The 65,554-nt window shown below is 35.2% G+C and overlaps 3 protein-coding genes and 1 long non-coding RNA gene across 4 annotated transcripts; 3 read left to right on the forward strand and 1 right to left on the reverse strand.

The window, feature by feature from the left end:
- The first annotated feature begins 21,385 nt into the window (after nucleotides 1-21,385).
- LOC145587262 (flavonoid 3',5'-methyltransferase-like) lies at nucleotides 21,386-23,225 on the forward strand. The gene is made up of 5 exons (XM_081644003.1): nucleotides 21,386-21,448; nucleotides 21,585-21,670; nucleotides 21,861-22,005; nucleotides 22,523-22,654; nucleotides 22,813-23,225. The coding sequence occupies exons 1-5, from the start codon at nucleotides 21,386-21,388 to the stop codon at nucleotides 23,122-23,124; spliced, it is 738 nt and encodes a 245-aa protein (XP_081500129.1). The 3' UTR covers nucleotides 23,125-23,225.
- Nucleotides 23,226-38,005: 14,780 nt separating this feature from the next.
- Nucleotides 38,006-39,144, forward strand: LOC145575341 (uncharacterized). Its single transcript, XM_081633225.1, has 2 exons — nucleotides 38,006-38,405; nucleotides 38,498-39,144. Exons 1-2 carry the CDS (start codon nucleotides 38,006-38,008, stop codon nucleotides 39,142-39,144), a joined length of 1,047 nt encoding a protein of 348 aa, XP_081489351.1.
- A 380-nt stretch (nucleotides 39,145-39,524) lies between these two features.
- Nucleotides 39,525-40,704, reverse strand: LOC145587273 (uncharacterized). The gene is made up of 4 exons (XR_014101237.1): nucleotides 40,362-40,704; nucleotides 40,038-40,093; nucleotides 39,833-39,933; nucleotides 39,525-39,658 (listed from the first exon to the last, which is right to left on the reverse strand). It is a non-coding gene; the product is annotated as an uncharacterized LOC145587273 (long non-coding RNA).
- Nucleotides 40,705-45,672: 4,968 nt separating this feature from the next.
- Nucleotides 45,673-52,738, forward strand: LOC145600429 (long chain base biosynthesis protein 2a). The gene is made up of 12 exons (XM_081656327.1): nucleotides 45,673-46,007; nucleotides 46,148-46,213; nucleotides 47,260-47,348; nucleotides 47,488-47,633; nucleotides 47,739-47,863; nucleotides 47,953-48,046; nucleotides 48,175-48,338; nucleotides 50,913-51,074; nucleotides 51,182-51,308; nucleotides 51,402-51,568; nucleotides 51,699-51,806; nucleotides 52,362-52,738. The coding sequence occupies exons 1-12, from the start codon at nucleotides 45,882-45,884 to the stop codon at nucleotides 52,455-52,457; spliced, it is 1,470 nt and encodes a 489-aa protein (XP_081512453.1). The 5' UTR covers nucleotides 45,673-45,881; the 3' UTR covers nucleotides 52,458-52,738.
- The last annotated feature ends 12,816 nt before the right edge of the window (nucleotides 52,739-65,554 follow it).

The following is a 65,554-nucleotide window of genomic DNA, read 5'->3' on the forward strand; positions in this document are numbered from 1 at the left end:
AATAATAAAAATAAAACGATTAACAACAACAACAACAACAACAATAATAATAAAACGATTTGTCTAACGTATGTCCAGGGCCATTTTAATCAATTTAAGGGCCCCTTGCTATAAATGATTATAAGCCTTCCAAATTAAAAACCACACAAATTTAAATATGAAATTATGTTACCTGGTTTTCTATTTATGTACTTATTATTTTTATTTTTTTTTCATTTATATGTTAAAATATAAATACTTATACTCGTATTAATAAGTTTACAATGTTGATAGCTTATCATTTTTTTCAACGTGAACTAAATGAATAACATGTACTTTGTAAACTTATAATCATATTACTGCATATTAAGTTTATGAATGTCATATTACTCCTTATTACATTTATGAATTGATAAAAGGCAATTTTGACGTCTAGGGCAAAGGCAACTTCGAGCTTGGCTAAATGTGTCTAAGACTCGTGAATGCGTTATTTTCATTTGAAAAGGGAAGGCTTAGAAAGAGGGATCGGAGAAATAAAAACTATGAGCTTAAGAGAGAAAAGAATTAGAATTAGATGATTGTGAATGAATAAAACGGGGAAATACGACCCTATTTATGGAGAAAAATAATCTGAAAACGATTTAAAAAAGATCAAATTCGATTCGGAGTAAAACTGCTTCGGTCGCGACGTGACAGGGTTCGGCGCCGCGCGATCGACAGTCTCCGTCGCAGCGCGACAGAGTCCTGTCGTTTCATGATGGAGAACGCTTTTTCTAAAATACGTATGGAATCTTTAATCTAATTAGATTCGATTAATTAACGTCCGCACTTATCTTTTAAAACCAGATTTATTCTTTAAAAACACTTGTTTTAATCCAAATAGAATTCTTTATTTTCTAAAAGATATAATTATTAATCCTAATCCCATTAGAATTCAAAATAACCATCTAGATTATTCTAAAAGATTAAAATAAATCCTAATAACTTTAGTAATTTTAATTAATGGGTCATCCACTAGATCATTGGGCCATAAAACCATTTCAGGTCCAATTTAGTATTTTGGCCATAACTTCCTCATTATTCATCGGAATTGAGCTTATAATATATCGTTGGAAAACTCTTTTCGAGCCCATTACAACTACACCATTATTGTACCCTTATTATAGACCAAACTAAATTAGATTTGACGTTTTCATAAATAAAGTACATTTTCGAAAACAGAAAGAAGATATTTTATTAAAACAACCGCATCACAAGACTTTTCACACTTTCACTTCGTTCGATAATCAAATGACGCGAAAGGTACTCATCAGTGGGTTTGGTGTTTAGGGATACACAATTAGGTGTCTACACCACCGCATCCACAACGCCCGCACTGGCCACCGCACCGCACAACGCACCGCCCATGAAGCCCCCTCCTACCAAATTCCGACCACTCCTAATACCTTAGCCACCACAAAATTTCGCAGACCTAAAACATTAACCACCACCTAATTTCGACCTACTCCTTAGCCAACACCAAATTCCGACCTGTTGGACTTAATGATTTTAATGATGACACAACCTCACTTACTTACAAACTAATAAGTGCTTGATTGTTTAAGTGTGTACTCAGTTACAAAGACCAGGAGAATGAAGTGTCTTGTAAAAATACCATGAGGAACAAGAAGGCCAGAAGCAGAGCTAACCATATAGAAGAGTTCCCTCACAGGAACTGGCGCTTCAGAAATGAAGATTGGAGAAGAGAAGGTTCCCTCAGGGAACAGAAGCTTCAGAGAAGAAGCCTCATTAGAGAAGAGAAGTTCCTCCCAAGGAACAGAAGCCTCGGAGTAGAAGCTTCATCAGAGAACATGAAGACTAAATATATTTTTATATTTTAGGATTTATGTAAGTATAAGATATTAAATGGCACTCGAAAAATCTGTGTGGAATTGGTCTAAAGAGATAAAATTGTGCATGCTAGTTTTTAGGTAAGTGGTTAAGTCTTTTAACGATTATCTTTTTCTTAACCAAAAAGATTTTATTTCTGATTTTCTAAAAATATCTTTTGCAAATAAAATCTCCCATGTTTTCTAAAAACTTGCGGCCTACTCCTCCATGATTTTCTTCAAGTCATGGCCGTGCACATTAAGGAGTTCATGGTTCCTTAATTATAGGGACATGATCTTCTTAGTGGGTTGGAGTAGTGGCGTAATGGATTTGCTGCACAAAGAAGTTTTTCCTAAACGAATTTTAGTCTATAAATAGTTGTTGATTTCAGATGGAAAATCTCACCTTGCTCACATAAGTTTTCAAGCTTCAAATCGAGTCAAGTGTCAATTCCACACAAGTTCATTAGAGTGTTTTAATGTTCTTATACTAGAGTTTGTTTTTCTTTCGAGTTGTAATTTGGGGAATGGGGAAGTTCGAGTGAACATTTGTGTATGAGAAAGAGAAGAGAGAGAGAGAAGAGAAAGAGAAAAGAAAGAGAAGAGAGAAAGAGAAGAGAGAACAGAGAAGTGAGAAGAGAGAAAGAGAAGAGAAGAGTAACAAGTTGGGTGACTTGTTCCTCAGGGTCTCAAGTTCGTAGAGGAACTTGAGTTTGAGTCTTTAGCGTGTAATAGGATCATTTTCCCTATTATAGTGAAGATTCTTTTCCCAAAATCCCAAGTGGTCGTGGTTTTTCTCCTTGTTAGGGCCAAGGAGTTTTCCACGTAAAATCTCTCTTGCATTCTTTAGTTCCTTTAGTTTATCTTTCAGTTCCTTTAGCTAACTTAATTTTAATTCCGCAAAAATTTAGGCTAAATTCTCATACTACAATTCAACCCCCCTTCTTGTAGTATTCTTTGAAACAACACGACCGCCTTAGCCCCACGCGAAATTCCCACCAACCAAGGTGAGTTGATTGTGTGTAGACACTCATTTGTGTCTCCCCAAACCCAGTGATGAGTACCTTTCGCGTCGAATCATAATCGAAGGAAGTGAAAGTGTGGAAAGTCTAGTGTTGCGGATAGTTTTAATTTCTTTTCTCTTCTCTCTATTTTTGAAAACTTATTTTAAGAAAATAGCCAATCCAGTTTGGTTGGTCCATGATATGGGTCCAATAGTAGTTTAGTTGGATGGGGCTTGACAAGAGCTTTCCAACGATATATTATAAGCCCAATTCCGATGAATATTGAGGAAGTTATGGCCAATTTACTGAACTGGGCCCGGTTTGAACCTTATATGCGGCCCAATGATCTAGGGGAGGGCCTAATAAAGATTTATCATTCCTAATGCAATTAGGAATGTTTTTATTCTTCTAGAAGGTTCTTTTCATTCCTAATTCAATTAGCATTGATAAATTGACTTTTGTTGACTTTTCAGAGTTTTAATTAGAATCAAAGAGCATTTTGAGGAAAAATACGATTTTATCCTCCTGTACGGTAATATTTATCTGACTTTAAGAAAACGCGTGGATTTTCGAGTCAGCGCCAAACGCCAGCTGTAGCGCCTGACGCTACGATTGGCGCCTGACGCTTAGGTCAGCGTCTGGCGCTAACTTAATTTTTTGCGTCAGAACTCTGTTTTGATATTTTATCTTCTTGGCTGATTTTTTTTTATAAATAACGTCGTAAAAACTCCGTTTTCAATCACCAACAATCATAAATTCTCATCAATTCTTTCTCATTCTCACCAACTCGATCTCATCAAGATTTTCTTGATTTCTCTCTCTCTCTTTTCTAAACTAGCCTTCTCTCAAATATAAAAATTCCACATTCGCAAGACTTAGAAACACCTAGCCAAGTTCGAAGTTGCCTTCGCCCTAGACGTGAAAGGTTTAATTTCTGAGGGTTTGGTCCCAAATCTCTCTTTCAATTATTATTTAATTTAATTGTTTTGTTTATTATTTTCCTTGAAGTTACTAACGTGTGTATTTTGTTATTAGAAAGAGGTACGAGGCATCAAAGTAAGTACTTTAATGGTTTTTATTGATGTTATGATATAGAGTTCATGCTTAGGTTGTTATTATGATATTCCTAGTATCATGTCTAGGGTAACTTTAATATCAAGTATGATTGTTATGATGTCTTTTATGTTCTTCCTAATATTAATGATTGTTAGTATCATATTAGGGCTAAAGCTTTGATTTTTATTGTTTAGCGACATGCTACGGTTTGTTATTAATCTTGATAGTATCATGCCTAGGATCTTGCGATTATTATGCTTTAACATGATTTATGATTATTTTTGTAATTGTTTTGATTATGATTATAATTTTATGATTGTTATAATTATTATTATGATGATTATATATTATGTTGCTTGATTAAATTTATTGTTATTGCTTGATCACGCCTTTTATGCATGTTTAAAGGGAATTTGTACTTGTAATCACGCTTAATAAGATAATTATTAATCTTGTTTAGGGTTAATTTGATTATAATTCAAGTGATCGCCAATAATAGATTTATTTGTGCATTAAATTCAACCAACATAGATAAACAGGTTTAGGGTTAATCCTATTGATTGCACGTTATTCCGAAGCGCACATGAATTTCGCTGTTTGCTAAATAATTCGGTTAAATTTCGCTGTCAATAATGCTTTGTTGAGTCATTAATTGAGTCTAGGCACTAAGTCCCATGGTCATGACACGAGTCTTAACATGTCACCTACACTCACTAGTCTTAGCACACACTTTGAGTATATGTTACCATGACCACGTCTTAGGTTCATGCATGAGTCGTTCTTAATTGAGTCGGAATTTTTCGAGGGAATTAATTTCCGACGGAAATTTCGTCGCAAATGTTATATTTTCCGACGGAAATGAATTCCCTTGAAAAATTCCGACGGAATTTAATTCCGTCCGAAATTTACGACGGAATTTAAAGCCTTTCCGACGGATTTATGAATTTAAAAAAAAAAAAAAAGAAAACCCTAATTAAAAGAGAATTCCTCCTCTCCTCCTTTCCTTTCTCATTTCTCTTTCGTCTCTCTCCGCCTCTTTTCTGTCTCTCTCCTCTCTTCTTCTCTTTCTCTCTCCTCTTCCCTCTTTCCTTTTCTATTCACGCCTATTTCTCTCTCTTCTCTCCTCTTCCCTCTTTTTTTCACGCCTTCATTCTTCTCACGTCCTCAAAAATGGCGAGTGTTTATAACACTTTAATGGGCTTTAAGGTCGAATTCGACCATAAAAATGCTAGATCTAGCGTTTTTCATGGTTGAATTTGGCCTTAGTAAACCAAGTTCGAGGTGAAATTTAAAGCTAATTCAATTTTAAGGTACGTTTTAATGTTTTTAATTTTTGTTTTTCAATTTTTTATCAAAGTTTTTTGCTGTGCGTGGTGTTTGGTTTAGTCGTTCATGGTTTAGTCGGTATGGGTGTGGGTTTGGTCATGGTTTGGGGAGGGATTTTGGCGGATCTAGGTTTTTGTTAGGATTAGGATTTTTGGTGGATCTGGGTTTGGGTTTAGTGGGTCAGGGTTCGATGGGTTTTAGAATTGGGAAGATCTGGCTTAGGGTGCGGTGGTTGTGGTTTGTGGGTCAATGTTAGTTTTCGGTGGTGGTGGTTGGTGAATTTGGGTTAGGTCTCGGTGATGGGGTGGCTGTATTGGGTGATTCTGGTACAGGGTTCGGTATTGGTGGTGGCTGGATTTTGGTTAATTTCTGGGTTGTAATGGTTTGTTTCGGCGGTGGAGGTGGTGGCTTCAGGGGGGCTAGTGATACACTGATACGGGTTAGGGGTGGGCTTGTGACACGGGTTAGGGGGTGGTAGTTGGTGGTTTGGGCTGGTGGTGAGATGCTTTTTTTTTAATAATTTTCCGACGGATTTTCCGTCTCAACTTTCCGAGGGAATTGTGTCCGTCGAAGATTTACGACGGATTTATCCGGTGCCGGAAACCTCTTCCGACGACCGAATTCCGTCGAAATAATGTTTCCGACAAAATTTTCCGTCGGAAGGGTCCGTTTTCCTACAAACCATTTTCCGACAGCCCGTTCCGACGGAATTCCGTCGGAAACGAGTTTTCCGTCGGATATCGGGGTTTTTCCGACGGAATTTTTTCGTTGGAAACAGGTTGTTTTTTAGTAGTGCAGACTATGACTGTCGTAGAATTGTTTTTTTTATTTTTTTTATAATTACATGTATTTAAATCCCTAGAAAGCCCACACCAAAACTAACCCTAATCATATTCGCCGTTTCATCTCCTCCTTCTTCTCCTCTCCTCATCTTTCCTCTTCTTCTTCTCCTTTTCTCCTCTCTGGTTTTCGTCCTCACTCTTTCCTCTTTTTCTTGTTCTTTCTTTCTCGTCCTCTCTTTCTCGTTCTTTCTATCTCATCATCTCTCTTTGTTTACAAAAATGGTGGTGGCTTAGATAAATTCGTGTTTATGAGGTTTAATTTCGTGGTGTTGAGATTTTTAATTACAGATTTTTACATATTGAAGATGATTAAGACAAAGCTATGGTTATTTTGGTCGAATTTGACCATAAAAACTAAAATTCCATATCTGGAGTTTTTATGGTCGAAATTGGCTATGAAAACCCAAAGAGAGGAAATTTTCGTAAGGTATGTTGAATTTTTAGTTTTTATTATTCTGGTGGTTGTTTATTTCTTGAATTTTTCCGGTTTATATTTGATATTTTTTTTAATTATTTCAATTTATTTTCGCTATTTTGGTTTATTTTGTTCTTATTTTTGCTATTTTGTTTTAATTTTGCTAGTGTGTATGTTTCTTGTTCTTATTTTTGCTACTGTGTATGTTTGTTGTGTTTATTTTCTATTTTTTTTAAAAAAATTATGTTCTTATTTTTGATATTTTGTGTTTATTTTAGCTACTGTACGTGTATGCCAATTTTTGTTTTTTTTCTTTCTTCCAGATCTAGTGTTTTATGTTGTAAAAAATGTGTGCTTTGAGTTAATTTGGTGTTTATAGTGGCGTAAGGTGGTGGTTTTGTATCGTTTTTGGCGACGGTGGGTGAGGGTTACTTTGAGTGAAGGGGTTGAAGTAGGGTTGCTACAGCTGAGGTGTAGGGTTTTTTCTTTTCTTGTTTTTTATATATTTTTTTAATTTTTGCGACGGTTTTATAGGCCGTCGTAATTTACGACGACTTTAAGCTGTCGTAAGCTTATTTTTTGCGACAACATCAAAAACTGTCGTTGAAATTAGTAAAACTGTTGTAATTATTTTTTGCGACAATCAAAATGTCGTAAAAATGTCGTAACTAATTTTTGCGACAGTTTTAGTTATTTTAGTGACAAATTTTGGCTGTTGCAAAATTGCTAATTTCTTATAGTGAAATAAAAAACTTATGGTGATGTTCCATTCTTCACTCCAGTAAAAAAAATCGCAAATAATTTATAAAAACAATTACAGAGTAAACTAAAAAAAATAGTCCGTAGTTGTTAAGCAAAAACCAGTTTATTTATTTATTTATTTATTTTATTTTTTTGAGAAGAAACCTAGAAATCTTTAATTGATTGTAACATATAAAGATCGAAAGCTCATGGCGCATCCCCCCTACCAAAATCGACAGTTTTGATTAATATTTTTTTCAATTTCAATTTGTTCTTCTTTCTTTATTTCTCTTACATTTAATTATGTTCTTATTAAAAAAAAAATTATAAACTAATACTACATTGGAAATGACAAAAATAATTTCAATGTCAAACATTAGAGTTGTAAATTTTGGGTTGAAATTTGATTTTTGATGAAAAGTGGGCCCCAATTTTCTGACTACGCGTACTAAAATTATGCCAACACATATTGTATGTTGGCTACTACATACAACCATTGTATGTGTAGCCTTTCTCCAAGATGGGATACACAATTACTCCCACTTTTAATGTGATTGCAAGAAAAAAACTTAAACACTACTAAAAATTGGCCAAATTGCGACCGCCACAAATGGTCGCTGAAAATAGTGAAAATGTTCGCAAAACATAATTGCGACCGTCAACGGTCGTAACATGGTGGTGGTTATTCTCTAGGTCGCAAAAAAAATATTATTACCGTTTGACGGTCGCAGATTTTAACAACCGTTTTAACTATTTTCAACGGCCGTTAAAAAAACGTCGCAAATATAAAAAATTGCGACTGCTTTATGAAACGGTCGCAAATCTTGAAATTAGTGACTGCATATGCGGTCGCTAAAAGTATTAAAAGAAACAAAAGAAAAAGATCCACCACCCACCCTTAACCCAGATCCACCTAAACTAGATCCCACCCAAACCATCACCTTCGCCCACCTTAAACCACCAATACCCACCACCACCCACCCACCCACCCTTAACCCAGAATAACATAAAAAAAAATTAACCTAGAAATTTAACCAACAAAAACAATCGATTAAACCAACAAAAACAACCTACATAATTTCAAACAAAAAAAAAAAAAAAAACAACATCAATTTATCAAAACAATTTAACCCACAAATAAAATGCACAAAAATTAAACCAAAAAACGAAAAAAAATTAAATAAAAAAATCGCCCAAAAATTCAACCCAATAATTATACCAAAAAAAAAAATCCACAACAATTAAACCCACAAATTGAACAAAAAATTCGACCTAAAAATCCAACAAAAACGAAATTAAACCCTTATAAATCGAAAACAAACATAAATTAAACCCACACAAATATAATCGAACATAAATATAACCCACTTTAAAAAAAAAAGAATTTAACTCACCTAAATTCGACAAAAAATTCAAACAAAGAACGAAACAAAGCCATAGAAATCGAAAAAAACCAACACACAAAATTTTCTGAAAATCAACATACCTTTATCAATATTTTTTCCTCTAATGGTTCATATGGTCGAATTCGACCACAAATACTCTAGATCTGGAATTTTTATGGTCGAATTTGACCATTAACACCATAATTCGTTTGTTGCTCGTTGAATTTATCAAACTTTGTTTATTGCTCAGTAAAGAATCAGCAAAGATGATTACTTAAGGCAAGTTAGCACTGGTGTAAAAGAGAACAGAGGGAGGAGAAGAAGAGAATAAAGGAAAAAGGAGAAGAGGAAAGAGATCGGGGAGAAGAGGAAAGAGAAGGAGAAGAGGAAACATATCAAGGAAAGAAGAAGAGGAAAAAGAGAGAGGGGAAGAGGAAAGAGGCGTGAGAAGAGAGAGAAATGAAAAAAATGAGAAAGAGGAAGAGGAGCGGATGAAACTGATTAGGGTTAGGGTGTGCTCCTCTTTTATAGTACCTTTTATTTTAAAAAAAAGATCTTGCGACCGGCATTAGCGGTCGTAATTTTACGGCCGACTCTCAAAAGGTCGCAATTGCGGGAATTTGCGACCGCCACTAACGGTCGCAACAACATTATTTTTATTTTGAATTATTTTTGACATGTACTTTATTTTTAAAAAAATATTAAATACCTTTGCGACCGTTTTATAACGCAAAAACAGTCGCAAATCTATGACCGCTTTAAAAATGGTTGCAAATCTGCGACCGCTTTCAAAAAGATCGTAAAATTCATATTTTGCGACCGTTTTCATGATGGTCGTAGAAAAACAGTCGCAAATTGGCTGAATTTTAATAGTGAAACTCTCTACCTAAAAACACAACATCCTTAATGATTAGATCAACTGGATTTCTGCCAAACCTTGAAAAGCTGATGGGTCTCACAATATTGATGGCGTCACACTCCAATATTACTCTCGGGCACCCTACACGTTTTACTAGCTCAACCCCCACCCACCAACCAACCAATCCCTCCCTTTCCCCTTCCCTTGAATTAAAACAACCCCCTCCCCCACCAGACTCGCCGCCCAGACCCCCCCCCACCTCTATCGACCTACTTTCACCGTCGACTGGCCCACCCTTTCTCTCTTATCCCCATCGGCAACCAACACCTCCCTTTAAATTTTTGGCTCTTATTTACTCAAATATGCTCAAAATCAAGTCCAAATCATTTGCAATTTGCTTCTGTATTACCCTAGCACCACATACATACATAATCAAATCCAGAACAAGCATTAATAATTGCAATCAAGTTGCACAAAATTTAAACCCCCAAAATCGATTTTGTAGGGTTGTTTTTCAAAATCATGGAGGTGGTGGTCGCCGACGGGGATAATGGGAAAAGGGAGGGTCGGCCGACAATAGAGGTAGGTTTGCCGGATGTGGGGGGATCTAGGTGGCGGGTTTGGTAGGGGATCGGAGGGGGAAAGGGAGGAGAAAGGGAAGGGGGTGGTTGGTTGGTGGTTGGGAGTGGAGGTTTTTTATTTTTATTTTTTGATATTTATAAGGGCCTGTTCTCATTGACTGAACTCAGCTGAATTGAACTGAATATTTTATAAGACAAGGAAATTAGGAGCTGAGCTGAACTGAACTAAACTGAACTGAACTGAGCTGAGCTGAACTGAACTAAATTGAGCTGAACTGAGCTGAACTGAACTAAACTAAACTAAACTAAACTGAATTTCAACGTAAGAGAACATGCCCTAAATTGAATCTAATTATTTTGTGATTTGGTGGGTTAGAGGCTAATTAGAGAAAATTACCATGTAATTAAGTTAATTAGAGGGTAATTACAGAAATCAGTTTCCTCTCGGCAAAAAAAAAAAAAAAAAAAAAAAAAAAAAAAAAAAAAAACGTGTTGGCTTTGTTTAACCAACAAACTTTTAAAAGGTTTTTTTTTTCTTCACAAAATAATGCTTTTAAAAGGTTTTTTTTTCTTCACAAAATAATGCTTTTAAAAGGTTTTTTTCTGACAAATTTTTCTATTTAATTATATTTTGATTTTTTATTCTTCAACTAACCCAGTTTCACCATATTTTATTACTACTTTCTATTATTTTTCATAAAACTCCGTGCATGGAGAAATGGAACAAAAAAAAAATATTCTCTCCGTTTTCTTAGGTGCGACACTTTTATATTCATGGTGTCCTAGGTAGATTTAGAAGAGGGAAAAAAAAGACCCATATGGATAAGAGAGAGAAAGAGATAAAGAAATGTCAAAAATGAAAAGTGTTGCAAGTAATTAACAAATCTCAAAATATAAAAGTAGGGGTGAGCAAACTGGGTACCCAATCGAATTTTAGGAACTGGTCCCGAAATTGGTTGGTATCGGGTCCTAAAATTCGGAATTGAAATTGGAATCACTTCAACCGGGTCCTAAACGTACTTTAGGAATTGGAACCGCCGGGTACCGGGTCCGGTTCCGGGTACCCACTTAAGTACATAATTATTAAATTTTAATACAAATTTAATACTTATTTTGATCCAGTTTCATTTTTAGCGTTTAATACTTATATTTATATGTGCATGATTGCACGGAGCTATTTTATTTAGGTTTTTTTTAAAGGAAAAACAATTTTTTTAGGTTAGATATTAATAATATATATTTTTTTTATTTACTAACTAGATACATTTAAGATATTTTTTAAGCATGTAATTGATAATTGATTTTCTCTCTCTAAGTTTTTCTCTCTGTTAAAACTTGCTTTCTTTTATCTTCTAGTTAGGGTAGATTCTTCACATCCGCCAGACCCTCCTCATCAGTCCGATCAGGAGATGTCTGAGATATATCAGAAGGTTTCTTCTGTAGTGAGTTTCCGTGAGGTCGTTGCCAATTCTTCTCAATGGTTTGAAGAGGCCAGAAAGATTGTCGCGACATCAGTCGAATGGACTCAAGATGATGATATAGGTCTAGATTCAAATTTAGCCGTCAAATTCGATAAATTAACTCTGAACAGATTAAGAAAGCCCTGGAGTTTAACCTTGATGGGAAAGTGTTTAGGAACAACTATTAGGACAACCTTTATGCTTAATCGAGCAAGAGCTATGTGGAAAGTTAAAGGGGTTTGGAAACGATTGATTTGGGTCATAATGTTTTTCTCATTCATTTTACCATGGAGGATGACTACGAGAGAGCTTTGTTTGGGGGTCCATGGTTTGTATTTGATCATTACTTGATGATGGCGAAATGGAGGCCAGATTTAGGGCGTCTGAACAATCCTTTTGATAAGATGATGGTGTGGATTAGATTTACCGAATTGCCGGTGGAGTATTACGATAAACTGCACTGTTTGAAATAGCTAAGCTAGCTGGTACGCCAATTAGGGTGGATTATGCAACCGACAGACTAACAAGAGGGAGGTACGCACGGGTTTGTATTGAAATTGACCTCAGCAAGCCGTTGGTGACAAGGGTATGGATTGGTGGCGCGTGGCAATCAATTGCTTATGAGAATATAACAACTTTGTGTTTTACATGTGGAAAGGTGGGCCATGTTCAATCTCAATGTATGTTGAATAAAAAGCAAGAGGTGGAGCCTAAGTCATCAGATTTAGGACAACAAAAATCTGGAGAAGGAAAAACGAAGTTGGATACTTCTCCTACTGAAGTTAATGGATCCCATCAAAATGTGTCTAATGCTACTCAGCCACTAGCTTGGTTGGATCATCATCCAAGTCCAACCCGTTTCAATTATTAGCTGAAAATGATACACATGGGGATTTTGGCCCATGGACTTTGGTAACAAATAAGAAAAGAAATTTAAGTCTGTTGATAATAACAATAGACGGAATGGCACAAAGTATAATAATAATAATAATAATAATAATAATAAGGTTGATAATAACAACCAAAAATATATTAAACCAAGAATTGTTGATAATAACAACAATAAGAAGGATTTTAATATTACAAATAACAATTGTGCTTATGAATAAAAAAGAAGCAGGTAGTATTAGTGGTACTAATCCAATATTAAATAAGGATGGTCCTAATATGATTTCTAATAATTCTGCTAATATGATTTCTAATAATTCTGCTACAGTTTCTATTCCGAAGGAGGATAAAATTATTAGTGTGGAGGAAGGGAATAAAGAAATTGATTTGAACTTTATCTCTGAAAAAATTAAGTGTACTAATCATGATTCTAAGTTAATGATGGTGGATGATACCTCAATTAGAACATTGGAACCTACATATGGCATTAATGAACAACTGTTTGTTTCCAAGGGACACTTGGAGGAAATCAATTAGATGAAGGCTCCTTACCGTTGATTTTGAGTCCACAAAGGGTTAATGGTGGGGATGTCACAGAGAACTCTTTCTCCAACTCTCCTATATTAGATTACAATTTCACTTCTCAAAATCACAAAGAAAACCCTTTTCTTTCTAGCCATGCAAAACTAGAACAACTCTCCGTCTTCTTAGTCTCTTCCGATAATAACTTACTAGAGACGCAAAGTCTCAGAGCAGGAGATGACTTCTCAGTCTCGAGGGAAGGATCCAATTCTTCAAGGAATTCCGGTACACGAGCTTCACCAGGGGTCGGGGTCGACTTTGAACACACTTCAATTGTTTCCAACTTTGCCGATGATAAAAACATTGCTGATCAAGAGAAGGTCGGGGTCCCCGACGGAGATCACCGAAGCGGTGAGATTGTTGGATGCATTGAAAAGGAAACAGGAAGCCTTGTCTATTCTAAGGTCGGGGTCCATGGTTTCATTTGCGATTAGAAACCAGAGGACAAAACATGGAAAATCACCTTATCGCAACATTCATCTCACAGGATGCGGTGGTGGGAATGCAATTGCAGGTCCGATATCTCAAATTTCTTCAGGGCCCGAGGGATATTGTAGCGCAAATGACTCCATTGTCGTTGGAAGATGTTCTACCGATAGGGATGTCTGCTTATTGGAGGGATTGGGAAGTGTATTACCTTCCCCTGAATCCAAGACCAACTGATCGTCCATCGGTTACTCTTCAGCGGCCTTTGCCCAATTTGAAGATGGAGTTTATTTTATGGAATGCGAGGGGAGCTTGTAGGGATGAGTTTATCCCTCATGCTCGTCATTTATTTAATATCCATCGTCCTGCGGTTTTTGTTTTCCTTGAAACTAAATCAGATGATTTGCGCGCTAGACATGTTATGCTTTAATTGGGATTTCATGATTTCAAGGCAATTGAAGCTAATGACAACAGAGGTGAAATATGGCTATTTTGGAAGAATGTGGTAGATATTGCTGATTTTAAGGAGGATTTTTCATTCTTTCATGCCCTTTTCCATTTCAAGCATACTAACAGCAAAACATTGGTTACGGATATGCATGCTCCTTCCACTCCAAGGGAAAGGCCTGAAATGTGGAGGGAAATGCAATCTGACTTACCTCCTCCTAATACTCCGTGGTTGTTGTTTGGAGATCTAAATGAAGTAACTTCTCAGAATGAAAAGTTTGGGGGTCGTGGATTTAGGCATGCTCAGTGCAGGGATATGAATAACTTCACAAATGCAGCTGGGCTTTTTGATATGGGCTATAATGGAAATCCGTTTACATGGAGCAATGCGAGGGAAGGAGCTACTCTTATCAAGCAACGTCTAGATCGAGCTCTTGGGAATGCAGCTTGGGTGGAACAATTTCCTCACACAAAGGTTTTTCATCTCCCTTTTACTTATTCGGATCATTCTCCTATTTTGATTGATTGTACTAATCCTACAGTCAATGGCCCTTTTCTGTTACGATGTAAAGAGGTTTGGCTTTCTCATCCTGATTTCAATAATTTTTTTGTTCGAAGTTTGTTGGATCTGTATGTTGATTATGTGATAGGTATGAGAAACTTCCAATATAATATAAAAGATTGGAATCATAATATTTTTGGAAGCCTAAAATATAAAAAAGATGACTTTTATCAAGGATAGGAGGAATACAAAAATTCTTGACTAAAAAACATTCGGATTTTTTAATGAATTTGGAAAAGGATTTATTAAAGGAATTAAAAGATATATATGATAAGGAACGAATAATTTGGGCACAAAAGGCTGGGATCAATTGGCGTAAACATGGGGATTTAAATACGAAATACTTCCATATTTTAGCCAAAATAAAGAAAAGTAGGGGAAAGATTTTATGACTTAAGGATTCTTCTGATAATTGGATCACTAATTATTCTATTCTTAAAAATATGGCAACTGATTTTTACATGAACATTTTCCAATCGAAAATTAAGAATAAAGGAGGCTCTGGTAATTTTAATCCTTTTAATAGGCTGTCACATAATGATAATTATTTGTTAGCTAATTATATTCCTAATATTGAGGAGGTTAGAATTTGTTTGTTTAAAATGGAACCAATGAAATGTCCAAGGCGGATGGTGTCCAATCAAGATTCTTTCAGGCTATTTGGGATTCTTTGAGTCAAATTCTTCACAAGTTATGTTCAGATAGTTTTCTAATATTTCTTTCAATCCTGACATTAATAAATCATATATTTCTTTAATTCCTAAAGTGGATAATCCCATTAATTTGACTCAATTTAGACCAATAGGATTATGCAATACAGTTTATAAGTTGATAACTAAGTTAATTGCTTCAAAGCTTCGATCATTATTAAATAATTTGATTAGTCCCTTACAATCAAGTTTCATTCATGGGAGGGGAATCGAAGATAATGTTATCATCATCAAAGAAATGTCTCATATTTTTCATAAAGCTAGAATAGGGAAGAATATCATGGCTCTTAAGCTTGATCTAACAAAGGCATATGATAGCTTAGAGTGGAATTTTATTGAAGAAACCCTTATTGGTTTTAATTTTCTTATGAATTTTGTTAAGTTGATCATGTATTGCATCACCGATCCTCAAATATCAGTATTATGAAATGGTGAAATAACAACTTAGTTTAGTCCTTCACGGGGTATTAGACAAGGTGACCCCATGTCATCTTATATTTTTGTGTTATGCTTGGAAAGATTATCTCTTATGATAGAAGAAAAAGTGAATTAAAAATTTTGGAAGCCGATTAAGGTAACCAAGTCAATTTATTTGTCCCATATTTTTTATGCGGATGATGTGTTTCTTTTTGGCCAAGCATCTAAGAGTAATATCAAATTAATTATGCAAGTTTTGCAAGATTTTGGGGATATTTCAGGCCTAAGGGTTAAAAAAAATAAATGAACAGTGATTTTTCCTAGAAAAATGAATCATAATATACGAAAAGATTTAATCACACAATTTAGTTTCACCTCCACTAATTCTTTTGATAAATATTTGGGAGTTGAAATTCATCCTAACAAGTTAAAAAGTGTGATTATTTCGGTTTACTTGATATAACTTACAACCAAATTAAAGGTTGGCAATCCAAATTATTAAATATGGCAGGAAGATGTACTTTAGTTAAATCAGTGCTCTCTTCGTTTCATGTTTATTTAATGCAAACTAGCATTCTTCCTAATTTTGTTTATGAGGATATTGAGAGAAGTTGTCGAAAGTTTTTATGGAATAAGGTTGATAAGTCTAGGTATACTACAAGGTTAGGTTGGAATCATATCACCAAACCTATGGAAATCGGAGGGTTAGGAGTTTGAAGATTAAAAATGCGGAATATAGATTTCATGGCAAAGTTAGGATGGAATATCCTTACCAAACCAGAGAAATTATGGGTTTGGATCTTCAATGAAAAATATCTTTAAAAAAAAGGGCTTATTTTTTAATGTCATGCTAGTCCTAATCATTCACAAATTCGGAAGGATATCTTGAAAAGGAGGGAGTTATTGGCCTTGAGGTTAAGAATTGGTACACGCAATGGGGTTCCTACTTCATTATGGCATCATCATTGGATAGGAAACTCTCCTTTAAAGGATGTTATGAATTGCTCTATTCCAAATTTAATGGATTATTGGAAGGTGTCTAATATAATTAGAGACAGGAAGTGGTATCTGAAAGACATAGAACATCTTCTTCCTCATCATGTTATCAATTTGATCAAAGCCACCCCTTTGTCGAAATGGACAGATATGGAGGATTTTATCACTTGGGATCTAAGCAAGGATGACATCTTCAATGTCAAATCAGCTTATCACTCTCTTTTGAAAGGAAAGTGTTTAGTTTCTTCTAACATCAATTCATGGAAGAGTTTATGGAAAATTCATGCTCCTTTCAAATACAAGATGATTTTTGTGGAACTGTGTACACACTATTCTGCCAGTAGCCGAAACTTTGGCTACTTACATGCCCTTAATTTCTCCAATTTGCTCTAGATGTAATCTTTATCTAGAATCTCATATTCATATTTTTAGGTATTGCTTTTCATCTTCACTATTGTGGAATGATATATTTGCAAAAGTTTATCTTCCCAACAAATTTGATTTCAATATCTTTAAAAATTCCTCTTGGAAAGTATGGACAAATTATAATCTTGGTTTGGATAAAAAGTGGAGAATGATCTTTGTTACTGCTGTGTGGCATTTATGGTTACATAGAAATAACACAATTTTCGACAACAAGCAAATTAGTTCGATTTCTCTCTTCACCAAGTTTTGTTTTTTTACTATCAGATCTCTAATTCTGTTTTACAGGATAATAGAAAAAAGAAGGGTAAAGAACAGGTCTCTTCAAGATCTGGTTGGGAAGCACCTAAGGAAGGATATTACAAGATCAATACAGATGGGGCTTGGATGAATTCTGCTGTGTCTTCAGGAGGAGGGGTGATCAGGAGGTCAGATGGCTCATGGTATGTGGGTTTTAATTTTCTTGCAAGTATGATGATGTTTCTCCTTTTCCGGCTGAGCTATATGCTATGAACGATGGGTTGTCGATTGCAAGTGACTTAGATGTCAAGAAGGTGATTGTTGAAACTGATGCAAAGTTGCTTCAAGACATGCTCCTTACAACAGGTCCTAACCCCCACCACGAATTAGCAGCAACTATTTGTGATGTTGCAGCTGTTCTGTCCAAATTCGAAGTGGTTGTTGTTACTCACATTTCATAGGGAGAAGAATGAACTGGCACATCGTTTGGATATCTTTGGTAGGGAAATGGATGTTGGGTACAAAACACTTTACCTTGTTCCAGAATGTGTTTCTAATTAGTATGAAGTAGAGAAGACACAAGTTGCAGCAACTACTACTTGGTAGAACTGTTCCTGTAGGTTTCTTAGATATGGATGTCGTTATATTCTGGGTTATTATGTATTGTATATATTAATCTCACTAGGAGATCTCTAACGGATTCTACTACTGCCTATTGCTTAGGCTTCTTTTGTAATTACATCGATTTTCAGTGTACAAATTCTGGGATGTATATTGTAAATATTAAGGCTTTAGCCTATTAATATAATCTATCTTTCATTTGTGTTAAAAAAAAAAGATATTTTTTTTAAGAAAAAAAGTATATTTAGTTTAATATATATTGGGTAATCGGATACTCAACCGGTTCTGGGTCCAAAAAAAATTGGGAATTGGAAATGGAACCGGTTGCAATTGGTTCCTAAATTTATTACCTGGAATTCCAAATTCAGATCCGGACTCGCCGATTCCTAACCGGTTCTAATTTCGGGTACCCGGTATTTTTGCTCACCCTTATATAAAAGTGTTGCAATTAAAAAGAAACCGAAGAAATACAAAAGGAGTACTTTATTATTTTTTTTTTTAAAGATAAGAAGAATTGTCCTGATAGGTCAGAATTTTGCATGGGTTAAAAGGGAAGACACTTTAAAAACAAGGAACTATACAATCGATCCTTCTCCTAATATGCTCTAGTGCGTGTGATTGTAACCATTATGTCAATCTTAGCTTGATATTCCTCTATTTCAAAATTTTTTTCCCCATTGATAATATCTGGTCAAATTTTAAAAACTTTGACTAAGCATTTTCATTGATCTATAAGAGATAATATAGTCATGTGAGATCTTGTTAAATAACTCTCGTTATATATTCTATTAATAAATTAAGTTTTTATAATTTTTACACTTATAAAAAATGGAGATAAATACATTTTTAAAATGCTCCTTGGAAATCAAAAATCAAATGGGTCAAAGATATAGGGATAGACAGAGTATTATATTACATGTATTCAATATAACGTACTTTAATTTGTACAATATATATGTATATATATATATATTAATATTAATTGGTAAGGAGGATCCTGACCAAATTTCAACTCCTACTGTTTTTTAGTCTAGTGTTTAGACTGTTTATGGGCTAGGCACTTGACCGTAGAGGGGAGGGTAAGAGAATCCCTACCTTCAAATACCCTGATTTGGTAGGATTCGAGCTCCAAACTTCTAAGAATTGAGAACATAAACTTATCAAATGAGACAACATTATGTTGGTATTATATGATAACAGTACAATAACACACTCCATCTCTTAAACAATGCGTTGGTCAAATTATACATGCAATACAATATGAATACGGAGTATTTAATTTATTTTTGAAGAAATGAATTTTTTAATTTTCAATTTGTCAAATTAAGGGCTTAAGATTTAAGAATGCCACCAAATTAAATATAGATCACAATAAGTATATTTTTATTTTCCTCTCTTTTGACCAGATAGCTTATAAAATGTCAACCGTAAAAGCATGACTTGTGCATTTGCAAGTACGACTAGGTGACAACGTTGCTAGAGCGAGGCAGATCTTTTGGATAAATTATTGTGAAGCAATATTATACTCCTTTCTTTTAATAACACAAATTATATTTTGCCAGAAAAAATTAAGATGACAAAGAGAGAAAATGAATGTGACTTTATTTGGGTGAAATAGTGAAAAGGTAGTTGAGTGAAATAGTGAAAAGGTAGAGAAAATTTTCAAAAATGGTAATGTTTCATTTGATTTGAAACAATTCAAAAAAGAAATAAGAACCTATTAATTCGAGACAGAAGGAGTACACACCCATTTAATAAGTTTAATCACAACTCGCTCTTCAAATCATAAACATTTTTATTGTGATTTAAGCTCAAGGAAAAATAATAGCCATATGTGACTAGGTGATCTATATATAATTTTATTAGATTTGTCTCATTAAACTTCCAAAATATCATCAATTTCTATAATACTCGTACATATGTGCTTATTGATAATTAAAAACATTGTTGTTTACACTAAGCGTGAAAGACATAACATTGCATTCAAAATCACTAGTAGAATATATTTGTATATGTTTTTCTTTTAGTAAATTAAAACTACAAACAAAATACCTTAAAAATAATAAAATTCCCATACACTCTGATTTAATCAACATTTTCACCGAAAAAGTGACTTTTGAGATCAAAACTATCATGTTTCACTAATTCACTTATTGGACACACATATATTATGCATTAGCATGTATACAATATACGAAGTAGTTTGTTAAGGAGGGAAAAAAGAGGGAGTTAAAATTGATTAAAATTGCAGTCATAGTTAACGGAATGCAAACTGTAGATAATTTGTTGAAAATATAGGTGTACCACTTATAATTAAAACTTAAGCAGGTATATCATTGATATAAAAGCCCAAACCTATGGTGTACCAATAATAATTTCCCAAAAATATACATAGTATATAGCTATATACAAGACCTAAGGTTTGCAATCTTTGCATATATTAATTATCAAATGTTAAATCTTAATAATTAATAGACATTCTCTACTTGTCTATTAATATCTAATTAGTATCTATAAAATAATTTATAAAAAATCATATATTTTATAGAGGAAAAATTAACACAAACTTTCAAAGAGATACAAGGAATAAATGATTATAAACATCTATAAAATATACAATTTCACTTATAGTTAATAAATTATATATTTTAAATTATTATCATATAAAAACATCAACTAATGTTGGACGAATAAGTACATAATATTTAATATAAACTATAAAGTTTCACAATTATTTGTGATCTATATTTAATCTTTTAATAAGGAAGGTAAATATAATTTTAAATAATATACAAGACCTAAGGTTAAAAAAAAGGAATTCTATCCAGAGTAATAGAATTATTGAAGTGAGTAGAAAGTAAAAAGTCATGTCCATAAAAAAAATATACTCATTTTCCTTAGAAATTATTATATACATTTGGGTACACAATACACCCAAGAATATTGTTTACTTATTTAAATAAATGATAATTATTGCTCATTTTATCATCAAGTGAGCAAACAAATACTCCATACTTTAAATACACTGTACACTCAATTGTATATAATAATAATTTCATAAGATTTATCAAATTCAAGAACCCCAAAAGTCTTCTCCTTTGTTTGATTGAAATAATAAACAAATCACTGATTGATTAGATGACACGACGCAAGCTAACAAAAGGGTCTTAACAAAATCTCACCCTTTGGTTATAACTACCTAACTCGTGAGTCGTCATAGATTGGCGCTGTTACTAGACAATCGTACATGGTGGGCAGCATGCAATACAATATTTAACTCCAAAGTCCAAACTTCAAACTAACTATCAATCTATCATAAAATATTACTTCATATAATTACTACGTATAATAATCATATATTTTAATATTTATGTTCATAAATCATAAACAGTAAACAACCTCATGCTAGACTTTATTAGTCCCATTATATATTTTGCTTCATGCCTTAAGAAAAATCACTTGCACGGTTGCACCTCTTACTAAAAATTAAAGCCTTTGTTTCTCTTTTTTAATAAGGAAGATAAACCAAGCAAACTACAAAAACACATATAGGAAATATGGCATTGGACTTGAACAAGATAAAGGAGAAGACTATTCTCAACAGCCCGGCCCTTGTGGAGGTTTGTTATTCTTACTATAAGACTCCTTTCGTTTCTATTTGTTCTTTACATATTTTGCTAATGATTTTTTTTTTTAAGAGTTTATAATGTTGTACTGATGCTTGTATGTATGAATTGGTATAAATATTGTTTACAGTATATCATGAAAACAAGTGCTTACCCCAATGAGCATCAACAAATGAAGGAAATTAGAGATGCCACTCTAGAGAAATACCAACACATGTAACATTTTTTTTTGTTCGAATTATACTCAATATGTGGTGACTAGTCCAAACCGGCTTTCGAGCCTGGGTTGGCTCGAAATTAAAGCCGGTTTGGACTAGTGTGGGTCGAACTCGATCGATTGGACCCTATAGCCTCCTTATGATGAATTGAAGTAGCTAATTTGTGTCAATTGTGACATGGTGTGCAGGAGTATCATGAATGCGTCCACTGATGAAGCACAATTTCTATCATTATTATTGAAGCTCATGAACGCTAAAAACACCTTAGAAATTGGTGTATTCACTGGCTATTCTCTTCTTGCTACTGCACTTGCTCTTCCTGATGATGGAAAGGTAAAGTTTTTCCGTAAATAAAATCTTAAATTGCCTTAATTAAATTTTCAAGATTAAAGCATTCTAACTTAATAATTAAACTGAATTTATTTTATTATAATTGATAATATATGACACATTTATGTCGTACTAGGTAAAAAAATATAAAAACAACATATGATACTAATAATTCCTCCTAATTAGAATGAACAACAAAGTGTAAACCCTTTTTCACTTCACCTTATTTTTACTGAACTGAAATTATTTTTGTTGAACTATTGAGTTTGAGATTATTTTCTACTAATTCTTTATTATATTTATTTTTTAGGACAAATTCAGCGCCTATCTAATGTATCTATCATACAATTTGGCAAAATTTTGCATCAAAAATACTATTTATGCATCATCTTTTCCTTTCCAAAAAAAGATAATTTTTTTTTTTTCTAAATCCTTTGCTTTTTAAGTCTTTAATCATGGGCTATTTAAGTCTAAATCTACCAATAAAGTGAAGCAACAATTAAATTGATGGAAATTGTAGGTTCTAGCAGTTGATCCTGATAGAGAAGCATATGAAGTTGGGGAGCCATTCATCAAAAAGGCCGGAGTTGACCATAAAGTTGACTTTGTTCATGGACCAGCCATGCCATTTTTGAATGATCTAATAAGCCAGGTTAGACATATCAACTTACGCATTGTTTATTTCACTTTATACCACGCATTTAATTTGAACTTATTTTTCTTGCTTAATACGAGTAATATTTTTTAGTCGGAGTTAATTTAATTTAAATTCAAATATTATACTAACATCGCGGACTAATAAAAATGCAGGGTAAGGAAGGGATCTTTGATTTTGCCTTTGTGGACGCGGACAAGGAGAATTACATCAACTATCATGAACCGTTACTTAAACTTGTTAAGATTGGAGGAGTAATTGCCTATGACAACACTCTTTGGTTTGGTTCCGTTGCATATGATAGCAATGATGATATATTCAATAATGATCCAATTATGGGTTTTATTAAAAAGATTGGACATGGTGCAATTAGGGACTTGAATAGCTTCCTTGCAACTGACCCTCGTATTGAGTCGACCCTTCTTTCGATTGGCGACGGTGTTACACTTTGTAGACGCAAGTATTGAGTTTTAAACTTATTGTAATTTCTATCATAATGAGTCAAAGATCGATGTAAGTGCACTAATAATTTATTTACTTATAAGAAAAATAATTATTACTCCCTCCATTTTTAAATGCTTACTCCGTTTCTATTTTTTACACTATTCATTCGTCCTACTTTGATTAATGTTTGTGATTTATATACATAAGAAAAAATATAGTCTTGTGGGTAGTTGTTGGAATCATCTCAATAAATAGATTATTAAATTTCAATTGTTAGAATTTATACTTATTGATAATTAAAGATATTATTGATCAAATATTAGCATCAACATTCGTGTCCAAGAGAAATGGAGCAAGTATTTAAAAACGGAGGGAATATTGTTTTTTTTTTTTCCCAAGTATTTTTTATATTAGATTTGTTTCAAATCCTTTAAAGAACGTCTTAGAGAGATAAAATGTTTATAAGTTTGTGTATTGTACTGAAAATTTTAGACATGTCACAAAATAGGATTCTGAAATATATAATTGTGAAAAATTAGAACAATGATTGGATCACATATCACATATCACATATATGTATTAATCATACATCTCAATAATAAATGTTGATGTACCTCTTGAAACGAGCCTCTTAACCAATTCGACCAAGAAACCAGTGGCGTATTCAGGCTTCAAGTATGTTAGTTTGGTAATTAATTCGACACATGCCTTATGTGTGCGACCCTATAAGTTCAATTTATTTCGTCCAATACTGTATTACTATATTTGCCCAACATATCGTGCGTGATTTGTTTCTAGCTAAACCAAACGCTATTGAAGTAATATCTTTGTCATTGTCCCTTAAACTACATGCTAATTTGATTGTCAATGCTAATGATGGTATATCTTAAATTCCTATTATAATATAATTTATTATAAATATACAGATCATATTTATGCTTTCGTGACAAAAACGAGTAGTAGCATACATTAATAGTTTAATACTTTTATTGACACAAGCTACCTATCTATAGCAGATAGGTATTAATAGTTTAATACTTGTATACACTATTAGTTGTGTTTAATTAATTAGGAAAAATACATTTTAATAATTCCAAATTTGTTCAATTTACTTTGAATAATCCCAATTTTCGATTATTTTACTAGTATAATAATTCCAACTTTCATTTGCGTTTTCTGTTTTCAACCCGAATTACCGGTTACCTACAAAGGGTTAAATTTTAAAAAACCAAATTATATGACACGTGTCACATTCTAATTGGTTAAAAAAATAAACATAAATCAATTAAATTAAAAAAAAATAATATATATATAAAAAAAGACCACTAGCCACCCAACACTAGAGACCGTCGTTCCCCAACTGGCAAGCACCTCCACCAAAGCACCCTCTTTGATCCCCAACCCCACTTTTTCGACCTCCCCGCACCGGAAACGCTCCCATCACTACCTTTATTTGCATTTTCTGGCTATTAGAGGAGAGAGAAATGGAGGGGCTGCGTTTTTGGTGGTTTGGTGGGGTGATTTCAAGCGATGTTGGTGGTGTTACATGTGATTTTGGGGGTGGGGGAAGGGGATGGGGACGGTTTCATGGACATGGGCTTTGGTTATGGGTGGTTAAGGGTTTTATGGGTGGCAGTTTCAACGCAAGGCCAAGATTTTTGGCCATGACTGGTTGAGGGGGTGGGGGAAGGTAGAGGGGGTTGGGGCTGGGGCTAGGAAGAGGGTGGTTCGGAGTTGACTGTGGATGGAAGTGGCCACCGCCAGTAATAGCGGGCTGGTTAATTTAGATTTTTTTATTTAATTTTTTAAAAAAAAAAATTGGACCACTTACGACTTGACACGTGTAAGTGGCCTAGAATATTAGGTCATTGCCTTTTGTTGACCAATTTGGGATTGTTAGAAGAAAATATAGGTGAAAGTTGGAACTTTTACAGAATAATCAAAAATTGAAATTATTTAAAATAAATTGAGCAAAGTTGGGATTATTAAAGTGTTTAATTATTTTCTCCATATAATTATGTTCTATCCTTAGGGAGACCTTTTGATGATGTGTTCGCTCATGACACCATACTGTATAGTCAAGCTTATTCACGATGATGAAGGCTCAATAGTCAAGCTTGTGGACTTACTTGTCAACCATTCCAAGGAGTACCTGAAGAAGGATGCAATGTATGCCAGTGTTACTATTGCGACAAGTGGCCATACCTCACAGCAGAGTGTCCCCACAACATGTAAGGTAAAGAGTAACATAACATTCTTGTTGTACAATACACTAGTAGAAAAAAAGTAATTGAGAAGCGGTTCAAAACCCTATTAGGAAGAGGTTTTGTACCGCTCAGGCTTGGGGGTTATCCCATTGCCCCTTTAAATGGGTGAACCGCTTCCCATTTAAAGGTAATGGGAAGTGGTATTGGCTCTGAACCGATTCCCATTATGCCTATAAAAATTAAAAAAAAATTGTGTGTTTTTTTCACTTAAATTGATACACAAACACTTTACATATGTATAAACATAAGCATTTTCATTAATCAAAGGTTGTAATATTACATTTTCATAAAAAAAAAAATTTAATAAAAAATTCAATAAAAAATGTTGTCGGCTTGCTGCTCTTGTTCCACCACCAGACCCGAACCACGCGCACCACCCACCAAACCAGATCCCTAATTGGAATCACCACCTCCACCACCACCACCACCACCAGCCCCTATCCCCGTATCACCACCACCACCAACCAGCTGTAACCCGCCTTTAAAAAAAAAAAAAAAACCGCCTCACCCATCTAAACCCCCACCAAAACCCCCACCCAAAACCAGATCCGCCTGAAACAAACCTATACAACCACACATCACCATAAATTAAAAACAAATTAAAATCTCAAAAAACAAAAATGTATAAAGAAAATAGGGAACATACCTTGTATTCCACCCAAACCCCAAAATAGGCTTGAATTTGGGTTTTAAGGGTTAAATTTGTCCATGTTCGAATTTGACATAAAAACTATATTTGTTTTAAAATTAAAACCCTTGAAAGAAGACAGGAGAAAGAGAAGAGGAGCGATGGTAAGTGTCAGCGTTTGTGGTGGTTAGTGTCGACGTTTATGGTGCACTACTAAAATTGAAGTTTTTTGCGACTATCGCAAACGGTCGTTGAAAATAGGGAAAACGATCGTTGAAAATATTTGCAATGATGATTATTATTTACTTGCTCGCAAAAACACAAAATTACGACTAGTTGACGGTCGCAGATTTTTTGGCGATCATTTCTCTTATTTTCAACGACCGGTTGAAAAACGGTTGCAAATTTTATATATTGCGTCTGACTTTCGGACCAATCGCAAAATTTTCAGATTTGCGACTACCTTGGAGGTCGCTATAATTTTATATATTAAAATGAATGCACCTCACTGTCACCAACGATGCCCATTACCTCTTTCCACCAGAAGTCGCCACCATCACCAACACTACCGGCCTCTCACCTTAAAAAAAACCTCTACCCACCACAACCACCACACAAAATATTAAAAAAACCATAAAACAACATATAAAAAATACACCACAAATATCAAACAAAATTAAACCAAAAACAAAACCACCTAAATTAAAATAAGAACCCCACTCAAATCAAACAAAATCAAACCAAAATAAAACAAAATATCAAATCAATTGCATAAATCAAACCGAAAAGAAACCAGAACTAGAAACCAAAAACAAAAAACAAAAATTAACAAAACGAAACGAAAATCAACCAATAAACCAAGCAAACCAATAATCAAACCAAATTCAAACAAAAAATCAACCCAAAATTAACAGAATATCAAACTAAAAATGAACAAAAATAAAAACAACAAAAAATAAGGTTTCGAACAAGGAAATTTGACCAAAAAACCAACCAAAATTCAAACAAAAAAACACCAAATTCGAACAAAAAATGAAACAAAAAAAATTATAAACACAAAAACATACCTCAAACTCAGAATTGATTTCGAAGTTAACCTCAAATTTGGTTTAACAAGGCCAAATTCGGCCATGAAAAGTCTAGACCTAGAGTTTTCATGATCGAATTCGACCTTAAAACCATTTACTTGTTTAACACCACCACCTACGCATTGGATCGTGAGGGAGAAAATGTCGAACTCGCCAATACGCCAACACCACCGACGTTACCGGAATCCTTAAAACCACCAAAGTTGTCGGAGAAGAGGGAAGAGAAGGAGATCGACGGAGAAGAGAACAGGTGGAAATTCGGAACGCATGAATGAGGAAAGAGAAAGAGAAGAGAAGAGAGGAGAAGAGAGAGAACGGAATGAAAGAGGAGGACAATTGGTTTTTTTAGAAATTAGGGGTTAGGGTGCACCCCTTTTATACCCTTATTTATTTTTTTTTTAAATAACACTTTTGCGACCGCTTTTAGCGGTCACAAATTACAATCGTTCTGAAACGATCGCAATTTAATTTAATTTTGAATTATTTTAAACATGCATTTTATTAAAAAAATGTTTAAATACTTTTGCGACTGTTTTTGGGCAAAGTACAGTTGCAAATCTTCGAGCTCTTTGAAAACAGTCGCAATATTACGCCCGTTTTCAAAGCGGTCGCATATTTCATATTTCGTGATCGTTTTTATGACGGTTGTAGAAATACATTCGCAATATGACCAAATTTTAGTAGTGGTGCTCAGAAAGAGAAGAGAGAATGAAGAGGAGACAGAAGGAGAAGAAAGATGGAAGAGGAGAAGAAGAAAGAGAAGAGGAGACAAAAGGAAAAGAAAGATGGAAGAGGAGAGAGAGAAGAAGGAGACAACATCGAGAGAAGAGAGATGCAGGAGAGAGAGTGAGAGCAGCGAGAGATCGAAGGGGGAAATGAAGAGAGAGGAGAGAGAAAGGGGAAACGAATAGGGCGGCTAGCTGGTATTGTTGTTAAGGTTTGTTGTTTTTTTTTGTAAGAATGGGGAGCGATTCAATGTTCAAACCGCTTCCCGTTACAATACTTGGGAGCTATTCAGTCATCACCGCTCCCTATTTGTATGTTTCACTTTTTCTTTTTCTTTTTGGGGTGGGTGTTTTGAAGCGGAAATCAATAACTACTTCCCATTTGGGGCATCTCATTTGTTTTTTTCTAATAGTGCAAGTTAATCTTACTTCCTCTTCCACATGGGTACAGTATCCAATACTGGTTGTGATGCTCACATTGTGAATGATATGTAGGGTTTTATAATGAGTAAGGAGCTAGAGAAGGGAGAAATGATGCTTCAAGTAGTAAAATGGAACAACTGTTGCTGCACTTGCTATTGGAAGTTATGAATTAAAACTCCTATCTGGTCTCGTTTTGGTACTAAATAATTGTTATTATGTTCTAGCGATTACTAAGAACATTGTCCAGTTTCTGTCTTAGATACTGAAGGTTTTACTTTTGATATTAAAGACAATGTTGTTTTATTTCAAAGAATAGTATGTTATACGCTAGCGAGAAGTTAATTAATGTAATGTATGTCTTAGATTATACTACCCATGTCTACAACATTGATCACATAAAGCAACGAATAGATGGTTTAAACCCAACCTACATATGGTATGGCATTGTATGTTAGATCATATTAGCCAAACACGCATCCAAAAATTACATAAGGATGGACTCCTATCCTCATTTGATTATGAATCATTTGCAAATTGTTAGTCATGCTTGTTAAAAAAAATGACCAAATCACCTTTTACAAGAAAGACCGCGGGTGAAAAAGCTATTGACCTTTTGACACTCATATATACGGATGTTTGTGGGCCAGTGAGTTCAAAAGCCATAGACGGGCCGGGTTTAACTACTTCATTACTATTACTGACGATCTGATTTAAGTAGATTTTGTTTTGTCTATTGATGAAGCAAAAGTCGGAATCATTTGAAAGTCAAAGGAATTCCAAAATGAAGTTCAGAACCAACTTGGCAAAACGATTAAAGCACTACAATCAGATCATGGTGGAAAGTATTCGAGCTAAGATTTCGATGATCATCATAGGGATTGTGGAATATTTTCACAATTAATTCCTCTTGGAACACCAAAATCAAACGGTGTAGTGTCAGAAAGGAGAAATTGAACTTTGCTAGACATGGTTTTATCTATTATGAGCTTTATAGATTTACACAAATCGTTCTGGGGTTATGCTTTAGAAATAGTTTCAAAAGTACCAAACAAAAGCCCGTTTGGAGCTGGAAAAGACCCCATATGAGTTGTGGAACGGAAAAGTTCCAAAGTTGTATTTTCTTTAGATTTGGGGTTCTAAAGCTTATAAAAAACATTTCCAAAGCGATAAACTAAGTCCCAAATCAGACAAATGTTTCTTTGTGCAGTGGGTTATCCCAAGGAAACAAGAGGGTATTACTTCAACAATCGCGAAGATAATAAAGTGTTTGTTGCTCGCGATGACATCTTTATAGAAAAATAATTTTTTTCTAAAAATTCTAGTGGGATTAAAGTGGTTCTCAAAGATATCCGAGACGAGAAACAAATGGATGTGGATAACACCACGTCAGAGGCAAGGGCACATGAGTCAACTCAGTTGACAAATCATGTGTCGGTGCAAGCTAAATTCAACTAGCAAAACTCCTATCATCCCACTTGAATCTAATTCACACGAAAATCTCTAAAGAGTTGAAGAGAATATCTCTATTGTTGCTCGTACCCTTCGTAAGCCACTCACAATCAGAAATAAACAGTTTGTTGGTGTTCTATTAACTGCAGATTCCGAAAATTTCCTATTGGAATGCGTGGAACCTTCAACCTACAAGCAATCTTTGGCAATCCTCGACTCTGAGAAAAGGCTTGATGCCATGAAATCGGAAACGGACTCCATGTCTGAAGATGATGTGTGGACCCTATTAGACTTGCTTGAAGGGGTAAAACCTATTGGTTGCAAATGGTTTTACAAGATCAAAACAGGCAAAGATGGGAATTTCTACATCTCTAAAGCAAGACTGGTTGTAAAAAACTTCATGAAAATTCATGGTCTTGACTATGATGAAACCTTTTCCCTAGTAGCAATGCATAAGTCAATTCGGATTCGTCTAGCGATTGCTGCATTTTTTTATAATGAAATTTGGCAGATAGATGTCAAAACCTCATTCTTAAATGAGTTCTTAGCGGAGGATGTGTATATGAGACAACCTAAGTGTAACACTCCCGATTTACTAGCTAATAATAAATAAGAAATAAAGGAAAAATAGACTACCTTTAAATAAAATTGCGGAAGCATACACTTAAATCGGAGGTATTACCGCCACACTCAACAACTTGTCGAGTGTTAAGGCTTACAAAATCCCAATAATTACAACCCAATAAACTAGGTGAGCTATTTATACAACTTTATAAACTCATGACATCACACTAATCGAAACACTTGAGCTCCTTTAGCTACGACCACTTGATCAACCTGCTTAGAAAATCTTGACTGCTCACCATTAAGGACAAATTCCAAAATAGATCATCGCAGGGCCACCATAAGAAAAAGACATGGCCGCAAATACAAATAGCACAATAAAACAACACACACGTCAGCAAAAATCTGAGTAATCACCACATATCAGAATATAGAGTATAATATAATAATTAACATTATTAGATCAATTAAACAATGTAGTTCGAAACTACATTACACATTGTACTCTGAAAATAACCTTTGTCAAACTCAACCTCGAATAATAGTATGAACCTTTACTCAACTCATAACTAATAAGTGTGTCATGCACATTGTTCTATACCTAGCCTTGGACATGGGTAATTCGAATAAAACCAACAAGTATAAAAACTTGAATACTCTCAATAACAAAAAAAAAACCTTAAACCAGACCACATACAGGCCAATTCCCACTGTAGGGGACCATATAAAAAAAATAATAAAGATTGTACCTCATTCTTAACTCATGATTATCATCCGCTTACCAACATGCCAAGGACTAAGGTATACAACGATGAGCCTCAGACCAAGAACAAAATAATAATTCCTCAACCTTTTGATCTCATACATTGATCAAATAATAATTCACATGATAATAAATAGTATCTCAATATTGGCACATGTTCCCAAATAACATAACAAGATCAACTCAATTCAATTCAAAAACATCTCAACTCTTAGGGAAATAAAACTAGTTCCCAAAAATAATCAAATCTTAACCCAAAAATAATACTCTGCATTAGTAACCCTAAACCTCGATAAAACAATACTCCCTATAGCAACAACATTAAAACCCTAGTAGTAATCAATTATAACCAATAAAAGTAATACGATACTCAAATCCAATCAAATCATATAATACAAATAATCAATAATCATATAAATATACAAACTTGATCACACGAACTATATATAATTATAAAATTTACCCATAAAATAATATAGAGTACAAATAATAAATCATATCACACATAACAATACGAAATATAATACTTGCGGAACATCTCCAAAGTTTCGTGTGATGATTACCTTTAACTACAGCAAGAAATAGCGCTGGGCAACACTGAAGTTCGTAAGCTTTGATTATACGAAGAAAAATAAATTTTTGAGGCTTCTTTATTGATCACAAAGTGATGTAATCATCATATGAAACATTAGATATGATGATGGAGATTGGTTAATGAAAAACAAATTAAAGAGAACAAAAGTTAGTTTTGGTATAAGAGTAAAACGCATAAAAAAAACGGCCAGCTACTTTTTTTTTTAATCAATATTTTTTTTAAGGGTTAACAATAGTTATAGGGTTTAAAATAGCTTATATACGTTTTGAATTGTACAATGCAATTTAAACAAGATGGGGTTTTAAAACTTTACGAACTCTAAATAAAATTATTAGATTAGAAAAGTTATATAATAAATAAAAATAATTTTTTTATATAAAATATATTATATAAAATCATAAAATATTCGGGTATTACACTGAGGGTTTTGAAGATCTAGAAAATCCTAGAAAGGTTTGCAAGCATCTCGGAGTTGGAACATTCGTTTCGATGAGGAAATCAAATAGCTAAGTATTCTCATGAGCGAAGAAGAACCTTGTGTTTATAAGAAGGTTAATGGAAGCAGCCTTTTCTTCCTAGTGTTGTATGTAGATGACATACCATGAACCCAATCCCGCGCCCAAACCAAATCGAATCGGGGCTAAGGTTGAGGCTGGGTACGCCGGTACGGTGTGGTGCGTGGTTCAGGTGGTCTGCTGGGCTGGGCTGTCCTGGTTTCGTTGGTCGGCTAAGGGGAGTCTGCAGCGCGGGTTGGGGTGACGACGGTGGACCAGGTAGAACCGGCGCCGGTGGTGAAGGTGGTGGCCGAGGTAAGAGTTTAGGGTTTTTCTTTTTTTTTCTAATTTTTTTTAGTTTTTTTAAAATCCAGTAGATAAGTGACACGTGTTAATAACTGGTGGTGAAAACAATTTTTTTAGTTTTTTTGTGGTGTTATAATAAAAACTATTTTTTTGTGGTGTTATAATCAAAATTTGGGGTTTTTTTTATGGTGTTATTTTCAAAAATTTCCTTAAAATGAAACCTAACAAGATCTTAAAAAAAACCTAAAAATAACAACACATCAAACAAAAATACAAATATATCAAATAATATAAAAAAACACAAAAAAAACGAACAAAAAATGAATGAAACTACAAGAATTATCAAAAACACTACAAAATTCAAACAAAAAAGCAACAAAAAAAAATCAAACGAAAAAAACACCAATAAAACATCCACCAAATTGAACATAAGTAAATGAAATTAAACACATAAACAATAATATCCTTTAAATAAAGGAAATTCAACCCCAAAAATCAAAGTTAACTTCAAATTATTGAAAATAGACACAAATAACCAAAATAAAATGGAAATAAATGAAACAAAAACGGCAATTCAAGCACAAAATTATGAATATAGACAAAAAAAAATCAGAAAACAAACAAAAACCACAATAATAAAAACGAAAAAAATACAAAAAAAAAAAAATGAGGATACCTTCAAAAATTTCCTCTCTGGATTTTCATGGTCAAATTCGACCATAAAAATAAAAATTCCAGATTAATTTTTATGGTCGAATTTAACCAAATGAACTCCAACATCACGAAATTGGACCTCAAAACATGAAATTTGATAAACCAAAAGAAATTTGATCATGAATTTTGTTTCTTTTCACATTAGAAACAAAGAAAAAAGAGGAAAATGGAGAGGAGAGGAGAAAGAAACTGAGAGAAGGTTGGGAAGAGGAGAGCAAAACAGGGAAATAGAGTGGGGAGGAGAGGAGAGAGAAACCGAGAGGGGAAATAGAGAGGAGAAATGGCGGAAGACTATTTAGGGTTGGGTGTGGGCTTTTGAATTGGTATTTAAATATCATTAATTTCAAAAAAAAACTCAACTCTACAACAGCCATAAGCTGTCGCAAATTACGACGGTTTCAAAAACCGTCGTAATTTGCGATAATTTATAGTTGTCATAAGTATTAATTTTTTTTATCAGTATTTTTAGTGTGTTTTGCGATAGTTTATTGGCTAAAAACTGTCGTAACTCAACGACGGTTTTAAAAAAAACCATCGTAATAATATTACGAAAGCTATAAAAGCCGTCATAGAATTAAAATATTAAGACAGTTTACCTAGCTGTCGTAGAAAAAATGTCGTTATAACCCGGATTCTAGTAGTGTCCCTCGCCGAAGAAGGCTGTAAATCACAGCGATATGAAAGAGGGTATGAAGAATGTACGATTTGCAACAACGATCGTAGCTTTGCTTATGGAATGTTTATTTGATTCTATTATTATGTATTTGTTACATCTAAATCTCTTTTTAGATGTCGTATGACTTATTTATGAATTAATTTATTTCAAAAAAAAAAAAATCACCTAAACCTAACTCTCTTTATTTTTGTTTGAGTAGAGTAAGGGTAATTGTTACCTTAGCTTTTAGAGAGGTAACAAATGGGTGGATCATTACCCTTAGATAATGGTAACTATTACCTAAGCCTTCTAACCAAACACTTGGTAATGTTTACTTGAATCTATTTTCAACCATAACAATAATACTCTTACCAAACATGCTCTAAATCTAGGCTATTAAGCCTATAATGCTATAGGTAGAGATAAGAAAGCGAATGTAAATTATAGTAGAAATAACTGAGATTCGTATGATGTTTGATGTACACCCTTTGGTCTGTTGTTTCGTTTTGCTTTTATAGAGGTGTCCCGTAACAATTACTCAATTGTGGGTTGGAAATTTCCCCTCGTGACAGTTAACTTCTATTTAATGCTTCTTTTCTTCTTTTAATTTGATTTGATTAGGGCAGCCAATTCAAAGGTGTTGTGCGCAGGGTGGGAAGCCCTTTTGGCTTAATTTTTCTTGGTTTGTGATTGCACTTGACAAGGAGTTAATGGACTTATAGAGGAATATCTCTCTATTGCTTAGCCTTAATTTTTCTTGGCTTGTGTTTGCACTGCACATGGAGTTATTCGTCTGCTGTCGAAGGTTCTTGTCTTTTATGTTGTAGAATATTCTCAGAAATGTGATACAACATGCTGCACCCTTATTTATTTAAGTAGTGAAAAAACACGTGCTAACACTTTATATAGGAAATTATGATATTAATATATCTTTGCGCTCATTGACCTAATTGGAAACAAAAAGGTACATCATATAGCAGTACATGATGGAGTGGTATTAATACATAATAGTATTCAAATACACATGATTTCACAATGCTAAAAAATTAATAGATATTCATATTATGAACTCAGACAAAATGCTTCTCACAATTTGGTTTTGCAGTAAATTAACCCTATGCAACCCATAATTCTCTTAATAATTCCCTTGAATCCCTTCTTGCTTTCTTCCCCTTTTCACCGTAGTAAATTTGGTTTCCTTTCTTTCTAGTACATCTACTTCGGCACAATCATAGATTAATTTCATTAGTTTCAATGTCTTTTAAACACAATTATGTGCAAGTCGTTATTTTTCGACCTTCACAAAATGTAGAAAAAAAATCTCCCACATAAAGCAACAGCCTTTCGTTGTCTAGTTACTAATTTTGTCATGTAATAAAATCATAACCCCCTTTAAATTAAAAATAGAAAATTTTAAACTTTATTATTCCATTCTTCATTTAATTTCTAATTAATTGATGGGTCTTAAGAAAAATTATAAAATTACACTTGGGAGTAAGGAGGTAAAAAAACATTTTGAGGGGTATAATAGTACGTGCACTATTCATAAGAATAATCTCCTATTTTTTATAAAGTAAGGAAGTAGGGAAATCCTTAGGGCCTCTTCTCATTGACTAAACTGAGCTGAAGTGAAGTGAACTGAACTTATTAGAGCTGAATTGAACTGAAATGAATATTTTATAAGAGAAGGAAATTAGGAGCTGAACTGAACTGAAAATAATCGTATGAGAACAGGCCCTTAGTTTCTTGATCTTGTTTAGGGATTGATTGACTTCATTCATCATGCAAATGGGCCTTTTGGATTCACCGTTGGCACATACTTTAATTATCCCTTTAGATTTGGGTCTAGACCCTTAGAGTATACTTCCTCCGTTTTTCTTTAGATGCAACACACCATTTAGCACGGTAATTAAGAAAGTTGAGGTTTACATGATATAATAAACTTTAAAATAGGATAAGTGGTTGTTAGGAGTGTAATTTAGTGGGTCATGTGCTTTAAATAAGGGAAATAATGAGTATAGTTTTTCCCTAAAATAACTTTCCTTTTATAGTGTGTTGCAAGTATTGTGTCATTTCCTTTTTAGGGAAGTGTTGCAAGTAAAAGAAAAAGGAGGAAGTACATAAATACTACCTCTTGCAACTTTGGGATATTATTTGTAATATATAAAATATTTCAAAGTTGCAACTAAAAGTTAGCGGAGGTAGTAAAATTGGTTCCAACACTTACGAGTATTTATTTTGTTTGATTTATAATCCTTTCTCTAAATAATGTGTATGTCTCAATTCGTTTGAAATGGAAATTGTTTCACATAATATTTTTTCATCTGTTTGTTTTTGTTAAGATATATTAGTTAATAATATATCTTTGACTTTGTATATAATTAGTTTCCTCCTTTGTAGCTTAGAATATTGGAAAATTTGTCAAAAATAACACCACCTTTGGCCGATCTTCCCGTAATAGCACCACCTTTTGATTATTCCAGAATAACACCACCTTTCACATGCATTTGCCGAAAATGGTACAAAACCGGTTGGTAACCTGGTTTATAGGTTACATATAACACGTGTCACAATCTCATTGGTTGATTCTTTTTATTTTTAATTTTGATTTAAAAAATAAAAGAAAAACATAAAAAAATAAAAATAAATAACCTTAAATTTTTTTTAAAAAAAATAAAAAAAAAAACCCTTCCAACCCAGCCCCCCTCCACTGCCCAGCCCCATAATTCATCGGAAAACACCAGCCTCCCCCAACCTAGCCCCCATTTGCGGCCTCCCATGACCTTCCCCTTCCTTTCCTTTCCCCATTTCCTCCATTTTCCGACCAGTACCAACCACCCTTGCTCCGTCGCAACTAAACCACCACATTCATCTAATAATTCAAGGTATGGGAATAGGAGGTCGACGAAATCGACGGGTTGTGGGAAGGGGATTGGGGCTAAAACCAGGGGTCGAGAAAGGTACAGGGGGAGGGGATAGGGCCGAAAAAGGTACGGTGGTCGTGGAGGGACTGAGGGAGGTTGAGATTAGGATGAGGAATGGGTTTTTCGAGATGGTTGGTGGTTTAGGGGGAGGGGATTTGACGGTTCAGGGGGGAGACGGCGGTTCAGGGGAGGGACAATGGTCGGCGCGGCGCTCTGGCATTGGTTGGCAGGCAGGGGGTCGGGCTGGTAGGTGGTGGACTGGTGGGCGGCAATAAAGGGTGGTTGACTGGTTGGGCTGGTATGAAGGGGGTGTCGGGAAGGGGAAGGGGTGCCAAAAAGGGGTCGGGAAAGGGAGGGGGTACCGGAAAGGGGGTCAGGAAGGGGAGGGGTGCTGGAAATTGGGAAGAGGGTCGGGGAGAAGGTGGTTTTAAGGTGGGTGGTCTTAGTGGGGGTGGTGGTCTGGTGGATGCCGATGAAAGGGGTGGGCAGGGAGGATGGGAATGTGGAAGAGGGGGTTTATTTATTTATTTATTTATTTAATTTTTTTTTTTTTTTTTGTAAATGTTTAGGTTTTTTATGTTTTTTTTTAAATCAAAAATATAAAAATATAAACTGACTAGTCATATTAGGACACGTGTTCCAGGATTACCTGAAAAACAGGTTACCGGTTTTTTGTTTTATTTTTGGCAAATGCATGTGAAAGGTGGTGTTATTCTGGAATAATAAAAAGGTGGTGCTATTATGGGAAGACCGGCCAAAGGTGGTGTTATTTTTGACAAATTTTCCTAGAATATTTGATGTATATCTCATAGCATAATTAGTGCCTAGTCTTTAGCTTGTAAATTGATATATATTCTGAGTAATTGGAATGCAATAGTCACGGAATACATTTCCTTCATGGTATCAGTAGACTAGGGTTACTTTTCCGCTGCACCCTAGCGTTTCCGCCCAACTTCCCTCTGTTTTCTTCTTCTTTCCCCTGCTTTCTTCTTCTCTCTGTTTTCCGGCAGCCATGGTGGACAACAAAATTCACCCAGCCATGACTGTTAACAACATCAAAACAGCGATTCCTATCACTCTTGAGATGGAAAATTCGCTTTACTCCACATGGGCGGAGCTATTCAAAGTCCACGCTCGTTCTCACCGTGTTCTAAATCACATCATTGCTCCTGCAAAGAAGGTTCCTGCACCTTCAACTGATGAGGAGAAGGAGCAATGGGCGACCATTGATGCCGCCGTCCTTGGGTGGATTTATTCCACCATTTCCCATGATTGATTGAACACTATTATAGAACCTGACTCCACGGCTATGGAAGCTTGGAATCGACTTCGTGACGTATTTCAGGACAATCAAAATTCTCGAGCCGTGGCCCTTGAACATGAGTTTTCGAGCACTCAAATGGAGGACTTTCCCAATGCTTCGGCATATTGTCAAAGGCTTAAAAGCCTCTCTGATCAACTGACCAATGTAGGAGCACCGGTGGATAATAACCGGCTTGTTCTTCAATTGGTTTCTGGCCTCATGGAACCGTACAAGGGGGTTGCAACCTTGATTCGCCAAAGCAACCCTCTCCCTCAGTTTTACCAAGCCCGTTCGATGCTTACTTTGGAGGAAGCGGGCTTGGCAAAACAGGCAGCCTCTTCTTCTTCCTCGGCGGCAGCCATGGTGGCGAGCACACGGGATGGTGACTCGGGTTTGGATGGCTCGGGTAACTATCGTGGCAAGGGCAAAAAAAAAAAAATCAAAACCGGAAGGGGAACAACGACGGTGGTCGGAGTTCTGGGTCCGGTGGTGTTCAAGGTTCTGGTGGCGCCGGCGGTGGTGGTCAAGGTGCTGGCGGCCGTGGTCCTTCACAGCAGCAGCAGTGGGCGTCCATGCCCCCTTGGCAGCAGCAGTACCCACCTTGGGTTTGGCCATGGGCTGCTCCACCTTGCCCATATCCAACCCAAGGTTGGGCCAGACCTCAAGGGCCCAACAGGCAGCAACAACAAGGCCTGCTTGGTCCTCGGCCTCAACATCAAGCGTATACTGCTTCTTCTCAGCCTTATGTTCCAACAGATTTGGAGTCGGCTTTCCACACCATGTCTCTACAGCAGCCCGATCCCTCGTGGTACATGGATACCGGTGCTACTTCTCATATGACATCCACCAATGGTAATCTCTCGTCTTATTTTAATTTGAGCAATCATCATAATGGTATTATTGTTGGTAGTGGTCATACTATTCCAATTCGTGGTTGTGGAAATACTACTTTACCGTCCCCTAATCCTCCTTTGTCTCTCTCTAATGTCCTCCATGCCCCCAAACTCATTAAAAATCTAATTTCTGTTCGTAGATTTACCACTGATAATTGTGTGTCTGTTGAGTTTGACCCTTATGGTTTTTCTGTGAAGGACTATCGGACGAGGATGCCCACTACTACAAAAATGGGCAAAGAGACCCGTTAAAATATGCATAAGAGACCTCATTTGGACGGGTCTCTATCTCAGGGGTCTCTTTGATAAAGTGACCCTTCTAATGGGGGGGGGGGTTCTGTTTAGTAGAACAACAAGACCTGTTGTTAGAGATAAGGGGTCTGCTAGGTAAGGTATGGAATTGATATTTTAGAAGGTAAACAGACCCGTCATCTGAGATAGGGGGTTTCTTTGGTGGTATCAGTGAAACCTGTTACGTTAGATAACAGGTCTCTTTGTTGTATTTTTGAAAATTAAAAAAAAAAAATTACATTTCATACGTACAATTCGCATTTGAAATTTGTATTTTTATGTTGAATTCAAATTGGCGGAATAACATTGGACTAAATAGAATTCATGATATACAATCAAAATCAACAAAAATTAGATTGAACCATAATAATAAAAATAAAATTATTTAACTTCACTAAAAATTACAAATATAGTTACATCAATATGGAGCTTGAGTACTATTTCCAAGTGAGAATTCAGTTTAGCATATGCACATCTAACAAACAAAAAAGAAAGAAAAAAAGAATCAATATCATTGAAAATAAACCCAACAATTAATGAATAAAATAAGTGATGCACAATTAATTAAACACTACCACCAGGTAGGCCGCAGACCACAATTATATATGTAAATGATATACGAAGTATATGGAAATGGAAAAGGTGTGACCTCTGCTTAATCAATCACCCAACCATGATTCAAGGCACCTGCAAACCATAGTACGAATCCACCGCTTCCGCAAGCTTAGACCACCAGCGTAGCCTTGCCTTCTTAACAATTATATCAACCAAATTTTCACGCTATTAAAAGGAATTGTACAATAAATATGAGGATAATTTGACAAAAAAGCAGATTAAAATGCATAATCACTTACTCCCTTCATTCATCAAATTTTAGGGCCATTAGTTTTTCCCGTCTTATTGAAACTTCCTGTGTCAAATAATAAAACCAAATGAAGTTAAAAAAAATAACAAATAAACGGATAGTTATTAGCGAAAAAAAAATTAAATGTTTAATTAATTCAGCAAATTTTTTTTATATAAAAAAAATGAAACCCTAGATCTAATCCATCCAAATTACTCTTCACAATTCAGAAGCTAATCTAATATCTAACTCAAAACAACAAAATCGCAATTAGCAACAAATTAGATATGAATTCAGTTTACAAATTAGCAATTGACCAAAAAAAAAACTTAACCTTTGAATAATTGAAGAAGAAACTCGAACTATGCCGTAAAAAGAAAAAGAAAAATCGAACTATAGTTGTTGTTGCTGTGTGGTCAACCGGATGCCGCCTTAAGTGGTGGTGAAACACTTGTAAATCAGATCTTGATTTATTTGGTGATTGATATCTAAAGTACTTCAATTCTTTGGCGACTTGATTAAGTAGATTGTAATAATTTTAGGTGATAAAAATAGAAAAAGGAGATGATTCCAATGTGGGTTTTAGACAAAGAGAAGGAGCAAAGGAAATAAAACCTTCAATAAGTAAAACGACAGGCCTTTTGCATCTCACTCTCTTTTTCCCACCACAGTAGTGGACCCTAGTACATTTAAGAGACCCGTTTAATTTACCAACGGGTCTCTTATCTATTAGACTTATTTTCTTCTACACATAAGAGACCTGTTACCTCTAATATTAGATCTTTTACATCAAGCATACCTATTATTGAGATAACAGGTCTTTTATTAGGGGCCACTTTTCTAGATTTTGTAGTAGTGGCCCATAATGAGATGTGATAGCCAAGGGGACCTTTATCCACTCACTACCACCTTCTCACGTTCTTCTCCATCAACCTTCACGGCCTTAGCTTCATCCATTTGGCATGATAGATTGGGACATCCGGGATCTTCTATTTTAAAGACTCTTAGTAATAATAAAAGCATTGAATGTACTCACTCCTCTAGTTCTAGTGTTTGTCATTCATGTGTACTTGGAAAACATGTTAAATTGCCATTTGTTTCTTCTATTTCTACTACTACTATGCCTTTTGATATTGTTCATAGTGATCTTTGGTCATCACCCGTTTTGAGTTCATCGGGACATCGTTATTATATGCTTATTTTGGATGATTATTCGAAATTTTTGTGGACTTTTCCCTTAGCTAAGAAATCGGATGTTTTTGATAAAGTCTTAGCATTTCAAGCATTAATTCGAACCCAATTTGAACGACCTATTAAGACTTTTCAATGTGACAATGGGAGAGAGTATGATAATGGACCTTTTTGGGCTATGTGTGAGTCTAATGGTATGTCATTTCGTCTTTCATGTCCACATACATCATCACAAAATGGGAAGGGCGAGAGGAAAATAAGATCATTGAATAATATTATTCGCACCCTTCTAGCACATGCCTCCTTACCACCTTCTTTTTGGCATCATGCGTTACAAATGGCCACTTATCTCCATAACATAATTCCAAGTAAGTTACTAGAGTCTAAGTCACCTTTAGAGGTTCTATATCAAAGAAAGCCGTCTTATTCTCATTTACGTGTCTTTGGTTGCTTGTGTTACCCTCTCTTTCCGTCTACTACTATTAATAAACTTCAAGCTCGTTCTACACCTTGTGTTTTCTTGGGGTTTCCACCTAATCATAGGGGTTACAAGTGTTATGATTTATCTACTCATAAGATATTCATAAGCCGACATGTTGTGTTTGATGAATCGGTTTTTCCTTTTTCTAAGTTGCATACACCTTCTTCTCACACGTATGATTTTTTGGATGAAGGGCTCCATCCTTCTATCATCCACCAAATGTAACTTCCTCCCTCTACACCTTTGGGGCAGCCTGCTTCGTTAGCCCAAACCGAATCCAGCCCAGCTGCACCCACGAGCCCACCTTCTCCTCTCCCTTCTCCTTCTGGGCCGCGTCCTCATTCCCCTCCACATAGCGCAATCCGCAGCCCACCTCTCTCTCCTCCATCCTCTAGCATACTAGCCACTGTTGGGCATAATAGGTTGCTAGTGGACCGTGGGCCTGTTCAATCAGCCACGGCCCACTCGCAACCTACCCTAACAGTTGGCCCACGTGCTCCTCCTCCCCTTAGCCCACATATTCAACTTCCAATTTTCAATCCTTCTTCTACCATTATCACGAGAAGCAAAAATGGGATAATTAAACCAAATCCGAAATATAAAAATTTCAACACTATGGTTTCTAATGTTACGAAATCCCCTCTCCCTCGTAACCCCGTTTCTGCTCTTCGTGACCCGAATTGGAAAATGGCTATGGATGATGAATATAATGCTCTTATTAAAAATAAGACGTGGGAGTTGGTGCCCCGTCCACCTGATGTTAATGTTATTCGTTCTATGTGGATTTTTACTCACAAGGTGAAATCTGACGGTTCTTTTGAGAGGCATAAAGCCCGTCTTGTAGGTGATGGCAAAACACAACAGGTTGGCATTGATTGTGGGGAGACTTTTAGTCCGGTTATGAAGCCGGCTACTATCCGTACTGTTCTTAGCCTGGCTTTGTCTAAAGCTTGGTCGATACATCAACTTAATGTTAAGAACGCTTTTCTGCATGGTGAGCTTCAAGAGACAGTTTATATGCATCAACCCCTTGGGTACCGTGATAAAACTCACCCTGATTATGTGTGTTTATTGCGGGGCTCTTTATATGGTCTTAAGCAGGCACCCCGGGCGTGGTATAAGAGGTTTGCAGATTTTGTTGCTTATATTGGTTTCACTAATAATAAGAGTGACAATTCCCTGTTTATTTATCGTCAAGGGAAAAATGTGGCTTATTTGCTTTTATATGTTGATGACATTATTCTCACAGCTTCTTCTGATACTCTGCGGCGTTCTATTATGTCCCTTCTTAGCTCGGAGTTTGCTATGAAGGACTTGGGTCACCTTAATTATTTTCTTGGCATAGCTGTGACACGACATAAGGGTGGATTATTTTTGTCACAACGTAAATATGCGGAGGAAATTATTGACCGTGCAGGGATGGCTTCTTGCAAGCCTTCGGCTACACCCGTTGAGGTGAAACCGAAGGACAGTTCTACAGGTTTACCTTGTACCGATCCTACATTGTATCGTAGTCTTGCAGGGGCCTTGCAATACCTTACTTTCACTAGACCGGATATATCTTATGCGGTCCAACAGGTTTGCTTACATATGCATGATCCGAAAGAGAGTCATATGGCTGCTCTCAAATGAGTTATTCGGTACATCCAGGGGACTATTGAACATGGTTTGCATCTGTATCCATCATCTATTTCATCTCTTGTTTCTTATACAGATGCTGATTGGGCCGGGTGTCCGGATACTAGACGCTCCACATCTGGATATTGTGTATATTTGGGTGACAATTTGATTTCTTGGTCCTCGAAACGACAACCTACTCTATCTAAGTCTAGTGCTGAGGCAGAGTACAGGGGCGTTGCTAATGTGGTTTCTGAGTCGTGTTGGCTTCGAAATTTACTTTTAGAGCTACATTGTCCGATTAGAAAGGCAACATTGGTGCATTGTGACAATGTGAGTGCTATTTATCTTTTTGGCAATCCGGTGCAACATCTACGAACAAAGCACATAGAGATGGACATTTTGTTTGTTCGGGAAAAGGTTGCCCGCGGTGAGGTCCGTGTTCTTCATGTCCCTTCTAGGCACCAAATCGCAGATATTTTTACAAAGGGGCTTCCTCGTGTGCTCTTTGAAGACTTCAAGGATAGTCTAAGTGTTCGTCCTCCTCCCGCTTAGACTATGGGGGTGTGTTAAGATATATTAGTTAATAACTAGTCTTCTGGCCCGTGCGATGCACGGGTTATTCATATAAAATTTTATTGATAGATAAGTGAAGAAATATCAGTAAGTTATTATAGGGTATAATATGTAATCGAAAACATGATTAAACAAATTAAAATTTTGGAACTTTAATCGAAAAAAAGGCTTAAATAAAAGGTGGAAGGGCTAAAATTAAAGAGAGAATTGGAAAAGGTTGAATTAAAGGGGAGAGATAAAGTGTGTATGAAAGATGAATTATAAGTTTAATAAAAGAATTAAAAAAATAGTGTAATAAAAAATTAATAGTGTAAGATGACATGTGGCACTATGGTTAGAGAAGTGTAATAGAATGGATGGGATGGGACATGTGTCTTTCTTAGTTTCTTGGTTATAGTTTTTAAATACTAAGTATAGATATAGATATATCTTTGACTTTGTATATAATTAGTTTCCTCCTTTGTAGCTTAGAATATTTGGTGTATATCTCATAGCATAATTAGTGCCTAGTCTTTAGCTTGTAAATTGATATATATTCTGAGTAATTGGAATGCAATAGTCACGGAATACATTTCCTTCGGTTTTGGCAAGCATCAATTATGTGTTTATGTCTTCATTCGTTTTGTTGAATTCACATATACGAAGTGTTTATATTATTATTATTATTATTATTATTTTTATAATAATTTCATTCTACAATATGATAATAAGGGTAATTTAGACATTTTAGAGGGACATAACCTCTTCACTAGCTCGCCCCTTGATTTTTATACGTATAATAGTTTGTAATAGAGATAAATATACCTTTTTTTAACATGTTGATTTAAATTTACTAGCCAGACTTGTCTCAAGTGGTAAGCAACTTGATGTCGCTTAAGGAAGAACTCGAGTTCGAGCCTCACCGCATGCGGAAACTTCTATTGGGAGACTTACCCACCATAAGCTAGTTTTGCGACAAGGGTCGGATGTGGATGTAGTCGGAGCTAAGTTTAGGTAAACGTCTAGACATCCTAAAAAAATATCATATCATATCACTAATATATATAAAGCTGGTCTCGCAACCAAGTCACGAGACAACGACACATTATTGTCGTGACACATAGGATGCTAAATAAGTGATGTTTAGATAATTTTTTTTAAAAAATAAATAAATTTGTTGTATAGAGTTTTATTATAGATAGAATTCTAATATTTCATATATAAAATTAATAATAACTTTTAATAAATATCCTATAATTTTATTCTAGTTCCATCATCAAATTCGTTATAAAAAGTTCTTTAAAATAAGATCCATTTATAATATATTTAATTTACTTTTTAAAAAATAGAGAATTAATAAACAAAAAACAATTTAAGTTCAATAAAAATAATTCCAAATCAATAATAACTTAGATATTCACAAAATAAACTACAAAGAGTACACTTTTATTTAATTAAATAAGCGATATGACATCGTATGTCTAAATATCCTACATATTAAAAGGGATTGTAAAACCGTATTTAACATTCAAGTAAAAAAGTTAATATTTAAATTTTTATCGACAATCTGGGCATCGTCCGGCACAAAACTAGTTGATGTAATTCAAACCCAAGATACCCGACCCGAACCCAACCAATTAAACACTCCACGTAAGCTAATTCCAACCTATTCCACCTTGTCAATTGCTAAAAAGAAAAGGAAAAAAAGTCAGCAAAAAATTCATGAAAATTCAACGCTAAAAATCCTGTAAAAATCAACAAACCCAGAGGATTGGCTTTCTTCTTCTTCCTCGTTTGGGGTCAGCCAATTTGAACTTGACCATCATTCTCTGCCACCCAACTCCTCCTTCCTCCCGCCTTCCATTTTCTCTCTCCTCTTTTACGCCATTGTTAAACCCTTCAATCTCCCAGATCTCTTTTTTCTTCCATTTCACCTTTTTATTTATCCTGAGATCTGGTGAATTATTGATCAATTTCATACAATTTTCAAAAAAAAAAAAATCATAGAAAATGATTACGATTCCATATTTGACTGCATTAACGACCTACTTTAGTTATGGATTGTTATTTGTTTTTGGTCAATTACGTGATTTATTCCGTAAAATCGTCGATCGGTGGACTACCAGCACTGTTGAGGTTGATTTTCCTTTTTTTTTTTTGTTTTTTTTGGAAAGTTTGAATCTTTAATTTTTAAGTTTTTGAATTTAATATCTGATTTTTGTGTAATTTATTTTTATTTTTTTTTTATTTTTTATTTTTTATTTTATTTTTATTAGGGTTACGCGCCGATTTGTTTAGGATATGAAGATTTCTATATTCGTCGTCTTTACCTTCGAATTCAGGTAATTTGATTCTATTTATTGCAATTAATTTCTTTTCTTTGATTTATTTACTTTATTTTAATGGCATGCTATGTATTAGTGGGAATTAGTTGTTTTTGAAGATAGTGAATTATTTAAATTAATCATAAGCTGAAAGGTTCATTATCAATTGTAATAGAATTGTAGTCTTATGGGTTTAGTCTTATAGATTTGTGGTTTGTTAGTGACTGAGAAATTTGCATTGGGTCTGTGATTGAGCGTATCACGCAGATTGAATGCAAAATTGACTGGAAGTGGCCTGCTTTCACTATCACCCATGAGGCCATGATCAAGCTCTGATGTGATTTGCAGTGTGTTCTTGTATTTGTATTGGTATAGTCGTTGATTAAGTGTTAGTATATTAATTTATACAGGAATAGCTAAGTTGAAATGCTAGTGTACTACTTTAATCAAAAGGGAACATTTTGAAAGACAAAGATTTAATCTTTCTTTTGTGTGTGTGTGTGAGAGCGGGAGAGGGTAATTTAAGAGAGAAATAGAGAAGGGGGAGGGGAAAAGTGGGAGTGAGAGAAGAGAAATTAAGGGTTCGTTTGGCATCACTGTAGTTTTCTGTTTTTTGATTTTTTGTTTCTTTAAATCATATGATATATATCATATAATGAATAAAAAATTAGTTAAACTTATTAATATCATAATAATTTTGAAAACTGACAACCAAAAAATGGAAACACCTTTTTCCTGTTTCCTGTTTTTGGTTTTTAGTTTTCAAAAATACAAAAAACTGAAAACAAAAAACGATACCAAACAAGCCCTAAATGTTTGGATGATTATTAATTTTTTTCGTGAAGCATACAATGTTTGTATTTCATGAGGAAACTTTTAAAGTCCTATCGGTAATCAGTTATTAGAGACGTACAAATTTCCATAGTTTCCAGTCAATCCATCTAAGATTTAGCATGTCCAGCAGCAAATTTATTTGTAGTGTAAATTTGGGAAATTTTGATACCCTGATGTGGTTCTACTATTATTCTGCCAATACGTTGGCTAATTCTCCACGCCATCTGTAGGACTGCTTTGGACGACCGATCTCAAGTGCCCCAGATGCTTGGTTTGATGTTGTGGAACGTTATTCCAATGATCATAACAAGACTTTAAAGTATGTTTTAGCTATATGCAAAAGATTAAACCTTCGCTTAATGATAATTTGCTTGCTTCAGCTTTTTGGTTTTTTCTTTCTTGGAGGTTTCAAAATTCTGGTCTTATAATACCAATCAATTTATGCATTGTTTGTGCAGACGAACTGACAAAGTTAAGCGTTGTCTTAACTTGGGCTCTTATAATTATCTTGGATTTGCAGCAGCCGATGAGTATTGCACACCTCGTGTAATTGAATCACTAAAGCAGTTTTCTGCCAGCACCTGTAGCCCGTCTGTTGATGGAGGTGCCCATTTTTATGTTTTTTTTTTTTACTAAGATGTACTAATTCTTTCTGGGAAACAGGTCCATGTAATGTAAATGGCTAAGAATTTCCATATTATGCATGCAGGCACTACTACACTGCACAGTGAACTAGAGGAGTGTGTTGCCAAATTTGTTGGAAAACCAGCTGCTTTAGTGACTGGAATGGGATATGTTACAAATTCTGCTATTATCCCTGCTCTGATTGGGAAGGTACTTGGGGCTAATCTTTGGAAAACGGTTATTTCATGAGTTGCATTAATTAACTTGGAGATCTGAATACTCTTTATTGTCAATAACAGGGTGGGTTAATTATTAGTGATTCTTTGAATCACAGCTCCATTGTCAACGGTGCTCGTGGATCAGGGGCTACTGTTTGTGTTTTCCAACATAACAGTGAGTTGTATTAAGTAACCTGCTAATGAGAACAATAGCCCCCTCCCCTCTCTTTCAATAACTCAAATTAAGTGTTTAAGATCTTGCTTTCATATATCTGACTTGCTCTATTTTATTATTCCATTCAGCTCCATCTCAGTTGGAGAAAGTTTTGAGAGAACAAATTGCCGAGGGTCAACCCAGGACACACAGACCATGGAAGAAAATCATTGTTGTTGTGGAGGGCATATATAGTATGGAGGGAGAACTCTGCAAACTTCCTGAGATTGTAGCTATATGCAAAAAATACAAGGTATGGATGGTTGAGTTTTTGCGATATGTATTAATTATGGGTATTATTATATTTTTTTTTGTTGTTGTTGCTAATTTTGTTTATATTATCATTTTTTTGGTGGGGAGATAGAGGCAGGGGCAGGGAGGGATGCGCATCTTTTTTAAGGTTTTTATAATGTGATTTATGACAGGAAAGTTTCACGCCAGTAATCCCAACTATGGATTTTTCATGTATAATCTCAACTTATGGTTATGCTTCCCAAACTATTTTCATTACCTACATGACTGGTTCTTGCTAGTGAGATTGCATGTGTGAGCGTGTGACAGATTCAGTTTTTATGAAGTGACGCACATAGCTGTACATGATTTGTTTGGATAGCAGAATACAAGGGAATGGAAGGAGAGGGGGAAGAAAGGGAGGAAGAAGGTGGAGCTCTTTTTCCTTTCAAATCTCTCCTATTTTGAAGAGATAGTGTTTACTTATGACTTTATGAGGGATTGAAAATACCCCTCCTTCCTTTTTCCAATCCCTAATTAGCTCAAGGGACTTTATTCCCCTCCCTTTCCTTTGCCTCCCTTTTTTTTCTGTTTCCGAAGTTTGTTAGAGATGAAATTTGCTGCCACCATAAATCTTATCTTTCGTGTTTTTTGATTTTAAAGCTTTAGTCTGGAATTTGTTATATTTTTTTTCCAGCTAACACGATTAAAACAAACTAATTTATACTCTTTTTCAAATTTAAAGGTAAGAACTATCACATGTGTAAGATCCAGTAGTATTCTTTTCATTGCTATTTTGGTATTGATTGTGATTGTGTTTTAGTTTTATGATGACAATCAAATGGCTATGAGCCTATGAATTTATGTATTACACTACTGATACATTAAGGAGAATCTCAACTTGGTTATTCTAGAAAAAAAAAAACGACGGCAACAACATATATTTCTTCTTTGAGAGAATGAGTGAGAGACAGAAAAATTGAAGATGCTCAAAGTGTAAATTGGTGAAAGCTGTAAGCCAGATGGATATTTTTTAAAGTCCTCTCTTTTGGAACAAAGCTTTTGGTGTTGGACTATTATTCTTATGTAAGAAGAGCAAATTTTTGGACTTAAGCAGGTTGCCAGTCATGAGTCATCCAGGAGTATTTTGGGAAGCATGACCCTATAATTTGTATTAGACATGAATAACCCATAGTTGAGAACTTGAGATTATTATGGAAAGACCTTTGATAGTTGGGACAAGCATAGCAAATTTTTTCTTTATGATATTTTGCTGACAAAGTGGTGTCTAAAGACGGTAATTTTCAACCACAAACTTGATTGAAATTACACTTATAGTATGTTTAACCACAAGACATGAGTAAACACATGTACTTTTATTTGTGATTTTCATGATTTTTTCATTACGAATATAAAGATATTTAAAAAATAAAAAATCGCACATAAAACGATAAAGTATGTTTTTTGATCTGATTTGAACTTATTTCTGAAATAAGTATTAAAGTCATGAAAAGTCATGGAATAAGGTGAATTACGCATGGCCTTAATGTTGGATTTTGAAGCAAGTTCTGTTCTGTGATTTCCTTCCCTTCCCTCCTCTTCTTACCTATCCAATTAGGGGAATTGGATCTCTTCCTCCTTCTCTCCCGTCTTCTACTTAAGGAACACTTGTATAACAATATTATTATGTGAGGGGTCTGGAGCAGTGGAGCTTAGCAACTCAATGTGTGACAAAGAGTGTAGTCAGTGGCTCATAAAAGCTTCGGGTGTATGTTAATCCTCTGCTATCAATGTTTTAGACACTGATATTTCTAGAACTGTTATCCAGAGGCTTACTAATGAAGTTTGTATATTAATGGGATAAAAAAAAATGTCCTGTCAAGACAGCAGTTAAGTGCCATCATGAACCAAATGTATAACATATATGTTTTCTTGGAGAAAGAGAACATCAAGTAATTATTGTTAAGAAACCCAAATGTTATACTTTGTACTACCTCCGTTTTTTATTAGTTGATAGTTTTGACTTTAGCACTATTCACACACGTCCCTTTGACCATGTTGGGATCTTGTTAGATTCGTCACAATGTATATTTTCAAAATATCAACTTTTTATAATATTTGCTTATCGATAATTAAAAATATTAATGATTGAATTTGTTCATTGGCAAACGTGACTAAAGAAACGTGTCAACTAAAAAGAAACGGAGGAAGTATAAATTTTGAGTTGATCAAACCTTTAATGAAATAAACTGTCCCGTGAAAATAAAGCAAGAGTTGACTCCCTTTTACCCTCTCCATAGAGAGATTGAAGTAATCAATGCTGGTCATTCATGATAATTTGTGTATGTAAGATGAAAGTGTTTGAACTAACTTACTCAGCTGTAACCTTGTGTGATTAGTATCCTATTCAAGTGAGAATGTGAGATTGTGGTGTATTTTCCAATGTGATTCGTTCTCTGTTCTGGTTTGCAAAGTGAAGCATTTCTGTTTCTTCCCTCTCCTATTCTCATGAAAATAACTCTGAAAACTCCTTGAAGCTTGTCTCGTTGCATTTCTTGTCCTTGTATTCACTTTTGCGTTTCCCTCTTTATTTTAGGCGTATGTTTACCTGGACGAGGCGCACAGCATTGGAGCTGTAGGGAAAACTGGTAGAGGTGTCTGTGAGCTCTTAGAAGTTGATACAGCTGATGTTGATGTCATGATGGGAACTTTCACAAAGTCATTTGGATCGTGTGGTGGTTATATTGCTGGCTCAAAGGTTTGTTTTATGTGCATTTTTTACCTCTACATGGAGGTTTATTTGAAGTAGTTAGACCATTGTTAGATCACTCTAATCTAATTTGCATATTATCTCTTTTAATGCAGGAGCTTATTCAGTATCTCAAGTATACATGTCCGGCTCATCTTTATGGGACATCAATTTCACCACCAGCCGCACAACAAATTGTGTCTGCAATAAAGGTTCTTCTTGGAGAGGATGGTTCGAGTAGAGGTCTAATATACCTGCCCTTCATAGTTGTTTATGTTGTTACAATTGATTTGTGTATTTCATAGTTTTATGCTGACTTGTGGTCATGCATATCAGGTTCTCAGAAGTTGACCAGAATACGTGAAAACAGTAACTTCTTCAGGTCGGAACTACAAAAGATGGGATTTGAGGTCCTTGGGGATAATGATTCTCCGGTGATGCCTATAATGCTCTACAATCCTTCCAAAATTCCTGCATTCTCTAGGGAGTGTCTCAAGCAAAATGTAAGCATAGTTACCATGATCAATCTTTGTCTTATTCCTGAATGTTGATATGTGCCATAATTAAGATTGGTTGTTCTAGCTCTTAAAATGTTGGCATTGTAGTAATTTATTTTTGTCCATAAAAACACAGGTGGCTGTTGTTGTTGTGGGATTTCCAGCTACACCGCTATTGTTGGCTAGGGCACGTATATGCATTTCTGCATCTCATTCAAGGGAGGACCTTGTTAAGGCTCTTGAGGTCAGTGTTTTTCAGGACATTCTTTTGTTCATTATGTTTTCATTTCTTGGATACCTCCTCATCCTAAACTACTAGTCAAAATTTCCTATTTTTCAAGATATAACAGTTTTGTAGTTGGCTGAAAGAACAGTGCAGATGTCACATTAACCTATGCTTCATACTTCAAATTCTTTACTTGCAATGTTTTGACTGTTTAACTATTGACAAACATCTACATTGATTGTACTTGGTGATGTGTACTTGAAAAAAAAGTCATTGTTAAATGTGTCTCAATGTATGATTTCAAATCAACTCTTTAGAATTTTTACTTGATAATTGTACTTGAACTTGCGCGTTGAGAAGTGTGAAAGCCAAAACATTGCTAGTTTTTTTTTTTTAAAAAAAGGAAGTATTTCTTATAGTTTTCACTCAAATTTGACTAATTAGGCTGTATCTACTGAATTTGTAAATTTGTGGTCGTGTTGATCAGTGAGGAGCAAGAGCTGTGCTTTTTAGGGCTCATTTTCTTTCTAAGCATCATTTTCTTTTCTTATAGTAGTCTTGTCAATATTTCAGGTTATCAGTAATGTTGGTGATCTGGTTGGAATTAAATACTTCCCAGCCGAGCCAAAGAAGGAGCATCAGGAGGATGGTGCAGTGAAGCTGGACTAATATTTCCAATTTTGTGGTAGCATAAAGATGAGGGGAAAGGTTAGGTTGGATGTTAGTGTGCAAAATATTAGTAGTATTTTTTTTTAGCGTCTGCAAAGGAGTTTCATATGGGCTGCATCTGCATGTTGTGAAATTAAGGACTTATTGTTCTTCTCCCTCTGTTCTATTTTTTTTGTTTTTAAGTTCACAGTTGTCTAACCCGAATGGGGCTCCTGTTTGGAGGCTTCTTTTGTAAATATTGAATGTCTTTCTCGAAATTACTTGGATTACGATTCTTTCTATTCTGTTCTTCCATGGCAAATGATGCATGGTCCATTATTTTTTAGCTAAGAATAATTGTCAACATATTAAAATTCTTATCATTTCTTGTTATTTGTTGTTTAAAGTACGATGTTGCGGGCATCTATGAAACCCATGGGTTGAAAGTGTTGGTATTAGACTTGATTTTGAATTGGTGTTGATTTTCTTTCGAAATGACTATTTGGATGGTTAGAGACAGTGTAATGGTTAGAGACAGTGTAAAAGTTCACGTAAACCGGCAATTTAGACATTTTAAGTGAACTGGACAAGTGGACATGGGTAGGTAACTAGGTACATTCAAACCTCTAGTTTTTCTTCCATCATTTTTTAACGCAACAGGAAGAAAATATACATAGAGAGGCTATGCCTCAAAACATTACATCCTATGGTTCATAGTTTCAAAGTTTTCCACTGTTTCCACTAAGGCAGTGACAGCCTTGGCATCTGTTTCCACTTCCAACAGTTTCACAGGGAAAGCTCTTGCATAATTCAGCCCCTCCCTTAAAGCATACAATTCACTTGCCAGAGCACAAGGAGCATTGTATTTGCTTGAATACCCAAAATACCAAGCTCCTTTTTCGGTTCTAAAAACTCCTCCACTACCACCCTCAGTGGTACTCTTCCATGCTCCATCAGTATTCAGTTTCAGGAATCCTAGTCTTGGAGGTTTCTACCCAGAATAGATAGAGCCTCCTGAACCACCTGCATCTCCCACCTTTCCTTTGCCTTTTGGATCACCCTACAAAATAAAAGTATTGATTTGGTAATCCAATATAAATCTGTGGAACAGAGAATTGCAGTTATAGGGTTCATTTTTGAAAATGATCCCATTCCTGAGTTTCAAAATCTGCCACATTCCCATGAGAAAAGTGCAACTCAATTTTTTAAGACTGGCTAAAATTAAACACCAACCAATCCTCCCAATCAGCTTTCATGAAGATGGAATAGCAAAAAGAGGGTGGTGGTTTTAATTTCACAAAAATCATCTTTCAGAGAATGATAGTTGAAAGACAATACCTAAAGAGATGAATAAAGTCTTCTAAATGAGAATTGCATCTAGCACAGATTAGGTCAAAGTTTGGGTATTTGGAGGTAAGAAGAGAAGCCGTGGGAATGATAGATAGAATGCAATCCACAAGAACATTTTATACTTAAAAGAAACTTTAAGTTTCCAGAAGTTCTTCCAGTTAAAGTAAAAAATAAGAGGTTTCAAGCAACCATTGTAATGAATTGAAGTTGAATTTGTGAGTTTTCACTAGTTTCTCTCATATCACGCTTGCAATCGAGAAGTTTCCATTAATAATAATTCCTCTATCAAACGTTAATTGCAACAAAGGGGTATTATTTGTGATATATAAAATATTCCTTTGTTGCAATTACTAATAATTAACGGAGGAAGTATGCTTTTGTGCAAATTTTCTCATTTTGTGCAAATGAGCACAATAATGAACTCATTTTGTACAAATATTTGCTCATTAAATTCAATAAAGCTTCATTAAATGTAAATATCGATTGTATTTTCATGTACCCTAATCAACCTACCAATTGTACAATTTGGGACCCTAACTAACCTAATGATTGGAATTTATGAGACTTTAACTTAACTTCTACATGAAAATTTTGGGACTCTAACGTATTTTAGGGTAGAATTTTTTAGGCTCTTAACATATCACTTAAATTATTTTTGGGCTCTATTGACATTTGACTTCATAGAGTAACACAAGTTTTCTACTCATACACACTCTGAATACCAAAAGATCACTCATCCTAAGACAACTCCTAGTCAGCACGCATAATTAGGGAGTATCTTAGCACAATTGGCCCCACATATATACCACACAAGCTAATATTACTCACAGCCGAATATATGCAATATAGATCGACTATTAGCCCCATAAACCAACATGAGTTGTTCCAGTGCATTTAGTCCTCACTCATGTGCACCTTGGGAAACTTTATAGGTTGACACTTGTCACCGATCATAAGACTACTCCCAACAAAAATACTTATTGAAGAGTATCTTATCATATGAGCTCCCTAAATAAAGATTCATCTTATTGAATGTGTATTACATCAAATCCTTTTTACAGCAAAGATGGAGTTAGATAAGAGGTTTTAATTAGTTCGAACTACTTTTAATGTTGTGCTTTTATTGGTTAAATGATTTATGGCAAAATTAATCTAACTATGGATGTGTTTTCTTCACTTGATTGGACTTAAACCGAAGTCATCAGAACAAACAGAACCCGATTGGAAATTAATAAACTCGATTGAATTTTGAATTTATTAAGACTAATTAGACTTGATTGTGACTAATCAAACCTGATTAAAATTTATTTGACTAGATTTGAACTTATTAGATCTTATTGAAACTAATTGGAACTAATTAAAACTTATTAAAGTAAATTATAAAAATGAAAAATAATACATTAATTTATTCATTGAGATGATTTCAAAAAATTCTACGGTATTTTCAAGTAAATAAACCATTTTACTTGTATTAAAAAAAGAACAATAAAAAAAATAAATATTTTTGTATACATCCGATGTACAGTAATATTATTGTACATCGAGGTAACTTTTGTTGAATTTAGGGTAACTTTTACAATTTTTTAGGTAACTTTTATCAATAAAGTTTATAAATAACTTTTGTTTATACTCCCTGCGTTTTTAAATACTTGCTCTATTTCTCCATGCGCAGAGTGTTTTGGAGAAAATAATAAAAATGTGAAGGTAGTAGTTAGGTAGAAGAATAAAAAATTATACAAAGCAAAAGTAGTGGGGAGAATTGGAGGAGAGGGAATATGATTAATAAAATATGATTTATGGTTGTTCCACCAAGTGAGAGTAATTAATTAAATATTGTAAAAGATTTCTAAATAAGAAAATGAAACAAGTACTCCGTATATAAAAACGGTTGAAAATGGAAAAAGGAGCAAATATTTAAAAACGGAGGGAATATCGAGGTAACTTATATATATCGACTATCGAGTAAGTTTCATTCATTAAAGAGTGAAACAAAAAAGTATTTATTGTTACAAGATAATGAATGCCAATTATTGATTTGATGTTACAATGCTCATATGAGTCCAAACCCTTGTGAACTCATATGACTATATGTATGTAATTATTGTACTCCTAATTGAACACTCATGCTATATAAAGAGTGTCATGCAAGTGTAAATGACACAAGAAAATTTACCGGAGCAACACTACCAATTTCCCATCTTCATTTACTCCTTCTTTACTTCTCTGAATAAAACTTTCTATCAGTAAATATTTAACACGTTATTAACACCAGTTTCTAGTCAGGTATATTTATACATACTTTTAAAAATTTATAACAAATAATACTATCTTTTTCTAAATGGTTTGAGGAGTATGCTATATATTTGCCCATATTTGGGATCCTCTGTACCAGAAACTCAAACATTTATTGTATTATATACCTTAAAAACAACGGTGAAAAACAATTCTCTTACTTGTAAAATCATTATATCCTCCTTTGTTTTATTCATGTTGTTATATTTTTTTTTGTTTGATTTATGCATGTTACATGCTCATCTTTCACGTAAAGTATTAATTTTTAGTTGTTATAATTGTGTACTAGTAATTCTGCATGCATATTATTAACTAAATTGACAAGAAGATGCAACATTTTATACTTATTATTTTTCTTACTTTTACATACTTTGTGTTTCTTTCCGTTTCCGAACCCATGATCTTTTTTAGATATTAGGGCTCTCGGACCACTATGGCTTGCATTCTCAATGTGATAATGTAGACACCCATTTGTGTCTCCCCAAAACCAAACCCAGTGATGAGTATCTTTCACGTCGAATCATAATCGAATGAAGTGAAAGTGTGGAAAGTCTAGTGTTGCGGATAGTTTTTAATTTCTTTTCTCTTCTCTTTGTTTTTGAAAACTTATTTTAAGAAAACAGCCAATCCAGTTTGGTTGGTCCATAATATGGGTCCAATAGTAGTGTAGTTGGATGGGGCTTGACAAGAGCTTTCCAACGATATATTATAAGCCCAATTCCGATGAATATTGAGGAAGTTATGGCCAAATTACTAAACTGGACCCGGTTTGAACTTTATGTACGGCCCAATGATCTTGAGGAGGGCCTAATATGATTTATCATTCCTAATGCAATTAGGAATGATTTTAGTTTTCTAGATTCTTCTAGAAGGTTCTTTTCATTCCTAATTATTGATAAATTGACTTTTGTTGACTTTTCAGAGTTTTAATTAAAATCAAATAGCATTTTCGAGGAAATTATATGATTTTATCCTCCAGTACGGCAAACTTATCTGATTTTCGAAAACGCGTTAAAACCAGGCTTGGCGCCTGACTCCAGGCAGTGGCGCCTGGAACCAGGCCTAGCGCCTGGCGCTAGCCATTGGCGCCTGGCGCTAGCCATTGGCGCCTGGCGCCAGTTAGCCAGGGTTTGCGCCAGCTCTGTTTTTATGCGTCGGACTCTGTTTTGTTTATTTTATCTTTTTGGCTGATTTTCTCTATAAATAACGTATTAAAAACTCCGTTTTCATTCACCAATTCTTACGAATTCGCATCAACAATCAGTTTTAATTAATTCTCACCTACAATCAGTTTTCATTGGCAATCATTAATTCTCCAATTCTCTTATTCATCCATCTTTCTCCTTCATTCATCTCTCTCTCTTTTCTAACCTTGCTTTTACATACAAAATTCCGCATTCACAAGATTTAGAAACACCTAGCCATATTCGAAGTTGCCTTCGCCCTAGACGTGAAAGGTTTAATTTCTGAGGGTTTGGTCTCAAATCTCTATTTCAATTATTTAATTTAATTGTTTTGATTATTATTTTCCTTGAAGTTACTAACGTGTGTATTTTGTTATTATAAAGAGGTACGAGGCATCAAAGTAAGTACTTTAATGTTTTTATTGATTTTATGATGTAGACATCATGTTTATATTGTTATTATGATATTCCTAGTATCATGTCTAGGGTAATTTTAATATTAAATATGATTGTTATGATGCTTCCTATGTTCTTCCTAATATTTATGATTGTTAGTATCATGTTAGGGTTAAAGATTTGATTTTTATTGCTTAGTGACATGCTAGGGCTTGTTATTAATCTTGTTAGTATCATGCCTAGGATCTTGCTATTATTATGCTTTAATATTAACATGAACATGATTATAATTATTATTATTATTATTATTATTATTATTATTATTATTATTATTATTATTATTATTATTATTATTATTATTATTATTATTATTATTATTATTATTATTATTATTATTATTATTATTATTATTATTATTCATGATATTGATGATTTATTATGTTGCTTGATGATATTTATTGTTATTGCTTGATCACACCTTTTATTGCATGTTTAAAGGGAATTTGTATTTGTAATTGCGCTTAATAAGATAATTAATAATCTTGTTTAGGGTTAATGTGATTATAATTTCAAGTGATCGCCAATAATAGTTTATTTGTGCATAATATTCAACCAACATAGATAAACAGGTTTATGGTTAATCCTATTGATTGCATGTTAATTAGAAAGCGCACATGAATACGATCAGAATAAAGTAAAGGCCTATTATTAGGGCAGGTTCAATCTCTTTTAGGTTGGATTTGTACCTTCATCCCCGAACCCTTATTTGGTTCAAGACCTTATGGAGTTGACGATCTCTTGGATCGTTAAGGGGTGTAATCTTCATCCTATGAACGGTTTACAAGTTCCTAAAACTTGTTGGCGACTCTTTTGCTCTATCTTCTTCCCTTTTGGGCGCCACCGTACTTTAGTGTATGATCACAGTGGGGTTCAAGCTAGGGGGATTAACGCTTGAAATTATTCCCTACAGTTTTTGGCGACTCCACTGGGGAGGATTTCTATTTTAATTCCTAAATTCGTTTCGGCAATGATTTAGAATGAGTGGATGAGACTCGAAACGTTCTAAGTATTTCATGTGCGTAATTTTGATTAACATTATTGTCGTATGCATAAAAAAGATCTCATTGGAAAGACCATCCGTAATGAGTTAAAAACATAGGATTTTACACATAGGAAATTTGAGAAATATCTTTCACAACTAGGACCGAAATAACACCGTGCGAAACTGGAAAATTTTATCGAGCACAGAAAGCTGCTGAGGCATGTGGGAAGTAGCGTCAGGGGCAAGAGCTTGGCGCCAACATTTTAGTCGTAGTGCCAAACGCCAGTATTGGCGCCAGGCGCTACAGCTAAAAGCTGGCGCCAGTCTCTGTTTGCTGGCGCCAATTTCTCCCAATACCGAGCCAAAAATATGCGTTCTAATTTCGACCGGTTTTTCGTATTGTTTGCTCGATCCTACTTCCTGATTGTATTTTTTCTCACTTTTCTGAAACCCATATGTGTTCTACATATGGACATAACCCTCTGGGATTCATGCTCCATTTACCCGATTGAACGCTCCGTGCAACAAAGGGTACATTCGAGATGTTGAATTCACCAAACCATGGAAGCGAGTTTTTTCTAAAACTCGCGGTGTCCCATCCACTCGCGCCAACCCTTCACGGTTAGGCTTCCGCGCGGTGCATCCGGACAATTAACCATGGACCCTCTATTGACTAAACCATATCCCGAACTTTAGAGAACTAGAGCCATGGTTAGGTTGCGAACTCATTGCATCATATTGTGCCTACTTAACTAATTGTGGATTATTTGTTGTGCATATATTCTATGTTTTCTTAACCGTTTGTTTGACTTTTGTTAAGAATAAATAAACTAATTAATGACTAAAGGACTTTGTTTAATTAATTAATTAATTAATTAATTAATTTGAGCTAATAAATAAATATAAAATCGAGTCATAGTTCCTTTAAGTCAACCCGGATTTTTATTCCCGTTTACTGCACAAACGTCAACGTGTTTTGGTCATAGCCGGAGCTATAGGAAGATCTACGAGTCGTATTGTGCCTATGGATCTGTAGCCCCGAGTTTTATCTTTAATTTGGCGTTGGTTTCATCCAAATCAGAGTCACAGATAAAAAGTTATGACTAAAATACCACAGTCTGTCAAGTTTAATGCATATACGTGAAGTCTTAACTTAGTCTTTGCTTGAGTCTAGTCACATAGTTTAGCCACATGGTCATGACACGAGTCTTAACGTACCATCTACACTCACTAGTATTAGCACACACTTTGAGTATATGTCACCATGACCATGTCTTAGGTTCATGCATGAGTCGGTCTTTTTCCGTCATTTCAGTTGGGGGGTGCATTCTATTGCTAATTCTTCATACCCCTCCATCTACATCATCTTTTTCTTTTTTTTTCACATTCTATTCCAATCTTTCTTCACTTCCTCCATCCATTGCATGTTGAATGAAGTTTGAGTCAAATAATTAACAATAAATATCCCCAAATTCCTTTTCCACAGTACTTGGTCGAGGAAAGAAGGGCGATTAATCAAGGACAACCTCTTTATTCAAGTTTCACTTTTCGATAAACCGATTCGTCAAAAGAGGAAGGCTAAAAAGATAATGGCAACTCAAGAAGAAGTCAATGAGCTAAGGAACCAATTGGTTACCGTAACTGAGACACTAAAGCTACTCACACTCAAGATCGATGATCCCGTACGTGAAGCAACAACAAATGAACCTCATGCAAGAGAGTCTAAGCAAGCTATCTAGTGACTATAAATTTCAGGGCATGAGTTCACAAGGGGTCTCGCTGGACAAAGAACTTATTCCGCAAAAGTTCAATGCCACTGACATCCCTAAATTCAAGGCAACTGATAACCCTTATTTTCATCTAAGAGCTTTCGAAACTATAATGAACATTAAGGGTATCGATAAGAAGGTTTTCCCCTCTCTGTCCCACTATCTCTTGAAGTCGTTTGTCAACAATGGTTCTTCTCCCTTGACAAGGAGAAAACCTCTACCTAGGAATCGATAGTAAACGCTTTCGTTGATAGATACAAGTGCAATATCCAAGTTGAAGCCGAGCATAGACAACTTGAGATGCTAAGACAAAAAGAGAATGAAGGCTTTACTTCTTTCTTTAATAAATGGAGGGAAACTTCCGCCAAGATGATTGAGGTCCTCACCGAAAAGGAGTCTGTGAGGATGTTTATCAAGAATCTCCAAGAAAAGTATTCAAAGCACTTAAAATATCAACACAACTTGAATACTTTCAAGGCCGTTTATGACATCGGAATTGAAATCGAAGACGACCTCGCAAAGCAAAAAAGCTACTAACAATAGTAACCACGGTGGCTGGAAAGGAAAGAAGAACGACAATCCTTCTTCTTCCGAAAACGCCCACTCTAGTAATAATGTTAGTACCTTTGACCATAATGGTGTCTTAGCCATGGATAATCAAGGATCTAATAGGAAACCCAGGCGAGAGTTCACACCCATTGGAATGATCTACGATGCTGCTTTCGATCGTCTCTATGATCGAGGATTAATCAAACCTATTGGCCCTACCGAGGATCCAACACCAGAAAATCGATCTTCGAGATAGAATCCAAACTCCTATTGCAAGTACCATCGAGGACGCGGTCATACCACTGATGAATGCTACAGGTTTCAAAATCTCATTCAAGATCTCATAGAAGCAAACAAAATCCCATTGCCTCTAGCTAGTGAGAAGACTGGGTGATTATGAAGCAAACAACACAAGACAAGAGGCGAGCTTCAACGACAAGATTTCATGACCTCTTTTTCTATTTCTTTTTCATTTTTTCCTTTCCTCAATAAGTCTAGCATAGACACCTTTTCTTTTCCTTTAGATTAATTTTGTAGATTCTTTCCCCCCCCCCCCTTTTTTTTTTTAATAAAATGAGCATTTATTTCCTTATATATGATCATCACATTGCATTGCATTAAAAAAAAAATCCATGTCGAATTAAGCACAAGGTATACCAATGATTTGAGGCACCCCTTGTAGCCACATCATATCACCTTTCACCCTTCAATTACACATCCTTTTTTGATAAACCCCTTTGAGCCTCGTCTAACGATAGACCCTTCCTTTTTCAACCTACATCTACCTAACCTTGGGGTGGGATGGTGTGCAACTTATGCAATTCTATAGAAAGCTTGAGCAAATTCAAAAGAAAGAAATAGCAAAAAATAAGCAAAAATAAAAAAAATGAAAAAAGTGTACAAAAGGGTAAGTGTTCCAATGTCTTTGATATGAAAATATCTTCGATAAGAACACGTCTCAGATTGCGTCTCTTATCGAGTGCTCGGTACCGTGACTGAGAAACATGAATGCCAAGTGAGTGATAGACCGCATGATCGGGATTGCCCACACTTATTAAAATAAAATAAATAAAGCAAAAAAAGCTAAAAAAGAGTAGGAACTCAAGCATAAATATAAAGATTTAAAAGCGAGGTTGCACACCTTGGGGGGCTTATCTAGGGTCTTGAGCCTTTATCCCCTTCTTCTATAACCTTTAGCCTAACCACGTTACAACCCTTAAAAGACCTTTTTGAGGTATACACACTTGTGCGAGGTTCGGCTAGAGTTACGTTCGGCCTGATTCCTAACGGATACGTAGGCAACCTCACATCGAGGTGCGGCCGTAATAAACATGCATTCATATTCACATTCACACACCATGATCATATCAAGGGATCTCCTATGCTCATCCCTATTCACTTAGAGCTAGACTTGGGGGCTTGATCCCTACATCATTAGCTTACCTAGCCTAAGAGTCACCATTGTTTGACTCTTTTCAGTATATTTTTCCACACACTTAGCCTTTGCGGCCTAGCTTTATTGTAACTTTCACACACTGCACAGATACATGACAAAATATACTTCCCTTAGGAACCCTTTGTCATGGAATCTTAATACAACGCTGAAGCATGCCTTGTCACATCACTAAGTATGAAGTGCTTAGCCTCCGTGCCTAAGTTACCCAAATACTTTCATTATTGAGCCAATTGAGATAGCCTAGGATGGATTAATCCTCGCACCTTGAGAGATAGTATCAAACAACATTTGACTAAGCTCGTTCAACATGCATTTTCAAACTTCGATTCTTTTTCGCCTCTTTCTTTTTCGGGAGAAAGTCGGTACCCTCCACAAAAATGACGGAAATTTTTTTGAATTTTTGTTTTTTTTTGCATTTTCGAGTCGCACGATCACATTACGATGCATACACGGGTCACGAGTCACACGTGTCATTTCACTTCGATTCAAGTCAACCTCGAGTCAATCACAGCGAGTCAAGTTTATGCCTTGAGTTGTGTCAAGTCAATGAGTCAAGCGACGTTAAACCTTAGGTCAACCCTAAGATAATTGAAGAAATTGGCAAAGTTCTATAGTCAAAATAAATACAGGTGCAGCAGAATAGGGAAGACCCTACTCCAATGCTTGGCGCCAGAGATATTTCAGCAGCGACAGAACTCGAAGCCTCTTAGAAAGGTGATTTCGACCTCATACAACAATTTCGGGTTCCTTGGTACGCCAGTTAGCCCCTATAAGCAATTTGACATGATTAAGTAGTCGGTTTGATTACAATTGCAATAAGTGATCGACCTGACGAAAGATCGTCTCACTTAGCTTAAGTGCCTAAAACACTGCTCACTACAATCGGTTCAAAAGCAAGCACTCAAACGACAATATTTCCAAATATGGATTGTCGCGCATTCTTATTAAACGACAAAGCTTTCCAAAAATTGGATTGTCATCCCCAACTGACAATATTTCCAAAAATGGATTGTCGTGCATCTTCTTCAACGACAATTTTTCCAAGATTGGATTGTCATCTATGGCAAAGTTTCCAAGCGTGGATTTTCGTGCTCCTTCTTTATTTGGCAAGTTTTTCCAAGTTCGGATTGTCATACATTCATAGATCGTTGGCAAGTTTTTCGAGATTGGATTGTCATACACCCAGTTCCCTATGGCAAAATTTCCCAAAGGATTGTTGTAGGTCTCTATTCATCATAATTTTCGGCAAAGGTTCCTCGACGTGGATTGTCATTTATTTCAGTAAGTGGCAAATTTTCCCGAAGTGGATTGTCGGTCAACTCTTTTTTTGCAAATGTTCCAAGACGCAGATTGTCAATAGTGGCAATATTTTCCCAAAAGGATTGTCGCATAGCGTTGGCAAATTTCCAAGGTGGATTGCTTTCAAGAGTTATATTCCAAGATGTGGACTGTCGATCGTAGCAAAGTTCTTATGAAAGATTGTTACGAAGCATCGGCAACTTTTCCCAAAATTGGATTTTGGCAAATTTTCCGAGATACGGATTGTCGCTTCATCGTGGCAACATTTCCAAGGATGGATTGTTACGTGGCATTGACAACTTTCCCTAAAACGGATTGTCATACATCATACAAGAGTTGTGTTGGAAACTATTCCCAAAGAAAAGAGGATTGTCATCACAGCAAAAGCACCGACATACTGGTTCACAAGCAGCAAAGCACTAACGTACTGGCATAGCAGCATTAAGGATTAAAAAGCAGTGATCTTTTCGAAGACTATCACAGCGGAAATTGGAGTCATATCAAAAAGAAGCTCTTTGTTCAGAGACGCGTGAACATATCAAAAAGAAGCTCTTTGTTAAGAGATGAGTGAACATCGAAACAACAAGGTGACATTCCCTAGATTGTGGAGAATTGTCACAAACAGCTGAGGATTGTTTCAAGAGAAGCAATCTTCGATGGTATTCCCTTGGATGTGGAATACTATCATAGCGGAGGAGGATAGTTTCAGGCGAAGCAATCTTCTAATTTGGAAGCAATTACGGGCGTAGCGGTTTTAAAGCGGGATGACATTCTCTAGATTGCAGAAGGTCATCAAAACAGTGAAGCAGCAAAACAATCGGTTACTTTCAGAGACGTGTGCTCGACGGTGCAAGATACGCGTTTCTTAACTCTTTTATCTGTTTAACTAACTCTAGTTTTGCAGGTATTGGCATTACAAGAATGGTTTAGGATCGCAGAACGTTCTGAATCATTCTCTGTCCATATCGCTACTTTGACTTTTGTTTTCGAAACTCGCGTTTCTCCAAACTCAGTCAAAGTGGGGGCTTCTGTAGACACCCATTTGTGTCTCCCCAAAACCAAACCCAGTGATGAGTACCTTTCGCGTCGAATCATAATCGAATGAAGTGAAAGTGTGGAAAGTCTAGTGTTGCGGATAGTTTTTAATTTCTTTTCTCTTCCCTCTGTTTTTGAAAACTTATTTTAAGAAAACAGCCAATCCAGTTTGTTTGGTCCATGATATGGGTCCAATAGTAGTGTAGTTGGATGGGGCTTGACAAGAGCTTTCCAACGATATATTATAAGCCCAATTCCGATGAATATTGAGGAAGTTATGGCCAAATTACTAAACTGGACCCGGTTTGAACTTTATGTACGACCCAATGATCTTGAGGAGGGCCTAATATGATTTATCATTCCTAATGCAATTAGGAATGGTTTTAGTTTTCTAGATTCTTCTAGAAGGTTCTTTTCATTCCTAATTCAATTAGCATTGATAAATTGACTTTTGTTGACTTTTTAGAGTTTTAATTAAAATCAAATAGCATTTTCGAGGAAATTATATGATTTTATCCTCCAGTACGGAAAACTTATCTGATCTTCGAAAACGCGTTAAAACCAGGCTTGGCGCCTGACTCCAGGCAGTGGCGCCTGGAACCAGGCCTAGCGCCTGGCGCTAGCCATTGGCGCCTGACGCTAATGTTGGTGCCTGGCGCCAGTTAGCCAGGGTTTGCGCCAGCTCTGTTTTTTATGCGTCGGACTCTGTTTTGTTTATTTTATCTTTTTGGCTGATTTTCTCTATA

The sequence above is a fragment of the Chenopodium album genome, chromosome 2, assembly GCF_948465745.1.
Source record: "Chenopodium album chromosome 2, dcCheAlbu1.1, whole genome shotgun sequence".
In the NCBI taxonomy this organism is placed as follows: Eukaryota; Viridiplantae; Streptophyta; class Magnoliopsida; order Caryophyllales; family Amaranthaceae; genus Chenopodium; species Chenopodium album.

Excerpts from the sequence above, each read along its gene's own strand:
- LOC145587262 (XM_081644003.1), top strand. The coding sequence starts at position 21,386 with ATGGCATTGGACTTGAACAAGATAAAGGAGAAGACTATTCTCAACAGC. Across the intron at positions 21,671-21,860 it reads CTAGAGAAATACCAACACAT|GAGTATCATGAATGCGTCCA; the intron begins GTAACATTTTTT and ends CATGGTGTGCAG. Across the intron at positions 22,655-22,812 it reads TGAATGATCTAATAAGCCAG|GGTAAGGAAGGGATCTTTGA; the intron begins GTTAGACATATC and ends ATAAAAATGCAG.
- LOC145575341 (XM_081633225.1), top strand. The coding sequence starts at position 38,006 with ATGGAAGCTTGGAATCGACTTCGTGACGTATTTCAGGACAATCAAAAT. Across the intron at positions 38,406-38,497 it reads CTCGGGTTTGGATGGCTCGG|GTTCTGGTGGCGCCGGCGGT; the intron begins GTAACTATCGTG and ends GTGGTGTTCAAG.
- LOC145600429 (XM_081656327.1), top strand. The coding sequence starts at position 45,882 with ATGATTACGATTCCATATTTGACTGCATTAACGACCTACTTTAGTTAT. Across the intron at positions 47,634-47,738 it reads TAGCCCGTCTGTTGATGGAG|GCACTACTACACTGCACAGT; the intron begins GTGCCCATTTTT and ends TTATGCATGCAG. Across the intron at positions 48,339-50,912 it reads CTATATGCAAAAAATACAAG|GCGTATGTTTACCTGGACGA; the intron begins GTATGGATGGTT and ends TCTTTATTTTAG.